A 70,300-nucleotide genomic window follows, 5' to 3' on the forward strand; every position below is an offset into this window, starting at 1 on the left:
AGCGCCTTATGATACTTAGTGTGTCGGCAAATTTAGTTATTTGTTCCACATACAGTTGTACTTGCTGCCTGACATGGAACCTCATGACACGTACAGTTGTGAGAAAACATTGGACTAGCTCATATTTATAGATGAATAAATGTCCATGTTCTTATTGTTGATGCATCTTATGATGTATGCTGATGCACTGTAAGTGAGCTTGTTTCTTGATGAATGGACCTTCGAAACTCGTGGCATTTGTATGTACTACTTGTTCACTGATCAGCTTTTATTTTTTTTATGCACATAAACCATGTTTCTTTACTTTATTTTGCCGAGGGCATTTTGGCACACGGCAAAGTTTTGCCGAGTGCCCGAGAAAAGACACTCGGCAAAGTTTTGCCGAGTGCCCGAGAAGAAAAGACACTCAGCAAAGCCTGCTTCGCCGTCACAACTGTCGTCGTGTGGAGTTTGCTGAGTGCCGCACTCGGCGAACCCTTTGGCGAGTGTTATTGGTGCTTTGCCCAGTGTTTGGGACGCTCGGCAAAGAGCCATTGTCCCTGCTTGCCCACGTGCCGTGACCTCAGACCTGACCAGCCGCACGGGTTCACACACTTGGCAAGCGGTGAATGCCTCTAGGGCAATTTACCGAGCACCCGATGTGCAGACCAGCAGACCATCACCTTGATCGCTTTTTGCCACAGCTGAAGCGCGCGCTAAACCTGCCTCGCCACGGGAATTTTTTTTATTTTAATCCTTTTAATCTAAAATTTTAATAATAACATAGATGGATGTAAATTTTCAAGAACTAGTCCTTTTAGTCACGCCAAAATTCGTGGCGCGACTCACTGAAGGGTCGCGCCACATACTTTGGGGCGACCAACCTGCCACGCTGACAACTCAGCTGACCTGGCAAGGCTGAGTCGCGCCACATGCTTTGGCGTGACTCTTCAGCGAGTCGTGCCATCCGGCGTGGCGTGACTCTTCAGGGAGTCGCGCCGTGCGGTGTGGCGCGACTCAACTTAATAAACGATCACCTCTTCTTCCTTCTCCGTTTCTTGCCCCGCCCCTCCCACCCGACTTGATCTCCATGGCACCGCCCCTCCCCCTCTAAATCCACTCTATCCTCCACCTCCATGACACGAACATTGGCATCATAAACATTTCAACATGAAGAAGAATTATGTGCCATGTTTGGTTTGGGGTGAAAAAAATTTCGCGAAAACTGTTTGCACCTTTGACCACTAATTTAGAGTATTAAATAAAGTCTAATTACAAAACCACCTCCATTACCCTGGTAAATTCGCGAGACCAATCTAATGAGACATTTGACCGCACGATTAGAGGATGGTATTGTAGCATCACTGTAGCAAATCATGAATTAATTACTGTCATTAGATTCGACGCGAATAGTTACACCCATCCCTGAAAAGATTTTGTAAATAGACTATATTTTGTACTCTATGCATACAAGATTCTCTTTTTGCAAAAAAATTACTGTAGAAACCCAACATTGCCATGGCCTCACATGATTGCTTTGTCATCCTCAAATTGAGTTGCAATAGTAGGATCAGTGTTCGTTGCTGCCAAATGATCAAAGATATTGGAGAATTAGAGACTTAATCTTGGAGCCGCAGCAATCACAGGATCTAAGAACTATTGACATATAACAAGCAAGCTCATGACAACCTGATGCGAGCGGTGGGGGTCCTGGTCAGGCTTGCGTTAAAATCGCAGGGGTCCTGGTCAGGCTTGCGTTGAAATCGCATGTGTAGTGGCGCGTAGACCGTAGGCCGTGACCTCTTTTTCCTTCCCTTTCTGCAAACTTCATGTTCATTATCAAACCATAAGTTTCTCTGGTAACCAATAGAATTGCCAAAACAAAATTTTATGACCAACACACACTTGACATGTTAAAGATAATCCTGATGCCCAGATTCATTAGGCTAATCACATTGAAGAAAAACTGCTAGTGGCTCTCAGCCTACATGCTGGAAGGGGAAACCAAAAAAAAATGATAACTCGCTCTAGTTTTCTATCTATAGCGGACATTTTTGCAAGCATATTAAACCATCACTACTTAACATAATTTATGGTGAAAATCTAATTCAGCCTGCTCATGAACACCACTTTTTAGAAGAGAAACTTTCTAAGAAAAAAATCATTCAATTATGTCGAAGTACCATCTGAATTTCTGCATTTCTTAAGAACAATTACCTTCATTGTATAGATGGCAAAATACCTTGAAAAATATTGAATGCGTAATATGCTTTTCGCTTATTGGTGGTGTCGTAATGTTACATTACCGACTTGTAATGTTACATTACCGACTGAGTTAGTAGGCCATCGTGGTAATTTGAACCTTCGCGGGGTGTGCACTGAGACCTCGCGGTCTTGCTGTGCAGCCCCACCAGCTTTCACCAAGGCCACCAAGCGTATACGAGACGCAGAACTCTCGGCCTGCTACACCGCAGCATCCTCTAGGAGAGCTTGTGCTTCCTTGCGCAGATTGCGACCCTTGGGCGTAGAAGGCTCGGGCATAGCGCGGAGTAGAATGGTCGCAGCAGTGATCTTTTGGTTGGCCTTGTTCAAGGCCGGGGGGCTTTCTTCGCCGCCATCCGCCATGTTCCGCTCCCGGGCAATGCGTCATGCCTCCTGAGCTCCCGTACCGTGGCCGGTACATTCCTGCTCGAGTGCAATGCGCGGTTTCTGTATTTGCCGACGCTCCTCCTCGAGCTTGGCCTCAAGCTCCTAGAGTTGCGCCAGCTGCGCTTGCTATTGTCCTGAGTTTACCGGGGCGAACGGTCCGGGTGCCGTAGGCGCTCCTGGCACGGCTATCGCGGCGTGTGCCGTGTCTGCCGCGTCGTCGTCGGGCTCTTCTAACTCGGCGACGAAGCAATCTTAGTTAGATCGTAGTCCCCCTCGCTGGAGTCGTCAGAACAGGTGAGGCAATAGTCTGCCGCAGCCTAAAACGACAAAAAGGCTCTGAGATCGCGAATCCCGTAGTAGTCCCACTCCGGGGTCACACGATCATGCACGAGGACGGATCCCTCGTCCGTGGAGTCGGGGTATGAGCTGTCAGGTGTTGACGTGATGAGGTTGCGAGCCGATAGCAAATGATGCCCGGTCAAGTCCTCATACATGCTCATGTTCATGCTGACAGATGACGTGTAGGTCGCGGCAGAAGCTTGCATCCCGTAAGGGTAGAGCGGCGGCCTAGACGTGTCCTCCTCCGTCAGCGTCGCTATTGCCTTTGGTTGTGAAGAGGTGGCGTTCTCTGCCATGGTGCCAGGTTGTGGCATGCTAGCTTCGACCCACGTAGGGGAGCTAAGGCGAGCCGCCCTGCGCCGTTCCATGCGCGATTGTCGCGCGCGCTAGCACGAGTGCCTCCGGCACCGGGGCTACGGCGCTAGAGCGTCGGGGTCGGTTCTGGGCGGGAGGAGCTCCAGGTCGTAACCGTTGCCGGTTGCCCTGAACTCGAGGCTCCCGAACCAGATCACCGTGCCTACCGAGAGCGGGCATGACTCATTCGCCATCTAGAGATCAAACGGGAACAAAGGATGATTGTCACGCAGCCACCCCCTACCTGGCGTGCCAACTGTCGGTGTCCGGACCTTGCGGTCTAGCACCAACCAGTGATGATGCTGCGTGTCCCAGTCCCTAGATGGTTGATGCAAGAGGAAACACAATGACACTGGATATATCCTAGTTCCGGCCGGTGAGACCGTACGTCCAGCAGGGAGGGAAGCACTGTATTATCTTGCACCGAGGTACTTGTAGTAGGGGTTACAAGCCTTAGCGAGAGAGGGAGAGAAGCTCCCAAGTTTCTAGATGTGCTAGAGTTGATTGAGGCAAGTGCCAATATGGGGAGACGTGAGTGTGTGTGTGTGTGTTTTTCTGCCTGTGCGCTCCTCCCTCCTTTTATAGACTTAAGGAGGGACGGGTTACATGCACGAGTTATCTCTGGAGTCGTCCATTTCTCCCCGAATCGGGGAAGAACAGTTGATGGTTCCTATTGCCGAGCCCTGTGGGGCATGGCGCCAGGTGTGGTCGTCGTCCTTGGGAGCCCTTTGACCGTGCCCGGGACATGTCCCTATCCTGTGGCGCTAGTCGACAGCGTGGCAGTGGCATGCTATGATCCGCGTTTGACGAGGCGGGGCGCCAAGGGTGCTACTGACAGCGGCCTCACCCCGGTCAAGGGCCGTACTGCGTTCGAGGGTTGCTGCCCATGCCCGCCGAGGGTCCTGTAGAGGAGAAAGTACAAAGATTTGGTAGCACATGTGACACTCTAGGTGTTTAATTAGCTAAACCAGGGTCATTAGCACCAAATCATGCATCATTAACCAAGAAACGTGGAAATAAATGCATGTGTATGTATGTGTGTTTATGTGTATATGTGCATAGGTCAGAAACCTTCAGTAACTTTTAACCAATGCAAGTATGCGCGTGAAATTGAATAGGCATCTTACTAACGCCATGATAAACCAAAGTCTAGTTGAAGTCAAAGGGAGAAAATAAAATTTTGCACATGAAATGACGAGTAATTCAAATCACAATTTTCGAAGATTTTAACTATCTTTCAAATTTTAAACAAATATGCTTTGAAAATAATTTCTAAAACATAGCTCAATAAACTTTTGCCCAAAACCAAAGTTGTAGAGTTTTAAATGTTGAAAAACTTTCGTGTTCAAGGATTTTCGAGTTGCTACACAAAAATTGAAGAAAAATTTGAATTCAAACTCGAATAGGGCAATAATGTATTTTCCTCAAGAATTTAAATTTAACTCTTTAACCAGGCTTCAAAAGAGTTTGTGCCTGAAATGAAAGTTGTAGGCTTTTGAATTTTGAACAACTTTCGTATTTAAACTTTTTCAAGCTCCAATTGAAAATTTTGGCAATTTTGTAGTCAAACTCGTTGACTCCCTCGTCTCTCTCTTCTCTCTCTCCCGGCACTCGAGAGTAGAGCAGAGCGCTACGCTGCCGCTTGCCGCTGCTGCACCGTCGCTGTGCATGCACACCTCGCCTACTCGCTGCCCGGCCATGATGCCCCATCAAGCACGCACCACTGCTGCCATGATCGCCTGCACCGCCGCTGACTTGCTGCTCCTTGGAGCACGTGCACGTGCCTGATTCTCGACCGTCGCTCGACGACAAGCACTCGGCGCCGAGCCCGCCGCTCGCCGCCTCGGCTAGTCCCTCCCCGACTCCCTATCCGAGTTGCCCGGCCTCCCTGCCCGGGCCCTACATCACTTCCCTCCCTCTCCCAGAGCATCTCCTCCTCTCCCTTACCGAGGAACGCCGCCCGCCGTCCGCCATGGCCGTCCCCTAGCGGGTCGCCGTGAGCTCCCCTTTGTAGCCCCTCTCCTCCCCATTTACTTCGCCACCCCGTGTTCCCGCTCCTCCCCTCTCCATTACACCCCAATCCAAGCCCCCACTCCCCTCCCTGCGCCTTGGAACACCGCCGCCCACGCCATTGCCGCCGCCGAGCACCACCCCATCGCGGAGCCCCCTTCCCCGCCCTTCCTCGCCTCCAATGGACCCCCTAGCTAGCTTATCCTCGCCTCCATGAAGCTCCCCGACCCCTCCACCGCCCCCAAGCCACCGGAGCGCCGCCGCCGCTCCCTGTGCGCCGCCGGCACGCCTGGTCCGGCAACCCCGAGCCCAACCGAGAGCGTCCCAAGGTTCCTCTCGCCCTCCTCGTGCTGTTCCCCCTCCCCTCCCTCGCCTCCGGCGACCACCGTCGCCGGGAGCCGGCCGGCCGCCGCCTCCTCTGTTCCAACTCCGGCCAGGGACCTGATTGCTTCAATTGCAAAAGTTCCAGGGGCCTCTGTGCAAAGTCTCATTTTCTTTTCTTTTTGTTTCCAAAAACAGTGAACTTGTAAATTCGGTTATAAATCATAGAAAAATCTGCAAACTGCAAATCCATCTGTTCTGAGTTCCTTGTGACTAGATCTACAACTTTTGTTACATGCACTTTTCATTTTCTCAATATTTTTTGCTCTATTTAAAATACAAAAATAAGTAGCTTTTATTTGTATCTCATGTTGTATGCATGTTATGGTTCTGATTTTTGGACAGTGGTGTAGTAGCAAATAGAGTAGCTCGGTGTAAAAGTTTCATGACCATAGGACAACTCTAGCAATAATTTTTAATAGACCTTCCTTTATGCCATGGATAGAGATGAAACTTTTACAGTGATGTTATAATGCTTCCTAAATGTTGTAGAAAAATCTTGGAACTTTTTACTTGAGTGGGACTTGCTCAATTAGTTTTTGCAATGGATAAGTGTACTAAATCAAGAAAAATAGTTCCTCTGCATAGAAAAATCTAATATTTTTTCTAGAGCCTTCAGATGAGTATATTATCCTTCTGGTAAAAATTTAGTCTCATAATCTATGTATAGCTCTCAGTATAAATAAGTTTTGAATAATGCTGGTATACATTGTCTTATTTTTCATGCCTTGGATATTACTATTTTAAATCTGAAGAATTTACAGTAGGTTCATAATAATATCCTCAACACTCAGTTAAAGTTTCGTTACTAGTACTCACATGGTTTCGTCTGTACAATTTAATCTTTATTCTAGTAGTAGCATCTTACGCTATTTTTAGTGATTAATCTGCAGGACGAAAATGTCTGAAATTTTGACAGTAGGTTTTTGTCTAAGCAAAGTACTCTGTATAAAAATCTTAGCACCGAAAACTATATTTAACAGCAGTTATGAATAATCCATATTTGCTCTTGAAAAATAGTTTTTATGAAAATGCAAAACCCTCACCTACTTAATGTGGAATAGTTAATCTAGATAATACTCTATAAACGATTGCCCAAGGAGATATAAATGAAATATTTTACTACTTTATAGTGAAGTAAATAATAAATTATTATCATCACACAACTCATACATGTGCATTTCATATAGATACGACTACTCTCGCTGACGGTAGGTACGAGCTGGTGCCGGAGTCCGAGAATGAGCTGCGTGAAACTCAAGTGAATCTAACTAAAGACACTGAAGACCCGAACCAAGTTTTGGAAGAGCCCAAAGCTAGCTACGCTCAGGAAGGCTAGCCATGGATCATGACCTATTATTTTCAACGTTGTGCCACTTATTGTTTCTATATACTTGTGCATTTAACCGTCTGTTTGGATGGATGGACGAGTCCATCCGGGTTGGGTCGAACCCCTTTTTGCGTTGCTTGGATGGAGGGTGGGAGGGTTGGAGTGGTCCCGTGAGTGGAATATTCCACGTAGATGCGGGTTCACCCTGTCCCTCCAAAATTGGCGGACGGAGCGAACCCAGTTTTTTCCGTCGCGAGCACCATGTCCTCTGTTTTCTCCACGCGGGCCGACAGCAGACGTTGGCTTCAGCGCGCTGACCTCCGGCCCGGTGGCCGACCTCCGCCCCCGCGAGCTCGAGGCGAGCATGGCTGAGGGAGGGCGCGGCCACCGCGCGAGCGCACCACACGGACGGACGGGCACGGCGCGCACGCAGGGACAGGGGCGCTAGTGCGGGAAGCAGGCAGGGAGGCAGCCAGCGCTAGCGGAGAGCGGCCGTGGCTGCAGAGGGGGTTCGCCATGGCGGCGGGCGCCACCGCCGCGAAGCTGCACCTCTCGTCAGCCGCCGCAGCCGGGCGCCGCCCCTCGCTGCTCCACCTCCCGGCCGTCGCGGTCCTCTGCTGCCTATCATACCTCCTCGGCATCTGGCACCACGGTGGCTTCTCCACGGCCCCCGCTACCGGTGCCGGCGCCGCCGCCGCCATCTCCATCGCCACCGCCGTCTCCTGCGCCTCCCCGACCCCGACCGTCTCCGCGGGCTCCTCCTCCCCCTCCTCCGCGGGGCCGCTCAACTTCGCCGCGCACCACACCGCGGAGGGGATGGAGGCGGAGCCCGCGCCGCGCCAGCGCACCAACGAGGCCTGCCCCGCCAAGTACTCTGAGTACACGCCCTGCGAGGATGTGGACCGCTACCTCCGCTTCTCGCGCGACCGCCTCGTCTACCGGGAGCGCCACTGCCCGTCCTCCGACTCCGAGCGCCTCCGCTGCCTCGTGCCGGCGCCCAGGGGCTACCGCAACGCGTTCCCGTGGCCCGCCAGCCGCGAGTCCGCCGCGGACGCCGCCTCCGGCCTCTGCTTCGCACGCCTCCCCGACCGTGAACCCCGACAAGCTGCGCGGCCTCTCCGTCCGTGCCTCTGTCGACGAGACGAGATGTAGAAGAAGAGAGGGGCACAAAATTAGAAGCTCTTCTTTGGGTCCTGATGTAAAAACGCCAGAGAGAAAGGTTTGCTGATATAGCTTCGTTGATTTTTGAAAAGTTCAGCGGTCCTGATGCAAAAACGCCAGAGAAAACGGGTTGACGTGTCATCCAACCCGTATTCCCAATTCCTTCAACCAAACATGGAATGGGTTCACTCCGTCCCCAAAATCAAAGATGCAACCAAACAGATGGATGGGTCGGCTCCATCCCCAAAATCCGGGTTGGATCCAACCCAACCCATTGATCCCGCAACCAAACACACGGTAAGTTTATAGGAGTTGATTGAAACCTTAGTTGCATAATCCTAGGTACCTATGTTTGAACACTAATATGTGTAGGTCGCTAGATAGCTATGCTAATGATTCGGTAGAAGTCGAGTGATTTCCTGTCACTCACGAACTTATAGGAATTGAATGTCTACTACATTCTGCATTCATAAGGTCCATGGGCGGGGTTATAGTGCTGGTTGGTTTAGTGAAAAAAATATTAAGACCGCAGTGTGTGGTAGTAGTGGTTAAGCGTTTGAACGTACTAACCACATGCCGAGAAATATAGTAATCGGTAAGCTTAAGTAACTGATGGAACCGGCCGTGGAACATACTCTCCATTGTCTGGTCTTTGTTCACGCATGGGTGCAGGGCACCCCAGGGCGGTGGGTCTGTTCCATGCCCGGGGAAAAAGGGGATAAGTCGCGTGGGTGACTTCATTTCCCATGTGTGTTTAGGTCTGCCTGGCCAGGTTAACAAATTCGATTCGAATCGTCCGTTTCTCGCGGTTATTGAGACTGCTTAACCCTTTTGCCACATAGAGTAAGAAGTGGAACAATGATGATTATGAATATAGTTGAATGATGAAAAATAATGGTTTTCCACCATGTATGTTATTGGATAGATGCTCACTTAGAAGGGTTAATTGAACTAGAATTTCGAAGCTAAAATCGGAAATTAAGGATTTACTCTTAGTTATTTTTCGACGAAACAAACCCTCCAGCCAAAAGCCTTGCATGTCTAGGTAGTGGGCTAAGTATATCCATAGTTGGGTAAGTCTCGCTGAGTATTAGTATACTCAGTCTTGCTTGTGGCTCAATTTTGTTTTCAGGTGATACATTTGAGGATCAGATAGCTAGCTTGACTTGGCCGTGTACTTTACCTCCTGGTTGGTCGGTGGAGTGGGATCCGACTCCGGCCAATGACGATAATACCGAGTGATATCATGTACGGGCTTCATCATGGCATCTTGTATTGTCGTTTAGAACTCGCTTTATTTCCGCTGCAGTTGAACTCTGAACTACTTTAAATTTGACGTTCAAGTACCTTTCTAAGTATTTGAACTTGGTTTGTAATATTTAAGTTAATACTCTGTAATGCAATATATTTATGAAATATTGTACTCTCTGGACTCGCCTTCGTGTGAGTTGTATGTAAGCTTTGGGTTTCGATTACAACATAAGTGGATTCTTCGGGATTTTACCCGACAGCACTGCCGGATTACTCTGTTTGAAGTGCGTGATAGCTGACATTACCTTTAGGGTGATGGTTAGCGCACTTGAGCCGGATTAATTCGGGCGGTTCTGCCACAACACAGTGGTGGTGCAGTGTCAGACATGTCCGCACAGCGCGCCGCAGGTCCGCACAGCGCCGGGAATAGCGGCACAGTGACAAGAGCAGGCGGACGGGACTCCGGTCATGTCCGCTATGCGACGTGGCTGCTGACGCCGTTTGACTCCCGCTCCATGCCGTGGAGTGGTTAGCAATAAATGTGGCAGTCCCGTCGGATGGTTGGGATACAGCCCCAGTCTGCCGGGGGGGTCTCGAACGAGGAGGAGTTCCCCCCGCACCGAGGCCCCGTGGAGGGCTCGGCCGAGGGGCCCTCAAGCGAGGCGGAGTTCGCCTACGCTCCGAGGGTGACCCCTCACCCTTGGGCGAGGCGGAGATGTGGCGCGCTGCCAGGGGCCTCGGCGGGGAGACCTCGAGCGAGGAAAAGATTGCTCTGCGGCCTGTGAGGCCTCGGAAGAGCCGCACCGTGGCGTCGGGCCGTGGGCCGAGCGTGTATTTGGGCTTTTTTTCACTTGGAGAGGATTTAGGCATCCAAGCATAGATGATGGCACTGCTCGAGGGGAGGATTTGGCCCGAGTGCCTGATTGCGTTTTGCGTGTTTGGGGGCATTTTAGTCCCTAGGTTAGGGTGCCCCTTATTACGGTACCCGACAGTATGGTCTTTGATAAGATCTGCATTTTGCTTTAGGCTCTATCCCAAAAGTTTGCCGAAATATCTTAGTCACCTCTTTCTTAATATTACCTGATCCAACATTATCGGCACTAGGCCGATTAGTGATCGGTGTATTATTAGGTTGAGCAAAGTTCGAAGGTGTAGAATGTCGCAACGAACTTGCTGCCTTATATGGCACATTGGCATTTGGTGATGCGTTATAATTAATTCGGCTATGCTGATTAGCCGAATTAGCCACTATAGCATTATTAGTTGGAATTGCCGAACCGCGCATTGTCTTATCGGTATTAGATGTAGATGTATCATTACCGACAGACTTCATACCAAGATGTATTTCAATTCGGCTAAAACGATCATCAAATATATCATCCATATTTTGACCAATAAATTCTAACTTATTATTCACATGAGAAGAAACAGCATCATCTAAAGCATTAGCTATTTCAGAATTAAGGACAAGCTGCTCATCCGTTGTGACCTTCCCTTGTCGGTCGATGGAGAAGCGCGAGAGCCGTAGAGACGAAGGAGGAATAGTAAGTAATAGATTGGAAAAGCTAGGGCAAAAAAAAAGTAAAAAGATAAAAGTTTTATATTTGATCAATTGGACACCCTAATCAGCCGTGACCCTTTATATTTATAGGGTGGGGTGGACTTATCCCGCAAGAAATCCTATTACAAGGTCTAAATCTATGAAAAACCCTAATTGTACTCGGACTCCGCTTGGACCGGTCAGACCCACCGGTCAGACCGGTCGGTCATGCCAAACCAGCTACAACGCCTAGACTGGTCAGACCGCTTGGACAGACCGGTCATATCGGTTAGTCTAGACTGCTGCCATTTTTGGTTGTCAACAGGGAGGAACTCTGTCGGGGCAGGTGCACCTTGGATTGCCCTAAATTTGGCGGGCCAGCTAGAATGTCCTCAAACACCACGGAGATGAATGAGGAATAGCATATTGAGGTGGGAAAAGTTAGGGCTTGGAGAAGGTAAAAGAATAAAAAGTAGTAGATTAATTTAGTTTTAATCGATTGAATATTCTCAATCGGCCATGTCACTTTATATTTATAGAGAGAAGTTCTTATCCAATTAGGAGTCGAATCTTACATAAATCTCATGCTTCAAAATACAACTCCTAATTTGAATTGTACAGTCTGGACCGGTCTGATGAGCCCGATCTGGATCAACTCTTCACGAAGTCATAACTCTTATCCAAACTCCAAATCGATGTACATTTTACTAGAGATTATGCAATGACAAAGTCAAACTCGTATTTTAACCAAATCACCTGGACCGGTCTGACGAGAGCGACACGGTCCGTTTGGCTGGAGCTGACTCCGTGACCCAGACGAGAGCTAGCTATCTAGACCTCGGCTGCTCCGTCTCCGCGCCGCTGCTGCTCCCGGCCGGCGAAGTCGACCTCCCCGGCGCCATGTGGATCCCTGAATCCGACTGCTGCCGCTACGCCGCTCACGTCCTCGCCGCTTGCTGGCTAGGCTTCTTCTTAGCTTCTCGCTAGCTTGATTGCTGTTGGAGCTTGCGGAGGAGAATGGATGGGGTGGATGCCTTCCGCTGCCAGGGCGCGGCGCGGGAATAAGGCTCTGTTTGGCAGGGTTTCGGCTCTTCCAAAAACAGCTCCGGCTCTGGCTCCTCAGATGGAGCGGTTTCTCTGGTGGAGTTGGAGCCGTTTTAGAAAATATTTGGCAAAACAGCTTCACTTGTTAGATTGATGTGTAAGCCGCGTGAAGCCACGATTTCATGGCTTCACTTACCTGTGTAAGCCGCCGACGACTTCAGAACCAGTTTCACGTGTGAAGCCGGTCCTGAAACAAACATTTAGGAGGGCTTCACGTGAAGCCGCTCGTGAAGCCTTTGTAAGAGCCGTGCCAAAAAGGGCCTAAATACACCGAGAGAGAGAGAGGGGGGCGGGGGGCGGTGACGGGGTGAGGTGGAGGGTGGGGCCCACGCGGGAGAGGTGGAAGGAAGGTGGTGGAACGGGCGTGGGCCCGCGCGTTCCGGCGGCGGCTCGTGGCGTCGGCTTGCGGCGCCGTTTGCCGTTTCTCGTGTGAGCCAAAGCCAACGTGTCTGCTACTCTGCTCGGCGCTGAGCTGGGTCGGTAGGTTGCGCGTGCGCCCCGCCCGCGCCGCCGTCGGGTCAAGAGACGACCTCGCGTGATCTGCTGTTGACGCGGCTTTGAGATCACGAGAGTGCTGATAAGCTGCCGCTGGGCTTCCGAGCCTCACAGTAGTTGTAGTTGTTTATGAAAATATGCTGTGTTTAGTTCGCAAAAAAATTTGAATTTCGATACTATAGCGCATTCTTTTGTTATTTGATAATGGAAAAAATTTAAATTACTACCCTCAACTATAACCAAAGTCTAAATAACTTTCTAAACTATCGTTTGGTTTATTTTACCCCTCAAATTATGCTCTTTGGTTCAAATTACCCCCCTAACATAATTTATCTTTTTAATTTCTCCATGCATAGGTAAAGTTTTAAGTTGAAATTTTACAAAATGATAGTACACATCATAACACATATTAGAAAAAATATATCGTAATTTTTTATTATTATTGTGATATGTTAGAATATTTAACAAAAATTAAACATTGGAGTTCAAAATTATATGAAAAATAAAGTTGAAAATTATAAAAAGTTTCTAAAATATGCATCGTGATGTCCACTACCACCTCATAAAATTTGAGGTTAAAATTCAACTTGTATATGGAGAAAAAGAACAAATTATATTATGGGGTAGAATGAACTAAATGACATAGTTTAGAGGGTAAATTAGACCAAGTTATAGTTTAGGGGGTTATCCGGACTTTGGTTATAGTTGAGGGTAGTAATTTAGACTTTTTTTCTTTGATAATTAATGTCTAATTATAGACTAATTAGGCTTAAAAGATTCATCTCGTATAAAACAGTAATATTGTATAATTAGTTATTTTTTTCAACTGCATTTAATGCTCCATACATGTGTCCAAAGATTCAATACGACGGATACTGTAAAAAAAAGTTTTTTTGGGTAGTTGTAGTATGCATGAAGTTTTTAAGGTAAGACTCGGAGGGTGACAATAGATGATGAGGGAGGTGTTGCTTGGACACAGTAGCTGAAGGAAAAAGAGAAACTAGTGAGAACTAGAAAAAACAATTGACATGGAAATCAAAAAAGGGTGCATTTGGCCTCCTCACTAATTCCTGGTGTACCACTATGGTTGGCATAGCAGTTTTAGAGGCAGTTATATAGCACCCACCAATTATAGCAGAAAATGAGTTGTCGATATATTATTTTCCCAATTTCTTTCCCCACCCCCGCATCGTCCTCGCAGACGACTGGAGGGGGAGGGGGACAACACGGCTCCCCCCACCCACCCCCTCCCGTAGGCCGGTGCCCGCGCCCGGGTGGGCGGCGGTGGCATCCGGCTGTCGAGCCGAAGCCGGCTCAGGTTGCTCCCTCATTTCCTCCCTCCCTCATCCCTTCTTTTTTCTCCGACCTTGCGAACCTGGGCTGTCTGTGCGCCACCGCCGGTCGCTGGTCGTCTGGGGCCAGATCCGGCATCCCCTTTGCCGGAGCGGACCTCCCTCAGTCCGGATCTGAGCTCCCTCAGTGGGATTTGGCTGGGACCAGCCCTCCTCTCATTTGGGATCCACTGGTGGCTGGGGTTCCTCTCGCCGGGGCTCGTAGCCGCTGGTGCTGCGCTGCACCGTTGGTGGGCGGACGCTCTGCTGGTCGCCGCCCTATTGCCGCGCCGCGCTTTGGTGGGCACGTGACTGGGGGCTTTTAGTTGCATGCTTCTGGGTGCTTTGCCTCTGGCAGCTCTGGTGGATATAGTCCGTGGCCGCTCCATCACCACCGCTCGCCCCGGGGCGGACCGTCGTCTCTCACGCGCATCCTGTCTGCTACTCTTTTCCTGTGGCCGGCTGGCGGGCTCTCCTGTGCTGTGGCGGGTCTCTTCGGCCCTCGGCTCTGGGAAGGGATTGAGGTGGAGGCGAAATCCTTGGGTCTTCTCGTGGACACATGACGACGACGCCCGCGGGCGCCATTCACCTTCTTGAAGGCATTATCTTTTCCACCTCTTACCTCCTCGCCGGTCAGGTTTATAGGCGAAAGCATTACCTTTTTGGTCGGACGACGACGGCGCTTGTGGTGTCGTTTCCTCCCTGAAGGCGTCATTTTGGAAGATTTGCTGGTGGTGGTTGTCTGCTCTCTTCGGAGAGTTTCTGCTTCTGCGCCTGCCTTCACTCGCTTCATCAACATTGCCCGGGTTGCATTGGTTGTCGTCTGGCGGATGCTTTGCCGCCCTGTTCCATGGCGGATACATTGCCGCCGTCTGCTCTAGCGGATGCTTTGCCGCCATTGTCGTCTTGGTGATCATTTTGGGCGGTTGCTTTGCTGCCTTGGTGGGTCGGTGGATGCTTTTCCACCTTTGTCGTGTTGCCGATCCTTCCACTCTTAGCGTTGTAGTATCCTTTTGCATGTCTCAGTTGCCCTCGTGTCTAGGTTAGCGGGCTTGTCCGTGTCTCCCCATTTTTCTTGATGTTTTTGTTTGTTTTAGGTCCCCTACTATCTACTTGTGGTGGCTCTATTTCCATCTTAATAGCCTCTGCCTATTAAAATTTATACTAGTCTTTTTTTTAATGAAATGCTCAGGCACGTTCGTAAAAAAAAAATATATGTTACTCTCTATGAATCGTGCGGTAAGTGTCTACTCACATTATTGTTATCCTCATCTTATTAGAGTGCTCGTATTTTTTTTCTATATTTTTTGTAATTAGTGATGTTATTTCTTCATTGTTATGCGACATATCATCAGTAGTGAAATGATAGCGGTGACTTTGATAATTTTAAAGTTCCAGATGAAGTTTTTCTTTGCGCTCATAGATGTAGGACGCGCATACGTGTGTTGCTGGGACGAGCGTGCGGGCATAATGTTTCATGTTTTTCTTGGTGGTGGCGGTGCGAAACCTCAGTCACTAACACGTGAGAACAGATCTACGCTTTAATGTCTGAAATTACCTCTGCATCGTCTCAATCCGGCAGGGGTATGCACGGAAAAAAAATCCAGCTTCTTCCTCTGCATTAAAAATTGGATTAAACGGCGGCATAAAAAAAAATGACGGTAGCGTGTGGTTCCCGCGGTGGCGCGCCGCCGGGTCGGGCGGACTTTTTAAAAACCGGTGGCGTCGCGCGCATGCCGCATGCCGCTGTCAGGAATCAGGACCGGACGGTGCCCGCCCGCCCGGCCAGCCACACGAGCCGGCGTCGCTGCCCACGCGGAGCAGTCCTGAGCGCTAGTGGCCTGGTCCCGATTTTTTATTCCTCTGTCCAGCCGTCCAGGTCCCCCAACGATAAGGCGCGCGGCGGCTGCCGACCCGACACGGACACGGGTGCGTGCCGCGGCCTCGAAACCCCGGCGTACTTGCCTGGCTCTCGGCTGCTCGCTCGCTTCTCGCGGGCTTGAGGTTGACCATGCTGTGGCCGCGCGTCGCTGCAGTCCGGGACAGGGCGGACTGATGCCGGCATGGACTATGGAGGGCCCTGATCAGCTGAAAGGTCGGCGCACCCTGGGATCTCAACAAGTTAACCCTGTCGAAATAAACCTTGGGCCGTGTTTGGATGAAGGGTGGAAAAGTTTTGATGAGAGAGAAATGATGCTTTGACTATTAATTAGTGGTATTAAATAAAGTCTAATTACAAAATTACCTCCACAACTGTGGTACTGTAGCAGTTGCTCTAGCTAATGAGGTCTTTGACCGCATGATTGGAGGATGATTGAGCGCGGTTACTGTAGCATCACTGTAGCCAATAATGATGAAACTTGGCTCATTAGATTCGTCTCGAAAAGTTACACCCATTCCTAAAAGGGTTTTGCAAATAAACTTCGTTTAGTACTTCATGCATGCATTCGTCTTTTTGTGCAAAAGTTTTGATGATTTTATCCAAACATGACCTTGACAGATCTTTCATTCATGCCACTAGCTGACTATTTACATTTCTTGTTTCACCGGGCAAGTTGGCTATGCTGATGATGAATAAGAAGAAGACGAAGAAGAAGAAGCCATTTCAGTGTTTGGTAAATTTCGTTAATTCGCTCGCTGCATCACCATCTCGGCGCATACACAAATAATGCAGCCTATTTACACCCGGCCATGGCATCTGGATCGATGAGCTGATTCCTACTGTGCTAATTAACCGATTGGTTAGTCTGTCTCTACATGACCATCTCGGCCGCGCCAGGTTCAGGTTGAGCCCCAGGCCCACGGCCGGCGCCGCGTCGAATTTCAAAAAGGCTAAGGCTATGTTTAGGTCCCATCTCGTAAACATAAAAAAGTCGTAAACGTAAAATTTTGCGAAGAAATCTTGCTAATTTGAAGTACTAAATGAAGTCTATTTACAAAACTTTTTGTATGGATGGGCTGTAAATCACGAGACGAATCTAATGAACCTACTTAATCCATGATTTGCAACAGTGGTGCTACAGTAACTATCCGCTAATTATTACTTAATCATGGATTAATTAGCATCATTAGCTTCGTCTCGCGATTTACAACCCATTTGTATAAAAAGTTTTATAAATAGACTTCATTTAGTACTCCAAATTGGCAAGATTCCTTCACAAAATTTTTTTGCGTTTACATGTAAAGAGAACTAAACAGAGCCTAAGTGACTTTGTTGCATCTACTGTTAATGTTACAAGGAATCTGCAAGCAATTCTTTAGCTGTAACTTCTCTTCAGAAGATCGTATGAAGTATAGCCAGAATACATCAATTGGAAGCTTGGGACAACCAAGTGGGAGAAAGCTAAATGAACTCTAAAAAAACAGATACAGACTAACAAGAAAAAGGTATTCTCAAAGAGGTTAACATAGTAATAGTAGCTGCTAGTAAAAATTTGCACGATTTTGCAACTCATGTTTCGGACAGAGTACTTAGACTCAGAGCACTAGTTATTTCGAGTTCACAACAACTGCGGTACACGTCATTGGACTCAAAAAAAGAAAAGGGTTCTGCTCTCTAAATGAAGTCAAATGTTGAACTAGGAAATGCTTTTTTTTTAACTAAGAACTAGGAAATGTTGGACAAGTCTAAAGCATGATCTTGGCACCTCCAGATCATCAAGAGGCTAAAAGTGGAATTGGTGTCACAGCACCCTGTATGCGGCAGAAAGCAGTCTTGATCCGTCCTTTCAGTGTAGCATTTTCACATTCAACATCACCACTCGTCCCATCCAAGTGTGCCACATCTCCATCGACGGATATGATAAATTTCCCTTCCTCTCCTACTTTAACATCACCAAAAAGAGACGCCATAAGAGAATACACTACCTTTAGTGCTACCCTTTCTGCATCTTCCTTGGTCTTTGCTGCTTCTTCAACCGGAACAACTTTTGGACCCTCACGGACTATGTTCAAGACCACAGCCACCACAGAATCAGACACCATGTCGCTAATGGGATCCGATGACCATTGCAGTGTAACAAAGCTTTCTGACTCTAGGCGAACTGTCACTCGTTCATGCACAATAAGTGTGGGAACATCAGATTCTTCAGTTGCTGGCTCCACGCTTTCGTATATTTGCTTCAGCCTGTACTTTATGACTTCAAAAGAACCAGAATAAGGGACCACAATGCGTTGAGTGATGTTAGCTGTAGATAACTGTGTGAACACTCGGAGATCTTCAGGAGCCATAATCTGATATGTGAATCCTTTTTTCACTAGTAAGCCACCTGACGACTCTCCATCTTCTGGCACGTTCTCTGCCAGCCTGCCAGTAGTCTTGGCCGTTTTCTCACAAGTGAAATACATCTCCACTGATTGGCAGTTCTTGGGAGAAACAATTTTGGTGTTTGTTCCATCAAACTGAGAAATAAGTTTCTGTTTAAGCCTTGACATTTCATTTGCTTCTCCATGTACAAGAATAATGTTGGGTGGCCGAAGTTCATCCAAAAAGTTGCTTGTCTGAGGGAAATCGGCATGAGCTGAAAAAGAGATATAGTGAACCTGCATATGAAGAGGAGCAGTGAGCCCATTAGCTAGCGTCACTTCTCTTGGCTCGTTGATAATGGTCTTTGCAAGGGTCCCCTCCACAACATAGCCTGGAATAACACAAGCATTCTTCTTATCCGTGCACCACTTATCAAAAAGCTGCCTAGAGAGACCGCTCTGAAGACCACCTGGGCTAGCCATCACCACTGAAGGACCTACATCATGAAAGTTCTCAATGCTATTCAAGGACTCAATATGCTTGAAAACAAAGGGATTGGATTGCGCAAACTGGTTCCGTATCCTTTCATTCATGGAGTTCATGTATGTCTGGTAGACAGCCATGCACCTCTTTGCAAGAGGGGAGGCATAATAGATTGGAATCTTATGGAGCTCTGGGTGCTTGGACCAATACTCATCAAGGATAAGCAACAGTTCTTGTGCTCTGCCAAGAGCAAATGCTGGGATAAGAACACGACCCCCCTGTGAAACAGTATTGTGGATGACCTCAGTAAAGCGCTTCTCGCGTACAATCCTGGGCTGATGTTGTTGTATGCCATAAGTTGACTCAATAATGCAAACATCTGGGGAGAACTGTGGGAGCTCAGCAGCTCGTAGGTGGCGGTCTTCTTCACGGGAGTAGTCACCAGTGTAAAGAATGCGCACACCAGCGATATCCACCATGAACATGGCAGCACCAAGTACATGGCCAGCAGTGTAGCACCAGAAACGTATGCCATTAACTTCCAACGTCTGGTGAAAATCGATAAGCTGTGCAGAACATTTAGATTAATAAAATTGTGTCTTCCCTGAATAAAATAGCCTTTGAATAATCAACAGCAGAATTCTGCATCTTCTTTAAAGATGAAATATAAGATTATGCTTTTGGGAGAGAAGTGAGCAGCTAAGGCATGCTGCACTAAGCAGAGCATCATGAGCAGTAGCCATTATAAGGACTGTTTCCCATTCAGAGCTGCACTAACAAAAGCATTTAAAAGGGTAAAACAGGTGCTAACATGATGAGGCAGAGTTAAAGGTAGAGATATCAAATATAATTTCACTATGGAAGCAAAAAAAAAATGATACACCATGCACATCAACAACTTCATCATCTTCAAGCACACATTCTTCCCGTCTAATACACCTGTTATGTGCTGGCTTAGTTATGTAACATGTTATGTGCTGGCAAGACAATAGCAATCATCCTCGCAAAAAAACCACAAGCAAGGACTTCGCTGCGGAAAGAGAAACAACCACAAGCAAGGGCATAGCATACCTCAATTTTCCCCATAGAGCGAGCAATGTCATTCTCATTATACAGCATATCCTCCACGGAAACTTTGCTGACTTTGACATAATCCTCAAGCAGCAGCTGGAAAATAGCCTTTGTGGCATGGGTCATAAACACCCTGCCCTTGAACGCAGTCTGCAGAAATTACCCAGGAAATTTCAGGCACCAAGCAGCATCATAGCAACAGTCTCGCAACACCTAATAGCACAAATATGCAGGCGAAAATTACCTTCTCCAGGAAATAGGGCAGTGAGGCGGCGTGGTCCAAGTGAAAGCTGCATTTTTTTGCAAATTATTAGGCATTAGGCATGCAGAGAGGCAGGGGTAAGTGGCCAAGTCAAAGGAGAGGGGGGGGGAGGGGGATTACTGACTGGGTGATGAGGAGGACGTCTACGGTGGACGGATCGATCTCGTCGAAGTAGGGCAGCGCCGCCATGCCGGAGTAGGCCGGGTGGATGCCGCAGTCGAACTAGCCGCGCATCGCAACAAAATTAAAGCACCAAACAGCAGCAGCGAATTGAAAAGCAGGTATGGTTTCGCGGCCATGGAGGGGCGGCTAGGGATTGCTTACGAGGACGGTGCGGCCCTTGAAGGTCATGTGGACGCAGGAGCGGCCGACCTCGCTGCCGGCGCCCAGCGGCGTGATGACCATCTGGTCGCCCTCCCGCGCGCCGGAGGCCCGGCGCTTTCCCGCTAGCGAGCCGCTCGGCGCGGCGACGGACGCCATTGTTTTCCAGCGGAGATTGATAGTTAACTTAAAAATAAGGCCAAGTTATACATCACATGGAGTTGATAGTTCATTACTCCCTCTGTTTCAAATTATAAATCATTTCAAAAAATTTAGAGAGTCAAACCATCTCAAAATTTGGCCAAAATTATAGAAAAAAATACAAAGATTTATGACATCAAATAGGTATATTATAAAAATATAGCTAACAAAGAATCTAATTATACTTAACTGGTATCATAAATGTTATTATCTTGTTATATAATTTTAGTCAAACTTGAAAAACTTTGATTCTCCAAAATTTTTGAAATGACTTATAATTTGAAACGGAGGGAGTAGTATGCAATATTACAGTTACAATCACAAGAGCCCTCAAGAAAAAAATATTGCAGTTACAAAACAGCATTAATAACACTGATGGTCCAATACAAGAGCTAGTTGTGATTGCGGTTCCTTTTTCACAAAAAGGCGAAATTCATGATTCATCAGATTAATTAAGGGTACACCTCTGACCAATACCTTTGATACAAAGCAGCTTAAAGAGCTTGGAATACTGTAGGCAGAATTCTATATCTATCACAGTATCAGGAAAATGAAACCAATTCATCATGTAGCATGACTGGCGACTAATTCTAAATCTATCACAGTATCAGGAAAATAAAACCAATTCACCGTGTAGTTAGGAGCGGGCTCAGGATTTGGGAGGTAGGCATTCAAAATTTCAAATAGTGCAAAAAAAAGATTTGACAGCCCAAAATAGATATTACTAGCACATAATTGTGTGCTGATGACATAAATTATTCATAATTTGAAATTATTCAACATATAGATAATAGACATACTGAATGATCAACAAATTGCAACGACATATTTTCACGATTAAATTCGTCAATCCCCTGCGCACCTTGGGCCTTGGTTCCTGGCTTCTTGAATCTTGGTCAGTTGCTTGTGCGAGTGCGACAGCTGACAGGACAGAGCGCAGCGAGTGCGCGTGTGCCCTTGAGCGGCCTGCGCCCCCCCAGGCCTGGGCGCGGGGCGCGCGCCTGCGTGGGGCCGGAGCCTGGGCGCCTGGTCGGCAGCGGCGAGGCAGCACAAGGCGGCGGCCGGCTGGGGAGACGGCAGGACGGGCGGACTAGGGAGAGCGGATTTTTAGCCGCGGGCGTCGGGTGCGCCGGTTATCTGGACGCCCACGGTTCCGCTGAGATTGGTGGACTGTCAGACCATCTACTGTATTTTTCTTGTATAAATAAACAGTGGACATGTATTTGATGGACGGAAGTCGATTTTTTGAAAGAACAGGTGGCGCGACTTTTGAGAGCCCATGTGCCGGAGCGGAGCTTTTGGAACACGAACAGAGGCTCCGCGATGATACAGAACATGGAGGAATTTTCTAGTCTAAGAATCTTAAACAGTACAATTATAATTTTTTATAGCACACCAGCTCACTCCAAACTCCAAAGTGCTGGTTTGCGATCCGGTTTCTTTCGACTGTTGTCTGTTGTGCGGTGCCCATTGCATCAATCACTGTTGACAACAGTAAAAAATTTTACCTATCAATTACTGTCGATATTTTTGTGTACATTGTGAATATTGGATATTTTTGTGTACGTGAGATGCATTGATTTTAGGTATGATCATAAGAATAAGACTGCATGATGATGCACTTATTTTCATGCATACAAAAAACAAATTAAATACTGATGCACTGTTGGTTTGGACACACAAAAAAAATCTAGCTTCTTGGTGTGCATGATCGATGCACAAATTATGTTTGCACAAAAACATAAAAATTACCTTGACAGATGCACACAATTTTTTGCACGGATAAATTATTACATCTATATGCATTTTCTATGCACAAAAAAATCTCAAATTTTTTTTGCCTGATATAGAGATGCACAAAATATCAAGATGCACATGCCTTTTCTTTCTCAACCCTATTTCCACAAAAGTACATACACACTTTTTCGTGCAAGAAAAAATGCGCACAAACCGATAATGCCTATACTTCGACTCACAAAATTTATGTTTCTTTATCTTGCAAATAATATAGAGAAACCTTTATTTTCAGCTGGACAGTGACACAGTTGATACATGATGCACACGCTCATGCATAGTTGGTAATGCCCCAAGCATCCTTGATGCACACATCAAATTGTATGTATATTTATATACAAATCACAAGCACAGCTGCACAAATCAAAATGTTCCAAAAGAGATCCGACACAAACAAGTAGAGGAGATCATTACAAAGCTCCGTAACATGATGCTCAAATAGAAAGCAAGCTAAATCAGAAGAACATGTGAAGTACATAAGGATGCACAATTAGGGCCCCTTTGGATTGAAGGATTGGCAAAGGATTTTTAGAGGATTCTGGTTCCTAAGGATTTTATCCTACACTATCCTTTGGTTCACAGGAAAGAGAAAGGAAATATTCCAGAGGATTTCATTCCTACAGCTAGGTTTTACGGGAAAATAAGCAAGAGCTCAGACCTCTTGGAAACTTTCCTGGCGGGAAAACTATTGCGATCTGCCGCGTCGCTAGCTTCTGCACCGTGCCGCTTTTCCCTGTCCGACGAAACGGTGTCCCTTCCCGCATCTTCCAGAGAAAAGAAACAAAGAGTTCCAGTTCTTGAAGCTCCTACACAACAGCGTAGCCATCCTCCCCATCGCCGGCCAAGCGAAATCTTCCTACGAACTTCACAGGCAGCCACTTCATACGTAGTGCAGGTCTATCGGTGGGCTTCTCCTATCTTTCAGGTACTCTCTTCCCCATCTTAAAAATCGATTTACCCCATTTGAGATTCGATTCGATTTTCCCCATCTGAGGTTCGATTCGATTTCCCCACATTTGGGAATCGATTTTCGTCCATCTGAGAATTGATTTTCTTCCATTTGAGAATCAATTTTTCCCATCTACGATTGAGTGCGATTCTCCCACATCTGACAATTGATTCTCCCCATCTGAGATTCAGTTTGATTTTGTTGCATCTGTAAATCGAATTTCCTTTACGATTTCCCAAACCGAGAGATTAGGGAAGGCTTTCCTGTATTGATATGCTATGATGCAATAACTTAGTCCAAGATGACCGTGACTGTCATATCAGTCAAAAAACTATCTAGTCCTACGTGCTATGTAATGATCCCACATCCGTCGTGCTATGCCATCTCGTTTTTTATTACCAACTTCTCTACAGTTATTGAATGCTTGTATATCATCATTATACATATGGTCTCCATCTGGCACATCAACAATCTGGTCTGGATCAATCTCCACATTTGAATTATTTGGCCAGAACATATCTCCATTCTGTAGGCGTATGAAGTTGTGTAGAACACAGCAAGCAACAGATATGTCAACTTGTTTGTTAACTGGGTAGTGTGAGCCAGTCTTGAGTATAGGAAATCTCATTTTTAATATGCCAATCGTCCTCTCAATATGGTTTCTGAGCTGTGCATGTCGAAGATTGAACAGCTCCTTGTAATCCCGTGGCCTTTGTTTAGCTCTTCCTTGTTCTTTTAGATGATATCTTGTCCCACGATATGGTGCAAGAAACTGCGGTGTGTTTGCATAACCAGCATCTACAAGAAAATATTTACCAGGAGGCACTTGAAAACCATGGTTAAGTGCATCATGTAGAACTCTTGCATCTGAAGCTGATCCCTCCCAGCCGGCATGCACATGTACAAATTTTAAATCAAAGTCACAAGCTAGCATGACATTCTGGGATATTGTTTGCTTTCTATTCCGATATGGTTCTTGTTGATCTAATGGAAGAAACATTGGTATGTGAGTGCCATCGATGCAGCCGACACAGTCCTAGATAAATTAAAAAAAAAGACACAATCTTTATACAGTAGTTTGACTTGGGGAAATTGAAACAATCAAATCATTCATTTGTTCATACCTCAAAGAAGGGGTGGAATTTTGGTTTTCTCAAGATCTGATGTGGGTGTAGGGAAGGTGGCCGTATGTATATGCATGTAAGTTGTGTAACTGCATCAAGCACTGCTCCGAAGTGCCGACTTATTGTTTCACCACTGTGTTGAAACTCATCCTGCAATGTCTCATTACTTGCATTTTTTGCTAGTGCATATAAGAATATAGCAACTTGCTCTTCTACTGAGACAGCTCTTGTATCAGCAAGTAGTTGCTTGTCACGCAACTTCTGTACCAAAGCATGGAAAACATGAACTTCCATACGAAAGTTCCTTTTGCAGAGACTCTCATGACCTGTTAAGATTTCATTAACACGGCAAGCCCCTGATAGTTTTGATGTATGTATGGGCTTCTTAGTAGATGATGGTGTAGCGAAAATGGCCTCTCATGCCATATTTCAATATAATGTTTTGGCGATTGATGACACACGCAACACTTGAACTAATGTGTTTGCTTAGATGATATACTCAGGCTTTTAGGTTCAAGTGATGACAAAGAGAAGAGAGGCGAAGCTAGGCCCGAAGGGCCGCCCCTACGGGGGTTCCGCTGAACCGACGCCAAGCAAATTACACACGTCGGTGCATTGACTTGAGCACGTCTGGGAGTTTTAGTATCACCGGATGAACCGACGTAAGGCAAAATGTACTCATCGGTGCAATGACAGAGATGGCCTGCGGGCTAGGGTTTGGCACCGGATGAACCGACGATAGGAAGTTTGAATACGTCGGTGCAATGGCAGAAGCAGACCAAGGAAAATGCATACATCGGATGAACCGATGATGCACCGGTTAATGGCGTCGGTGCAGTTGTCCAGAGAGTTTGTTTTTCAAGGATCAGAGGACAGTTGCACTCACCGGTTAAACCGACGCTAACATTACATACACCGGTCGATTGCGTCGGTTGATTGCCCGTACACGTAACGGCTAGTTTTCAGTGGGCAGTTTAGTATCACCGGTTAAACCGACGATGGCGATTTGGGGAGCATCGGATTAACCGGTGTTAAGCACATTTCTGGCAGCTTTTCTCCAACGGCTATATTTGGTTGTGCTGCCTATATATACCCCCAAGGCCGCACCATTTGAGTGTGCTGGAGTTAAAAGAAGTATACTAGAGCTAAAGATCATCTCCAACCACCATAGAGCTTCATTGTACATCATATAGGCTTAAGCACACTTGTGAGAGTGCTTAGTGCTTGTTTAGGCTTAGTTCTTGAGAGAACTAGCTTGAGAGAAAGTCTTGCTGCGGCAAGCAACTTGTGTACTCGTCGTGTGACCCTCCGACTTGGTGTGGAGTGGCAACGACACTTTGTGCGGGGAAGGAGGCCCCTACTTGGTGTTAAAGCTCCAAGATAGTGAAGACGGTGCCGTGGTGACGCTTCGAGATAGACGGTGGCGGTGACCTCGTCTTTGTGACTTGGCGTCACTTAGCCTTTGCTTGTCGGGAGCCTTGGAGGCGTGGCAAGACGGTGATCAAGCGAAGAGACTCGGCATCCCACTTGTTCTTTGTGAGCAAGTGGCCGTGGACGTAGGGAGGGACTTTGGTGTCCTAACCGAACCACGTTAAATCGTGTGTCTTGGTGCCTTCACGGGAGTTTGCATATCCTCTCCCTTACCGCTTTACTTACCGCATTACGTTTCCGCATTTACTCTTTCTTGCTTACCTTTACTTTCCTAGTTAGTTTGATTAGGATTGGCTATAGGTTGCAAGTCTTTTGGGGTAAGTAGAGGGTAGCATAGATAAACCTTAGTCATAACTAGCATGTGTAGGACGTGTTAGGTTTATCTTATGCAATTAGATTGAGCCCTAGGATAGAAAAGCGATTAGCGGATAGAAAAGCGATTAGCGACTCTATTCACCCCCTCCCCCTCTAGGGTCGGACACCCCGGTGATCCTTACAGATGGTTGCGATGAACTTCCCTCCAGGGTAGGAAGCACAAACAACATAAACTCATCGTCATTTTGTGATCGGCGTCGATAGTTTGGGTTCATGCCAATCAGAAACTGCAGTATAGATATGCAAGGGATAAGTCTGCTTTTAGTTTGTTGTACAAGTATCTACGACCTGATATGCAGGATAGACAAAGCAGGAAATAAATTATGAATGCATGAATATGTAATAGGAGATAAGGTCAAACTGCAGTAAATAGAGACTTATGACTTACCAAATGAAATGGTTGTCAGATCTCTTGCAATGTGTTGTGATGAGCTAAATGGCTCGCAGATATCTTGCAATATAGTTGTGACGAGCAGCTGGCTAGTTCTGAAGGCTGCAGTGCAAATGAAGGCTTGGTTCACCAGTACACATATATGTACGCAGTTCAACCAACGGCTAGCTTGTTGAATTGCGTACTCATGCCAACGGCTAGTTGCTTAAATTCAAAATATACATCCAAATTCCTTTGTGTTTCCTGTGGTGCTGCCAAAGGACTTGTTGTTACTAATCCTATATTTTTTATTGAGTAAATTTCACCAGCGGTCCCTGAACTTGTCCCGAGTTCTCATCCCGGTCCCGGTACTCTCAAAATGCACGTCTAGGTCCCTGAACTTGTCCCGAGTTCTCATCCCGGTCCCGGTACTCTCAAAATGCACGTCTAGGTCCCTGAACTTGTCCTGAGTTCTCATCTCGGTCTATGAACTTGCTAATCTGTTTCATATAGGTCAAAACCTCCATAACATGCGCTCCAAACAGTACGATTAAGTGAACTGATAGGTGGGGCCCATATGGGAGTCACACCTCTCCCTTCTCCCTCTCTTGCTCCCAACGTCGCCGCACATGGCCATGGCCATGGCCATCTTCAACCTTGAGAATGGGGAAGGGGGCAGGCTCGGGCGAGGGGGTCGCCGGCTCGCCGGCCGGGGCGGCGCTGTGCGGGCCTGCGGGCGCTGGACCGGGACCAGGACCGGAGCGGGGCTCGCCCGCCAGGGCGCGCCGGCGGTGGTGGCCATGGAGGGCGCCGCCCTCGGGGTGGCACGACATCCACAGGGAGCGGGGTAGCCGAGGGTCGCGTGGGACGACGGCCTTGACGGCAGCGCGCTGGGTAGGGAGGGCGTGGGGCCGATGGAGGGGCGGCGGGGATGCGGGGTCCGCCGTCGGCGTGGCCAAGCGGCAGTTGGGGCATGAACGAGGACCGGGGTGGCGCAGAGCTGAGGTCCATCGTGGCAGCGCAGGCGCACGGGTGGCGACGAATGCTAGGGGTGGGGTCCGGCAGCGCCCATACAGAGGGAGGAGGGAGAAGGGAGAGGTGTGACTGCTATATGGGCCCCACCTATCAGTTCACTTAATCGTACTGTTTGGAGCGCATGTTATGGAGATTTGGACCTATATGAAACAGATTAGCAAGTTCATGGACCGGGATGAGAACTCGGGACAAGTTCAGGGACCTAGTGCATTTTGAGAGTACCAGGACCGGGATGAGAACTCGGGACAAGTTCAGGGACCTAGACGTGCATTTTGAGAGTACCGGGACCGGGATGAGAACTCAGGACAAGTTCAGGGACCTAGACGTGCATTTTGAGAGTACCGGGACCGGGATGAGAACTCGGGACAAGTTCAGGACCGCTGGTGAAATTTACTCTTTTTTATTCCCATAGGATAGGAGAAACATGACACCCCATTTCCTACATTTTTTCTATCCCTATGTTTTTCCTACCCTCCAATCCAAAGGGGCCCTTAATTTTGCTCAATCCCACACAAAAATCAGATTGACTTCCCTCAAATTTGAGCTAGATGACAAAATGGCGAATCAAATTGGGGAAAGCCAACATGCATGCACTGGTTTATGAGAGTCAGTTGAGAGCAGGAACTTCGTATATGGTAATAAATAAGACAAGTACATGAACAAGATGCAAAAGGAAGGACACCATCCAACAGAAGAACATGAAAAAAAATCAGTAATCGCAAATGTGTGCCTTCAAATTGGCCTGGCCAGTGTAGCACCTGCCGCAACGCTTGCATGCCCACCACTTCTCCAGGTGTTTGTGCAGATGTGCATCTTCTTCAACCAGGTTGCCTGCTTCCAGGAGTACCTGCGGGTGCACTCCCGCCGTTCCCTCATGCCGGTTCCTGCGCCTCGCCGGCGAAGGAGACCTTCCTCTGGCGGGCACCATGGCCACAACACCCAACCGCCGGCGAAGAAGGGAGCGCTGCGTCGGCACCGGCGAAGTGGAGGGCGAACCGGCGCCGCCTTGCCGGCCACGAACCCTCACCGAGCTTCTGTGCGCGGCCGAAGTTGGCGGTGGCCGGCGAGGACATGCGTGCCGGAGCCACGGCGAAGAGGCCCGGCTCCCCCATCGGATCACGAGGCTCCAGTCCACCAGCGCGAAGCCATGCGCGCCGTTGGTATAACCGGCGCACCCGACGCCCGCGGCTACTCTTAATTTCCTGCGGACTAGGGCATGGCACAGAGTTCGGGCCGTGCGGACTCTGACGGCTGGCGACCCGCCTGCGGCTCAGCGCGTCGGTTCCTTTCTTTCTCCTGTGACTAGATGGCCAAATGGACTGGGTTAAATAGGCTGCACTAGATACGATACGAAAAAACACGACCATAACACAGCCCAGGCCATTACCAATAGGGTCAGGGTCAACACGACGGGTCTGAATCGAGACTCTGACCCATAGTGTTGACCCTGACTCGACACGACTAATGGGCTCAACTCGATCCGACCCGACTAATTTTGGAACCCCCCAGCCCAGACCCATTACTCCAGTCCATTAGCCGTTGGAGGAGCCTGGCCCGGGTAGCTGTTGGAGCGGCCTACTAGCCGTTGGGCCGCCGGCGCCGTGTGGGTATATAGCGTCGCGGTGCTGGGTGGGGGGCAAACCCTACCCCCTCTCTCTCAGTCTCTCACTCTCTCGTCTCGGCCGCCTCGACTCACTCCAGTTTCCCCTTCCGCTCAAATTTCGCCGCCGTCGCCGCCTCGACTCGCTGGTGCTCCTCGACCTCCTCCTCTCCGGCCCGCCGCCATCGGCCGCGGCCCGCGGGCACCGATGGCCTGCAGCCCGGGCCATCTCGTTTCCTCCTCCCTGGCCGACCTCCTCTCCTTGTCTACTCTCTTCCTCTAGATCTAGACCACCTCGTCTTCCTCTTATCCGGCCGGTGCCTGGCGGTCATCCGCCGCCGCTGGGCTTCACCCGGGCACGGCACGACTCTTCCTCTTCATCCCCGCCTCTCCGTCCAGAAACCCTAACCCTAACCCTAGTGGCCTAGTCCGTCGAGTAACTAGAGCACCGGAGCCTTGGGACTTGTTGTCGGTCGAAACCCACCGGCGAGCAGCGACAGGCAACACGAAGAGCCGGGAGGTCGCCGTGGCGCTGTCAGGCACTGCTCCCTCGTCGACGGCCCGCAATTCCGTCACGCGCCCGGAGATTATGTGGAAAGCCGGGCATGCCACCTGACCTATACCCGATCAGGAGGGTGCGAACGTGCTCCAAACAGTTTCCTGCATACAAAGACACATGTAAATGTAAGTCCGAGCCGTGGTCGGCTCCCCGGGACGACTCTTGCATCGGCTTTAAAGAGCCGATCGAGTCCCGGTGTCAGATTGGATCTGTATCTATCCGGATATTGAGGAATAAAGCAAATAACTATAAAAACTGCTTCAATTAAATCTAATTAATCTAATCTACGATGGTAACAGCTTCACTGCTAGATCGGAACATCCTACACGTGACTAGGCCTAATGAACATAACAGACGACTAAACCACAACCCAAAACAGAGGCCTAAGGACTAGCAAGAGCCGATTCCCGGAACAATCCCTATCAAGGCTAAGATAAAGCATCTATTACACCACCGGATCATCCAATCCGTTTGCAAGGCCTAACCTAGCAGATATTACGCCAACTCTTAGGATAAGAGCAAACCATAACAGATTAGATCTACTAGACATAAAATAAGCAGGGTGTTGCCTCTGTGCAACTAATTCTATGCGACAAGAACTAGCATGAGATTAAAACGTGACTGCACAGAGACAACATGATATTCGTAGATGAGAAGCAACGAAGCACAACAGATCTACTAAAAGCCATGCTACGAACATCAGGATAACTAGCATTATTCGCCATAAAAAATGCTTCAGTACGAGTAATACTAAGGTAAAAGCAAGAACAATACTGCCCTGATCGCAAGAAGCGATCAGGGCAGCATGACGCTTACTTGGATGAAACCCTAGGATTAGAAGTGGTGATGCGCCGAGAGTTGTTGTTTGCGAGACGTGATGACGCTCTCTTTTTTTGAATAACATAGGGTACATATTTATAGTCCGGAGACTTGGGAAACAATCTAAACTAATCTTGTCCCGATCGGACTCTATCTCTAATCTTAAACTAAATCTAAGGGTACATGGCCCATGTGGCCCAAATGCTCACGCAGGAGCCGATTTACAAGTCTTCTTCAATCTTCTGTTTTAAGCACATCTTGCTTTCGGCTCATAAATTAATCCTGTTAATTTATGGCGATAACACATGCCCCTGGTTTTGGCAATGATAGTTCCAAAACCAATCCGTCGCTTCATCTTCCCCTTAATGCTCATTAAACACACTGCAACCACCAAGGAAGACGCAACGTCTCTGCAACTGGCTCCTTGAAGAACGTGAAAACTGCCAATCTGCCTTCCATCTTTTCACTATTTAATCTCGCCCCGAATTGGCTCTTCTTCACAGTAAAACTCCTTCTTTCTCCCAGAGCCAGCACCGTAGAAACCCTAATCCTTCAACACCAGCAATGGCGATCTCCTCTTCCTCCGGCTCCAACTCCTTTGGAGATTCCTCTTCTTCTTCTTCTTCTTCCCCCTCTTCCTCTTCTTCCCTTTCCGCCTCCTCCATTGATCCTATCTCAGAGAGCCGAGAGCCGACCCCCGAATGGGACCCAACAGCAGCCTACGAGGCGCTGGCTCCTCTGCACTGGGACGCAGAGGAGTTCGACTTCGGGGTCGCCTCCGAGGAGGACGAACCCACAATTGAGGGAGAGGAAGACCTCCAGTTCCTGTTCCAAGAGGAACTGGAGAGCAGCGAAGACGACGCCTTCTCCTGGGAAGGAGCCGACTCCTCCGAAGAGATCGGCTCTTCTTCCAGCGACGACACGGTGGCAGGAGGAAACCCCCACCAGTTCCTCAAAGCCCCCACGGAGGTTAGCGAAGAGGGAAGCAGCAGCGGCGGCGGGCGAAGTAGCAGCAGCGCCGAGGACGACGGCAGCAGCAGCGGCGACGACGGCGATGACAACGACGACGACCGAAGCCCGAAGCGCCGTAGGAATTCAGACACCTACGACTGGTAGATGTAGGTAGCATTGTAGGGGTAGAATTACAAAGCCGAAGGATTATTTCCTTTGTAAAATCGGCTTTCCTTGTAATGATTTCGTATCAATGAAATCAATTTCCCTTAATTCCGTGTGTCTTCGTTTACTTCCAAAAAGCCGATGGCAACGCATCAGGCTTCTATAAATATCCAAGAGCTGACGAAATTCAAACTAGAAGCAACCCGCACAAGAATAGAGTATCACTTCCAACTTGAACCGAACCCGACGAACTCTCAAATTCGAGCGCAATTCGAAAACCAAACTCTACAAATCCGAGAAAGAACTCTCCAAGCATTCGGAGTTCGAATCAGAACCCACAACAACTAAACCTCGAGTCAACAGATCTGAACCATGGCGGATTCTGCAGCTCAGACGACAAGCTCTGCAATCGATGATGCGGCAATCTGCAGCCGGAAGGTAATATCCGGCCTAATCCTTTAGTTTCCTTCAGGTCACTAAGCTTCTGAAACTGAAACTTTGAAACATGACACCATACGCATACTTCTGAATTTCTGAACTTCAAGTGTCAGACATCTTTCTGCCGCATCCCTCTAATCCAAAATCTTTCCGTCTTGGCCCACAAACCCATGAAAACCCCATAGATTTGATTTCTTGTGAAGCAAATAGGATCCCTTTTGTGAGTCAAGACATTGATCTGAACCTCTGGGCCGACTGCTTGAGAGCCTGGCCTAACCCCCCTGAGAGTTGGATTACATGGTACAGCAGAGTAGCAAAAGCTCACATGCCCTTGTGGCAAGATTTGAACATAGCCGATGCACTTAGCTTATCACTATCACCCCTTGACAAAGATGAAAATCTTCTGAAAACCATCGGCTACTTCTGGTCTGATGCTCTGAACTGCTTCCTCTTTGGTCATGGACCCATGACCATTACTCTGCTGGACGTTACCATGATCACTGGCCTAGACATTAGTTCTCATAATCCTGCTGCTCACAAAATGGCAGAAGTCCCCTTCAAACTTTCTTCCAAAGTCAACTGCACAAACTGGGGCACATATATGAATCAGCACATGAAAACAAAAGGTCCAGTGACTGAGAAGGAACACACAGCCTTCCTAAATCTTTGCCTAGAGCACTTCATCTTCTGTGGTCCTTCTTTAGCTCCAACTAAGAACTATCTTCCCTTGGCCTATCACCTGGCCCATGTCAATCACACCGGCCTAGGCAAACTCTTTCTTGGAGAAATTTACAGATATCTCCATTTGATGACATATAACCTGCTTAACCACAAGAAATTGAGAAATGGAGGCCCTTGGTGGTTTATTCAGTTGTGGGCACAACTGTACTTTCAGCACCATATTCCCAACTTCCAAGGCCTGACCAAGAACTCTTTCCCTGATGAAAGTGGCAAACCAATTAGATTTACTAGTTACGGCCAAGCTTTATTCAGCCTTCCTGGCAGTAAACTAAACTCAGCAGATGCAGCAAATTGGTTCAGAGTCTTCTACAAAGGACTAGATAATCCTCTCTACTTCCCATTTACTGAATCTGAATCCTTTGAGAACCCAACTGCCTTCAGATTAGATAACTTTGCCGATGACGACAACACTCGGCATCTGTACTCTTTGATGATTCGACCTGGCTTCCTCCCTGTTGGCATCAGCACCTCTAATAGAATTATCAAGCCAGGTTATGAATCTTACCAACCAGTTATAGCAGCTCGGCAATTTGGCCTAGGACAGGTCTCTCCCCACTTCCATATTCACCACTTGGTGGAGAGCAGAGTCGATCTACCTGACGGTCTCACCAGTTCAAGATGCTACAGCATGTTTGATGACCTCCACATCCCAATACCAGCCGATCTGTCCTTCACCTCTTCATCAATCGGCTTTGATACTTGGTGGAACATGTGGAAAACTCATGTCTTCAGAAAAGCTCTAGGTCCTCGACTGCAGCAAATCGATCCTGAATACGTAATCCCCGAGGAAGAGGTACTGAATTTATGCATTTCCCCTTTCTAGATCATCCATCCTTCCACTTGTCTAATTCCTACTCACCCTGCTTGCAGCAACAAGATGGTCCAGAACCAATGACCAGCAACGGGGAACCATTCCACTTTCTTCCAACTGCCCCTAATGTACTTTTCTGCAAGGGATCACCAACAATGAAGAAAGTGATAATGACTGTTAAGCCAGACTTACTTCAGTCGGCTTCCAAACGAAGACAAACTCCTGCAAGCGTTGCCCCCCCCCCGAGTCTTGACCAAGAAAAGGAAGATAATCATGAGGCGAGTGATCAAGAAACCAGCACCAGCTTCTCCGAGCCCATCAGAGTCCAACACCAACCAGGTAACTCATCTTTCTAAAACTTCTTCTTCATTTCATATATATGTACTCTGGTTGACTGCAATTCTATTTCCAGGACGTAGCTGAAGAAATCCCCAATGCAGAAAACCTGGAACAACATGAGATGACTGCAACTCCTGATGCACTAATAGAGGCAAACGGGGAACTAGCTGATACAGTCGATGTTCTTGATGTCAACACAAGCTCTAACAGGACGATTGCTCCTGAACTGCCCAATGCTTCTACTTCAGAACAGGTAATATTACAAAACCAATTTTGAACCAGCCGATAGCTTCATAAATGCACATTCTTCTAACTCCAGACATGTCCATAGGGCTTTGATATTTCAGGTTTGCTTTCCTTTGACCCGGCATCAATGTGTCTGACTATCCCTGGAGCAGAAACACCATCTTTGCAGAAATCGGCTAATTTGGCACATCAGCTTCATCTCATCAAGGATCTAATATCTGCTCCACTCACTGCTCTAGTTGGCGATTCCAGTGAAATAAAGAACATCTTCGAGCAAATAGAACCCCAACTTCCAGAGCCATTGCAAATCAAGCTTTGGTCAGCCAGCAATCTTCCATTCTTCCAGGTAGAAGTAAACAAAGCACAACAAAGAATAGAAGCACGTCGCTCTCAAGCTTCTCTGAAGGTTGACATTGCCCAAAAGTTCAAGGCCCTCAACCAGAAGAAGGCAACTTTAGATACCAAAGCTGATGTGTCTGCCAATATGAACCGACTCGACCTCCTGAAGAAGGAACTGGCAGAACTCGAAGAAAATGTCTGCACCACCAAGGAACTTATCCAGGCCGAGGAAGCTTCCATTGCAAACTCCAAACAAGAAACCCAGGGAATAGCTGAGCAGATACAAACAGAGTTTGCAGAGATAAGCACCTTGAGTCGGCAGATAGTAACAGGCGATGACAAGGACGACGAAGCAATCATAGCACGAGCAGATACCGTCCGCACAGAAGCCATCCATGCCATAGAAGAATTCCTGAACCAGTAGATAGGCTCAAGAGACAATTAGTACTGCCTGTTAACCTGAAACTTGTAATTGTTTTAAAAACATCTTAAGTCGACGGTTGCACATCGGCTGTTCTCGCTTCCCATATATATTTTTTTTACTAGCCAACTCAACGTGTTGGCCTTTCATTCATTATATATTCTTTTTTACCGGCCAACTCAACGTGTTGGCCTATATCTCTCTTTTTTTCTTTTTTTTTACCGGCCAACTCAACGTGTTGGCCTATCTCTCTTTTTTTTACTGGCCAACTCAACGTGTTGGCCTGTCATTTTTTTACTGGCCAACTCAACATGTTGGCCTGTCATTTTTACAGCCAGATGGATCTCATCGGCTCTTGTTACTCGCTTTCCCACATGCTCGGGAAATACTTCTTGAGGTGTTGACCATTGATAGCGACAAGAAACTTGACACCATCCAATTCCTCGAGTATGTATGCATTCCCAGGCAAAACCTGATCAATCTTGTACGGCCCGTGCCAAGTTGGAGACCACTTGCCATATTTTCTATCTTTAGTTTCCAATGGTAATACTGTCTCCCAAACCAGTAGCGTACTTTGCCAGCCACGCTTGTTTCTCCGCGTCTGCTCCAGAAGCTCCTGGGTTTACCATCTGCACGGAGCGTGTTGGATTGACGCTGTCAGGGATGTAGGCGGACGTGTAGCCGTGCGAAATCTCCTTGGGTGGCTCGGTGAGGAATTGGCCTTCTCCAGGATCACCGCCGATCTTGTGGACAACGTAGATCGGCGAATTTTGTGGTTTTGGAGCCGCAAATGAGAATGGCAATACCGGTCTAGAATGCAGTGCAGCTTCCTCTGTGTGACTCCCCAGGGTTGGCCCCGATGGAGAATACTGGTTCTTGATTATCTCCTGGATGACGCAATGCGCCATGCGCTCGAGTTCGTTCATCGGGCTCTGAGAGTGCCGATGAAGCGCATGGGCCACCATGTAGTTCATCTCCTGACGCATGGCTCTGGTGCGCTCTTCTGATGGCACAGACAGATCTACATTGTCGAGAGCGCCTTCTGGTGAGAACCCCTTCCACCTGATGCGATGGTTGCGAGTCCTCTCAAAAGAGCCAATGAGATTGGCTTCCAGCAGAGCTTTGATCTCATCATACTTCTTCTTGTGTTCAGGAGAGAGCTCTTCATATGTGACGGGCTTGGGAGCGGGTTCTTGATCTTGAGCTCGAGTCATTGTTGCAGTGGACGTTGTTGCCGAGAAGAGTCCCACTGGGCGTGCCAGAATGTGTTGTCGGACGAAACCCACCGGCGAGCAGCGACAGGCAACATGAAGAGCCGGGAGGTCGCCGGGGCGCTGGCAGGCACTGCTCCCTCGTCGACGGCCCGCAATTCCGTCACGCGCCCGGAGATTCTGTGGAAAGCCGGGCGTGCCACCTGACCTATACCCGATCAGGAGGGTGCGAATGTGCTCCAAACAGTTTCCTGCATACAAAGACACGTGTAAATATAAGTCCGAGCCGTGGTCGGCTCCCCGGGACGACTCTTGCATCGGCTTTAAAGAGCCGATCGAGTCCCGGTGTCAGATTGGATCTGTATCTATCCGGATATTGATGAATAAGGCAAATAACTATAAAAACTGCTTCAATTAAATCTAATTAATCTAATCTACGATGGTAACAGCTTCACTGCTAGATCGGAACATCCTACACGTGACTAGGCCTAATGAACATAACAGACGACTAAACCACAACCCAAAACAGAGGCCTAAGAACTAGCAAGAGTCGATTCCCGGAACAATCCCTATCAAGGCTAAGATAAAGCATCTATTACACCACCGGATCATCCAATCCGTTTGCAAGGCCTAACCTAGCAGATATTATGCCAACTCTTAGGATAAGAGCAAACCATAACAGATTAGATCTACTAGACATAAAAGAAGCAGGGTATTGCCTCTGTGCAACTAATTCTATGCGACAAGAACTAGCATGAGATTAAAACGTGACTGCACAGAGACAACATGATATTCGTAGATGAGAAGCAACGAAGCACAACAGATCTACTAAAAGTCATGCTACAAACATCAGGATAACTAGCATTATTAGCATGAGATTAAAACGTGACTGCACAGAGACAACATGATGTTCTGTGTGTTTTGGTTGAAAAATTTGAACTTGGCATGATTTTGAGAACTGATGAAGATGTTACTTGATGGATAGTGCCTGGGTCGGCACTAACCCTATGGGTTAGCCGTGCTGATGGGCCGGCACGGCACGACTAATTCTTAGTCGTGTCGTGTCTGGGTCGACGCCCAGGCACGCAGTGCCGACACGGCACGACACGACTAATTAGTCATGCTGAATCGTGTCGTGCCTAATCGTGTCGTGTTACATAGGGTTAGGTTCGGATCGTTTCGTGCCGACCCATTTGGCCATCTATACCTGTGACCATGCCCCGTTCCGTTGCATGCCCGACACCTTTGGTTTCGGCACCACGACCGACTCGCGTCCGCCGCGGTTGGGCTGCAGTAGCGCGCGCACCTGACCTGGGTGGGTGGATCGGGCCCGAACGGACGGAAGGAGGCACGGACCTGCTGGCACCGAGCGGTTGGTAGAGGCTTTTTTACATGTATACCATTATAAAAGTTGGTCCCGACGTCCATACCATAAAAAATTCGAAAACACCTATGTACCATCACTTTTTTTCGTTTTGAGTTTTGACCTCTATACCATTCCATCCACCATCCATTAGAAGTTAACAGATTTGGAGTTCTGACATGTGGGCTAATCTAGTAAAATGACCATTTTGCCCCATTCTTATTCTCATGAGCACCACATCCTCTGCTCTTCCTCTGCTCTGCCGCCGTCTCCTCCGCGGCGTCCTCCTCCTCCACTAGCTCGGCCGCCACATCCTGCTCCGCTGCCGCGCGAGTGTTGACGCTCACTAACGACCATTTCTGAGCGTCAATATTGCCATAATAAATGGATGAACTTGCATTTCTTACACTCACGCCACTAATAAATCACCAAATTCCACATGTCCCTCTAGATTTTTATGAGTGCAGGTTTTAGTTGAAAATGGAGGACAATCATACCCTTTTTGGCCAAGGAGCAAACACTGACCAATCAGATATCGCCACACGAGCTTCACATGGATCAAAAGGCCACCAGAGAAGAAATTCAACAGAACAAGGGCCCAAACCACAACCATTAACAAGTGGACACTAGAAGCAGCCCAACCGAAGAAGGCGAAGGTCGGTGGACCCACTGGGAGCCCATGGGCCGACCAGCCCATGGGTCTCACAGCCTTCAGGTTTCTATATGGCAGCTCCTCATTGGATGATGAAGTCGGTTCAAGAGATTCCATGCCCATTTCCCGGCCGAGCAAAGAGTGGCTCCCCTCTATAAATATGAGGGGAGGGGCTCCACTTCAAGGTGTGATAGAATTGGTGAAGAGCTACTTTCTCAAGATGTAGTTCATCTCCACTTGTAGAGGTCTTAGGACTAGAGGAGTTTAGGTTCGAGTCTGAAGCATCCCCTCATAAGAGGTGACTTAAATGTGATACAAATATCAGTCCCAGGAGGCTGATACACATTTATTACATCAGATGGTACATTACCGTACAAACCTCCGAGGAGGCGGACACTCAATACAAACAATAATAAGAAGTAAAAAGGATACGGTGATACACCAAAGCACGATCCACATGGGATCCAGCTCGGGCTCAGAGTATCGCGCCAGCAGAAGCATCTTGCAGAGGGCCAACACCACAAGCAAAGTTGGGTGCGGACGCAACCTCTACTCGACGTCTTCAACAACGAAGTCCGGATCTTCCTCTGAAGAAAACCACAAATATATATCGGGTGAGTACAAAAGTACTCAACAAGTCCAACCCCACCCACGAGGGGGGGGTAACACAGATATGCACAGGATAAATCAAGGATAAGGCTGAGGTTTATTTGCAGTAAGGCTAGATTTTACACATGCAAGGGTTTATTTTTTAAAAGAGTTTTCCCAAAGCAGTTCTTTAGTAACCGAGTAATCAGTGGGGTTGATCCTTCACAAAGGATCCAAGTTTTAAATACTACCGGACTCCTCATCCGCAATAGCTCATGGCACATCTACCGGACACCTTCCAAAAACAACTCACACCATGGAACCACTGAGGTTTAACCGGGGCATAAGTCACTATGACCTTATACCTTCTCCTCGATCACCCGTTACTCTCAGCTCTCCTGATGGCTATCAGACTAACTAGTGGGGTTTATGCTAAGCCGTTGCCACACACAACGGTTTAGTGGTTTGCACGATAGTTGAGTTAGACAAGATGACACATCAACTCCGTCCTTAATTGCGACAAGATGGATATCTCCCAACCTTCTTGCTCAACCACATCGGTACGAGCCTCCAACATATGACAATCCACACAGGGAATGCCATTCATCCATCCCATCTTAACATTTTATTCTTTATAACACAATTTCCCTTTTCTCAATACTCATGCATTTTCCCTTTTATAAAGCATGTTGTAACTATTTTTGAGTGTAATAAAACGAGTACCGGGTCATAAGCGGCGCTTTAGCAGCGATTAACATCCATAACGAATAAATCATATGTAGACGTTAATCTAGGTGGTCAAGGAATGGTTATAACAAATCAAGGGGTGGCTATCCAACCATGTTTCAGCAATAAAAATATATGCAATTTTATAAAATAGGCCAATAGGTTGTGTTTATAAAACTGGGTTGAAATATGCAAACAAAGGATGAGATTGAACTTGCCGTTCACAAAGCCTTCCGGGAAGCCCCGATCGAAGTACTGTCCTTCGGGTTCGGGCTCGCAGTACTGGTCCTCGGACACCTGCTCGTGGTACTTCTCGTCGACGGGTTCTCCCTCGGTCACTTCGTGATCTACGGCACACACAAACAAACACACAATAAAGAAAAAGAAATAAAGATTTTATCGTCGAGCTCGAATCATGAACAACTTAAGAAACAATGGTAGAAAGAATATTTTGGGAGATTTCTTAATGGCATGGCCAAAATTATGTTAGAAATGGTGTGGTAAAGTTTCGAGACAAACGGAGGATTTTTGGCGCAGGAAATGATAGGCCGAAGAGGGGTTTAGGGGTTAAATAAGGATCCGAGGGCCTATTTGTAATTATTTCTGGGAATGACAGGACTTGAATAGAATTTTGGAAAAGGTTCGGGCTACTCTGGAAATTAGGCAGGGACCTACTCATAAATATTTTATATAGTGGAGGGCTTATTCATTAAAAGAAATAAGAGAGGGCTTCTTTGTAATTATTTTTGGGATGGCAAGGACTTGATTGGAATTTTAGAAAAATATTCGGGCTACTCTAAAAAGGGCAGGGGTCTATCTGGAATTAAGTTTATATGGTGGGAGGGCTAATTATTAAAATAGAAAGAAAAAAGAGTTAAAAGAGTGGGAGGGCCTTTCTGAAAAAAGAGGAAAAGGGGAGGGGCCACAGGCAAAAATGCCCTGTCTTCTCCTTCCTCCCTACCGAAACAGGGGAGGGGAGGGTTTGGCGGCGGTGGCACCCGGCCGGCGGCCCTAGGGGCGCGGCGGCGGCCATGGAGGAGGGGGAAACCAAAAGGGGACCCTGGGGATTCGATTCCCCCGCTCACCACGTGCTGAGGCGGCGTGAGGAGGCGGGGCCACGAGGGCCGGCGGCGGCGGGCAGAGGCGGCCGCGGCGGCGGCGCTGCAAGGCCGGGGAGGGGGTGCGCGGGGGCTGGGCGGGTTGGTGGAGGAGCGAAGGCGCGCGGAGGGGCCTATTTATAAGCTGGCGAGGGCGGGGAGGAGGGGCGCGGGTGGCCGGCGAGGACAACTAGCTCGGCGGCCATTAATGACGTGGGGCCGCTCTGGCGTCGCGGAGCAGGGCGGTAGCGCTAAGGCAACGGCATGCAGCATGGTCGGTGGCGCGTAGCGGGGTGGGGCGGCCTAGGGGAGGTGCAGCGCAGTGGGGGGCGGTGGTGGCCGGCCGTGCCGAGCTCTGCTCAGCGGCGCTGTGCGGGCGGCTTGCCGAGGCGGGCAGAGGAGGAGATGGGGGAGTAGGAGCGGTTGCGCAAGTGGAGGAGGGGTGGGGGCCGGTGCTCGGCGTCGAGATCAGCTCTGCTCTGCCGCGCGTGGGAGGAAGGAGGAGGAGGGAGAAGGAAGAAAGGGAAGGGAGAAAAAGAAAAGAGAAAAAGAAAAAAAGAAAAAAAGAAAAGAAAAGAGAGAGGGGAAGAGAGAGCTACCGGCGCGATTCGTGGCGACGGTCAGCCACGCGCGTGCTGCGCGGCTTCGGCGGGAAGCAACGCGCACGTAAAACAGGGAAAGGAAACAGAGAGATGGGATGGGATTGGTACGGGTGTCGAAACGGTGGATCGCCGGGAAAGATTTTGGGACATCGGGAGTTTGGACAGAAAAAGATTTAGAACGATTTGAACTCAACGATGGAAAAGATTTTAAAAATTATTTTTAGCGAGTAATTTATTTCGGTGAATTTTCCGGGATGTCACAGAGTCGTAGTTTGAGGTCTTAGAGTCTTCATGCAGAGTCTGGTATGTTTTTTACCTTCTCTTTATGTAATTCTCTGTGTTTGTACTAGATGCTTATTTATTCTATTCGGTATTTTGGTTCATATGCACTTGTTATGTATGTGATTCTTCTTGTGAGTTATGATTGTCTTAAGTAATTCATATGCATAGGCTAGTCTGTGTATCATGGCTTTGTTTCATCTTCCTTAATTGTGCGCTCTAGAACTAAGGCCCCGGATAGACAAGGGTGTCCTTGCGCAAGGCTAGAGTGGTGCTTGTTAGCGCAGGTGTGGTGCCTAGGTTGATGACCACGTTTGAATGCAACTCTATCCTACGGTTTGTAGAGGTAGCCAGAAGGTGGTGACAGCCATGTTCGAGTCCTAATAATCCTCCATGTTCGGATAGAGGGATAGGAGGTACATAAATCTGTCGGATGTTTAGGTTCCTTCTGTTCATCTGGATGCGGTCTCTATAGTCCATTCATCAGGCTTTTCTCTTGCGTATGAACGACTCAGTTCGGTTTGCTCACGAGAGTACAATAGACTATGGCTCTAGTTACCCTTGATCTTGCTCTTTCCTCTCCAATGTCCTAGACATATTATCTAGTTGTGCTTGCATGTTCACTACCCCTTTTACCATGAATATTATCCTCCTGTTCGGATCATTGACATTAACCCATGGTGGTTCCTCCTAACTTAACTAAATTCTATACATCGCCGCCTTCCCTGTGGAAATATAAATGACACCCCGGGTTACTCTCGGATAAAATGCTACGGCGGTACTCCGTGCACTTGCGGATTTATTCATGGCTCATGAAATACCTGCCACTCCATTGACATCTGCGGACGTCATCGCTGATTTCCAGTGGTGACGTTGGTAGGCGTCAACAGCGAGGCTCCCCGTCGGGGCCGTGGCCGCCGCCGCGCCTTGGCCCTCAGCCCACCGCCGCGCCATGGCCCTCCCCGAGCTCCGCCGCCGGCGCGGGGCGCTGCGGTTGTGCGCAGGAGCTCCGCCTCGGGCGCTGGGCGCCGCCGTTAGGACGGCCATGCAGCCGAGGCGAGGCCCGCCGGGGCGGGGCGGGTACACGGCGCCGCCGCTAGGATGGCCGTGCGGTCGAGGCTGCCACGGTGAGGCCCATCGGGGTGGGGCGCTGCGCGGCGCGGGCGTAAGGCGCCGCCGCTAGGACGGCCGTGCGGTCGAGGCTACCACGGCGGGCCGCCGCGTGGCGCATGCGGCCGCGGCCGCGGCGAGGCGCGGTCAGCACTTGGAGCGGTCCTGCGGCGTGAACGTGAAGCCGCCGGCGACGTAGCGGCCCTGCAGCCCGTCGGGGCGCGTCACGAACCTCCGAAATCTGAGTGGCAGCCCCTTCCTCCGGACGGGGCTCGCGCGCCGGCGACTGCGGCACGGACACCCTGCAGCCCTTGCTAGTGAAGGGTGCCGCCTGCGCCCCCTCTGGTTCAGGAAGTAGCCGCGCGAGTTCGTGGCACCCCACGCCGGCGTGGGCGACAATGGTGAGGCCCGTCGGGGCGGGGCTGCCGCACGGCGAGGGCGGTCGCGCGGCCATGGGGGCCATGGCGAGAACGGCCGGGGCGGGCAGGGCGGCCATGGCGCGGCCAGCGAAGCCCTGGCAGGGTGGGAGGTAGAAGAAGATGACAAGTGGGTTCCATTTGTCATTAAGAGGAGAGAGTTAAGCAATTTTTTTGGCATCCAAGGCTATAAAGGTCTTTTTACAGCTCCGTTACTCTCTGTTAGCACCCCTTCCGTCCAAAATGACATGAAAGTTAAAAAAAATGCGATGGTATATAAATGTCTCCAAATTTTTTAGTGTTAGGGACGTCGGGGCCGACTTCTATAATAGTATAGATATATAAAAGCCTCCGGTTGGTGATGGCGATTGGCGAGCGCGTGCGAGGCGGCTGGCCGGGTGGTGTCGCGCCAAGCGCCGCAGGGAATAAAGAACCATGCGGCGGCGTTGCACGCGGTATCCCTCCACGCCCACAGGCCGCCACAGCAGCCCCTGCCCAAGCGCGTGGGAGTGGGGTCTTCCGTCTCCGCCGACCCTGGCCGTCCGTCCGGTGGGGGGCAGGCCGAGCGAGCTGTCGCGAGAGCGACGCCCGCGCGTCCCCTTCCCAGATGGGGAGCGCCCGCCAGCCGCCACGCCCCGCGCCTACGCGCTCTCGGCCGGCCCCGGGCGGTGCCGTGCGCGCACGCGCACGCCTCGCCTGTCGCCTACTCGCCTGCATAACTTTATTCCGCCGTCCGCGTGACCGCGTCCGTCTACCAGCATAGCCGCCCTGCCGACATCGAGACCACGTCCTCGTCCTCCCTGCCCAGCGACGCGGACGCCACGCCGCCGCCTGCTACACGCACGAGGGATGCTGATTCCACCAGAGCGCGCCCGTGCGCGTCCCAGAACTCGCCGGTCGCTGTCGCCTGGGTCGCCGACGATCGATCGGCGCGGCGCGCCACGATTCAGAGGATTCGACAATACGGGAGCGGGCAGGCAGCGCGGGGAAAGGCAGCTTCAAGTCTGCCAAGGGAGAGAGAGAGAGAGAGAGAGAGAGAGGAGCAATTGAGTCTGGCAAGCGCGGGGAAAGGCAGCTTCAAGTCTGGCAAGGGAAAAAAGTTTCTTCGTTCTTGCGGTGGCGCATCATTGCGAGACGCAAAATCTGCCAGTACAAAGAAAGTAAAGAAACGAAGGCTGCGAAGATGCACAAACAAATCTCTGCAGCCTATCGTTGAGTGAGCTAGGAGCCTATGAGCTAAATTGACCAAACGATTTGTCCGTCTCTACATCACCATCCCGGCCGGCAGCGCCAGGTTGAGGTCCAGGCCCAGGCCCACGGCCGGCGCCGCGTCGAACACCACCGACGACGACCACGAGGACAACCCTGACAAGCTCTGCTCTTCCTCGCTCTTGGGCGGCAGGAACTGCAGCAGCGCCGGCGCCACGGCCACCATCGTCGAGGCCGGGTCCATGAACATGTGGTGCGACGACGGTGTGGTCGCCATGGCCGGGAGCGCCAGGCTCAGGTCCAGCGACGGGGGCGCCGCGACGGACGCCGTCACCGCCCGCGGCGAGTCCCGGGAGGAGCAGGATGACGACGCGTCCTCCGACAACCCGATGCTCCCGCTCGCGCTCGCCGCCGGTGCCTTTGCGCCCTGGGCGGGGTAGTTGGTGGCGGCGCCGGGCCCGCGGAGCCTGCGCGCGGCGGCGTCGTAGGCGCGCGCCGCCTCCTCGGGCGTGTCGAAGGTGCCGAGCCACACGCGCGCCTTGCGCACGGGGTCCCGGATCTCCGCCGCGTACCGGCCCCACGGCCGCTTCCGCACGCCGCGCAGCCTCGGCTGCTGCTCCGCGCCGCTGCCCCCGCTGCTGCCGCTGCTCCCGGCCGGCGAAGTCGACCTCCTCGGCGCCATGGATCACTTTGATCCGAGTGATCTCGCCGCTTGCTGGCTTCTTGTCGTAGCTTCTCGCTAGCTTGATTGCTGTTGGAGCTTTGCGAATGGATGGGGATGCCGCTCGGCGCGCGCGAATAAATATACCGCGAGAGGGGGGGCCGGGGGCGGCGGGACGGTGGTGGTGGAGGGTGGGTCCCACGAGGGAGAGGTGGAAGGAAGGTGAGGTCTGGCGGCCCGTCTGGGTCAGGCGGTGGACCAGGCCCGCGGCGCCGCCGCCCCCACGCGTTCTCGCGGCGGCTCGTGGCGTCGGCTTGCGGCGCGCCGTCGCCCCTTCTCGGGTGGAGTCTACGTGTCTCGACACATCAGTGTCCCGTCAAAAATTTTAAGTATCAATTACATCAATAATTGAACACATCTATAATATATTAAATATAGACAAAAAAATATTTTTATAGATTGTTTGTAAATTGCGAGATGAATATTTTAAACCTAATTAGTCCGTGATTAAACAATAAATTGCTACAATAAACATATTTCATTTTGTCTCGTAGTTTATATACGAGTTCTATAATTAGTGTTGTGATTATTCTATGTTTAATATTTATTAAATGTGAAAAAATTTTATTTTAAAAAAATTATCCAGAGAAACTAAACAAAGCCCCGGATCATCGATAGGTTGCCCCCAGCGCCGCCGTCGGGTGTCATCTGCTGCTGACACGGCTTGAGATCAGAAGAGAACTCGTACGGTCCAAGCTTCCGCGCGCTGGGATCTACCGAACTTTACTCTAGTTCTTGTAGTGTGCATGACAGCATGTGGTGGAATTTCGTTCTAACAGTTTTATTTGTAAACTGATGAAAAAGTTCGACCGTGGGTTCATCGTTATATTCGTTTTTCCCATTGTTGCTAAATATGCTGATCTCCAAATTATTTTACCGTTTGTACTTGTAAATCTAAGTTTTCCCTTTGGCTTCACACACCTCGTCCTGCACGCGCCAAGAATTGAGATTGGATGCTTTTAACTTTTAAGGAAGCCAACCTTTAAGGTAAGACGGGAGGGTGACAATATAATAGATGAGGGAGGCGCTGCTTGGGGCATTGGAAACAATAGCTCAAGGAAAAGAAAAAAAATAGCGAGAATTAGAAAAACTATCGGAGGAATGAAATGTGCATCAGGGCATACCCAAACGCTCGATCGTGGCGTATGTCTCACAAAACTATGTACATCTTCTTAGAGATGAAGTGAGAACAAAAGGCGTAGCCTTGCAGAAGTTCGCCGCAAGCAGGGTAAGTAAATGCTTAATTGGAAAGAAAAGAAATGGTCATGAAGAGAAAAATGTGGAGACATGGGGATCCAAAAGGGTGCAGTTGGTCCCTTCAATTCCTGGTGTACCTTTGTTGTTGACATGGTAGCAGTTTTAGACGCAGTTATATAGTGCCCAATTATAGCAGAAAATGAGATGTGAATATGTTATTTTCTCTGCGAATTGTGCGTACCTCAGCTAGTTAAACTTCTTGGGGTAAGTGTCTAGTCGCTCACATTCGTATCCTCATCTTATAAGAGTGCTCGTAGTTCTCTATACTTTTAGTAATTTACCACGTTATTTCTTCTGTTTTTATACGACAACCATCTAGAGTGAAATGAAAGTGGTGACATTGATAATTTTAGAAGTTCCGGTGAAATTTTCCTGTACACTCATAGATGTAGGATTCACGTTGCCGGTGGGTAAGCTTTGGATATACCCGCAACATTCCCTACTCATACCCATGAGTTAATTATTCAATTATTATCCTAAGCTTAACCTGTCCACTTCAATTTGCAAATACCCATTGGGTAACAGGTAATATAGAATGAATATGGGTAATCGTGCATCAAACAGAGAAGCAAGCCGTGGCTGTACATGACACATTGAGACTTCTGAAAACAAGCTAAACCTGGAGCGCACCATGTTAGGCAGCCACGTAATGATCTCAACGTGCATCTCCATGGGTGGAGATCAATAACAACAGATTCAATCTGTATCTTACAATGCGAATATTATAGAAGTGTACAACAGTAAGCTTTTACACCATCCTCTCCATACAGAAACTAACTCCTAGCAAGATTCATGTCCGAGCCACTTGACATAGAGCATGCCACTTGCAATGTCCACAAACATTGTACCAGATCTTTCTTCTTCCTTGATTGCTGAAACGCTATAATATTGTCAGCTTAGACAAGGGTAAGGCACATTTCAAACAAGGTATAAGAAACCACAACACTAGAAAATGCAGAATTTCAGATCGACGTGGACACAAAGGTCTGATTCTATACTTTGGCAGCTAGACTGATATGCTGAAATATGTGAGACTCACTTTTTTTCTTAAAAGAATATAAATGTCAACAGCTCAGTGTATAATATTAAATAAAGCAATCTAGTACCATCAGAGTAGGATGAAACATGCATGAAAGCCTACCTTAATCACCATCAGTTTGATCTTCCTGATTTGGAGTTGCTACAAATGATTCATAAGCAGGTATGCTATCTTCAACAACTCTCAGCTCAACTATTTGAAATAAAATAAAGTTAGAAAGCCTATATATAAGTACCAAAAATATTATTTAGGAGTAGAAATATGCACCTGGTATGCGACCCTTGAGCCAATCATGTGAACACATTATAGCCTCAATTGTTTCCGGGAGCAGGTTGCAGCGATAATCATCAAGTATTCTCTTAGCAGAACTGAAAATTGACTCAGAAGCCACGGTTGAAAGTGGAACACTCAATATATCATGAGCCATCCGAGAAATGATTGGATATTTTGGGCCATTAACCCTCCACCAAGCAAGAATGTCAAAAGAAGTATTGCCAATTCCAAGAGAAGATGGATCCTCAATATAGATCTCCAACTCTGATTTACTGTGAGTCTGTGATGACTTGAATTGCTCTCATAAATAAACTTGTCCAGTCCCAATCTGATGGCAAACAAACTAGATGATGACTGTGTTGAACTAGGTACTGCTGCCTCACAGTTCCTTGATGAGTTAGCATCTGATGATGTTTGGGAGGGTTGAGTTGCATATTCACTAAACAGCTCAAGAAATGATTTTTTTGCAGATTCAATTCTTAGTTCAGCCACAAATGGATCATAAAGCAATTTATAGTAGTACTCAATAGATTTCATTTTGTAGCTAGGATCAAGAATTGTTGCAATCTCTAATAATTTAAATTCAGCACTTGTTGTGCAATTAGTTTGAATTTTTCCTTTCTTGATGTGGATCCATTTACATACTTGACAGTTTCTCAAATATTCCCAATAGCTGAAGAAATAACACTCAAACCATCTTGGACAATTAAATTCAGCACATGAGCGGCGCACCGAATATGAAAGAGATTTCCATCCAAATGCAAGGCTTTCTTTGACAACAGAAATTTCTTCACATCTCGAACCACAACATTGTTCACACTACAATTGTCTAGTGTAAAGGAAAATATTTTCCTATCTAGATTCCAAGGATATAGCCTGCTGATGATTTCTTTCGCAATATGCTCACCCGTGTGGGGTACCTCTACATGTGCAAATCCTATGAGCTTATTATGCAAATTCCACTCATCATCAATGTAGTGTGCTGTTATACTCATATAACCACTCATTTCAGTATGAGTCCACATATCAGATGTTAAACTAAAGTGACATGATTGTTTCTCAAACAACTGGTACACTTTCAACTTCTCTTCATCATAAATCCTCATACAGTCATCCTTTAGAGTAGTTCTATGTACCAGCTTGAATGAAGATTGCAGGTTACAGAGGAATATTCTGGTATAGTAGTGTTCAGACATATTAAAAGAATAACCATGAGCAAGAACCATTCTGGAAAAATCATCGCGGCTACGTTGCTGATCAAAGATAGGAATATCCAACTTTGGACTACCATACTTTCTTCTCTTTGATAAAATAATATTATGACAGACTCCAATGTGGTACTTCAAGTGGCTTGTCCCAGCTCTATTACCAGCAACAAAATCTTTCTTACAGCACTTGCATATTGCTTTATAAGTACCATCATCTAGCATAGTCAGCTCAAATTCTTTCCAGACATTTGACCTCAGTTTTTTATTAGCAAGCAAACTTTCTGTACTAACATCTTCCTCTAAATTTGGTTGTATCAAACTATAGAAAAGTAAAAGGAAGACATATTCAGCAGTGGATATGAAAATCATAGTACAAAAGAAACTATAATTGAAGTGTTGCAATTAAAGTATAAGGAAAGCAGCTGTGTGAAAAAGAATTCTTACTTGAGGTCGACACCTTCAGAGCATAAGTTAATTGAGCTGTTTTCCGTCTCTTGCCATCAGAGCTTCCAACAGTCCCATGAGAGCCCATCCCATGAGTTTCCATTAAGCCACTGCAAAGAAATATAAGGTCCATTAATTTTGTGTTCAACAACCAAATTTTCAGATCTGTATGTGCAGGAAAATAATCTGGACAAAAATGCTTGCTCCATTTCAATCGTTAACTGTAAAAAGTGGAAGCGATAGATGACAAAGCTACCCAAACCATTGTGCATGGCATCAGCTCCCTGCCGGCCACTACACTGGGCCGTTTCTTGGCTCTTTGGTGTAACGACACATACATCGACACATACACTGGGCCGTTTCGAACTACACAAGCAATGGCATCAGATCCCACCACTGGCGGAGCTTGACCTCTAATTTCAGAAGAATGGAGAGGGGCCACTTTTTGCTATAGTGATGAACAGTCCATCCATGCAAAAAGTTTTGTAAATAAATTTTATTTAGTATTTCATACATGTGTCGAAATATTCGATGTGACATTTTTTTTTATTTACGGGATCGGATCTGGGGCCTAAAATTAGATGGCGGCAAAAGGAAGAAACTGGGAGGAAAAAAAGAAAGAGAATACCAGAAAGCAAAGCGGGAAAATATGCAGGTAGCAGTCGCGTGCGCTGCAATCCGCGAGCACCGCATGTCGCCCGCGCACTGGGTCGTTTTCTCTATCATACTATAGCACATAATTCTTGATAAAAGAATCTTACATGCATGAGTACTAAACGAAATTTATTTGTAAAAATTTTTCACGGATGGGTGTAATTTTTCACGACGAATCTAATGATAGTAATTAATCGATAACTTGCTACATTGATGCTACAGTAACCATCCTCTAAATATACGGTCAAAGACCTCATTAGATTCGTCTCGCGAAATAGCGCATGGCTGTGGAGTTAGTTTTATAAATTAATTTTATTTAATACTTTTAATTATTGATTAAAATTTTTATGCTACTTGTGCTAAACCAAACCAAACAGGGCCTGAACGGCTCATGCCCTGCCGGCCCAACCCCACGGTAGCCTGTGGTCCCCGCAGCGCCGCCGGGTTGGGCGGACTTTTTAAAAACCGGTGGCGGCGCAAGCATCTAGCACGCTGACGCCGCCACACGCGTCGGCGTGGCTGCTCACGCCGAGCAGCAGCACTAGTGGCCCCGATTTTTTATTCCACCGTCCAGGGACGATCCCCCGACGTTGCGGCGGAGGCTGCCGACACGACACGGGTGCGTGCCGCGGCCTCGAAACCCCGCCGCGTACTTGCCTGCCAGGACGGGCGGAACGTGCCGCCGCCGCGTCCCTCGGCTGCTCGCTCGCTTCTCGTGGGCTTGAGGTTGGCCGTGCCTCAAGATGGCAATAAGTACATGAAACTCGAGTACCCGACAAGTTTTACCCGATAAAAAAACGGGTATGGAATGAGTTTTCTACCCGTGGGTATATTATTGGGCAAAATCTTGTACCCATCGGATATGACAGGTACGGATGCGGATGTATACTATTCATACCCGCCTACCCGCGAGTAAGAAATACCTGCACAAAAAAATAAGCCATGTTAAGTGTCTAACTAATTTTAGCCCATATGGCCCATGAATTTGGCCCAAATCCAATTAATCCCTCCTAGTATATATATTATTGAACTCTCCTTCAAATCCTACTCCACACTCACTCTAATTTTAGTTTGAAATGAATTATTTTTCATATGAATATGTGATATTTATATGTAATTCTCGGGTATACTTTTCGGTTACGGGTTACCCGTCGGGTATAAATTATCCGCCGGGTACGGGTATGGAAGTATTTTCCTACCCGTGTACGGGTACGGATAACCCGACGGGTAAAACTTAGTTCTAGCGGGTACGGGTATGGGTGGCCAATACCCGACGGATATATACCCGTTGCCATCTCTAGCCGTGCCGCTGGCCGGCGAGGACAGGTCAGGGAGACGCCGGAGAGTGACGCAGGCCACGTCTCTTCACTTGTACGCGCCCTATACTCTAGCCTTGTTTGGTCAGGAATGAAAACTTTTTACTTTTTAACTACTAATTAGAGGTATTAAATGAAGTATAATTATAAAATAATTTTTATAATTACGGTATTGTAGCATGTGTTCTACCTAATAAGGTATTTGACCACATGATTTAACCACCTGATTAGATGATGATTAGGGGCATTACTATAGCATCACTGTAGTTAATTATAGTGAAACTTAGCTCAGTAGATTCGTCTCGAAAAATTATACCCATTTGTGAAAAAATTTCGAAAAAAAACTTTATTTAGTACCCTATGAAACCCTAACCAAACGCGGCCTTTGCCATGGCATCAAGACCCCAAGACCTGTATACTCTGGGATCGACGCATATCGAAACAACAAAGCCTTTTCATGCTGTCGTGCATCTGAAAATGAGTCATGAATTGAATTGTTTCACAGGGCTCTGAATCTCTGGTTAAGATGAAGCCTTTTAAGCCTTGGCAAATTTCCTAAAATCGCTGCATCACCACCGCAGCGCACGCACAAATCCACAGCCTATTTACATCTGATGACATCTTGATCCATGCATGAGCTCGTACCTACTCTACTGTGCTAATTAACCGACTCTACATCACCATCCCGGCCGCCGGCAGCGCCAGGTTGAGGTCCAGCCCCAGGCCCACGGCCGGCGCCGCGTCGAACACCACCGACGACGCCCCTGAGAAGCTCCGCTCTTCCTCGTGCTTGGGCGGCAGAAACTGCAGCAGCGCTGGCGCCACGGCCGTTTCCAGGCACATGTGGTACGACGGCGGCGGCGTGGCCGGGACCGCCAGGCTCAGGTCCCGCGACGGGGGCGCCGCCGCGACGGCCACCGCCAGCGGCGAGTCCCGGCAAGAGGACAAGGACGACGAAGACGACCGCGCGTCCTCGGACAGCGCCGCGTTCGGGTCCTGGGCGTGTGCGGCGGCGGGGTAGTTGGTGGCGGCGCGCGGCCCGCGGAGCCTGCGCGCGGCGGCGTCGTAGGCGCGCGCCGCCTCCTCGGGCGTGTCGAAGGTGCCCAGCCACACGCGCGCCTTGCGCGCGGGGTCTCGGATCTCCGCCGCGTACCGGCCCCACGGCCGCTTCCGCACGCCGCGCAGCCGCCTCGGCGGCTGCTCCGCGCCGCTGCCACCGCTCCCGGCCGGCGAAGTCGACCTCCTCGGCGCCATGGATCTCGCTGAATCCGACCGGTCTCGCTACGCTGCCCGCGTCCTCGCCGCTCGGTGGCTTCCTGCAGCAGCAGCAGCCTGCTAGCTTCTTGCTCGCTTTGTCTTGTTTGATTTGCTGCTGAAGGTTGTCGAGGATGATGGATGGGTGTGCCGCTGGGGAGGCGCGGGAATATATAATATAGACACCGCGCGGGGCCGGGGGCGGTGACGGCGACGGGGTGAGGTGGTGGAGTGTGGGGCCCACGCGGAGGAGGCGGAAGGGAAAGGAAAGGTGAGGAGGTCTGGGTCAGGCGGTGCGGTGGACCGCCCTCGCGCGTTCCGGCGGCGGCTCGGGGCGTCGGCCTGCGGGGCCGCTTCTCGTGTGAGCCAACGTGTCTGCTACTGCTACTGTGAGGCTGTGATATGAGCTGAGCTCAGTCGGGGAACCGACGGCTCGTGATCTGCTGTGGAAGCGGCATGAGATCAGGAGAGCGTTCGTGTCAGCCGATGAGCGGATGACGGGTGGGCGTGACTGCAAGTGGGTATCAGCAGGGTGAGAGTCCCTCTTCTGCAGCTACTTCCGGTCTGACATGCCGTCAACATCTTCCGAGCTTTACAGCAGGTGTAGCATGTACGAGGTGGAATTTCATTCTAACAACTTTGTATTAGCTATAGCAACCGATCTAAAACATAATGAATGAGAGATGTTGGGACCCGCTGGTTAGACACAATAGCTGAAGGAAGACGAAAATATAGTGAGAATGAGAAACATTGTTGGAGGAATGAAATATGGATGAAAATCGAGTAGTTCAGAGTCTATGGGTTAGGATGGGGAAAACATGTTTTTATTAATCATTTCAGATGATACCTTATGATATTAGTTTGTTGTCATCGGTCATAAGTGAGGGAGGACGGAATGATGGATTGAAATTCAGGTGGCGGGATTAGACTGACAAAGCAAAAGTCTGCAGTATAGCATTAGTACGTTGATGCTTAACATGCTTAAATGGATCTCAAAATAATTCAGTCCAAATTTGAGCATGCATTCCCAACAAAACTTGAGGTCTGATAGCTTTGCGGGCCCTCCTCCGGTCATAGGTCATACCCAATGCTCAATTGCAGCGCATACCTCGCAAAACTATGTACGTCTAGATTTCTTTCTTAGAGCCGTGATGAATTTGTACTGGAGTCTAAGTAAATGCTTGGAAAGAAAAGAAATGACCAACGTGGGGATACAACAATAAAACAGGGTGTACACTGCCAAAAATACTGTGTTTGCTGTGTGCCCCTCTGTTTGCCGTGTGCAAATTATCGGGCACACAACAAAACCGACGTTTACCAAGTGATGCCAAGAAAATACACGGCAAAAATTAATGACTCACTCACGATCTTGTCCTCATCTTTAAGAGTGCTTGTATTTTTTTTCTGCATCTTTTTAGGAATTAATGACTCTATTTCTTCAGTATTACGCGACATCTCATCTACAGTGAATTATAGTGGCGATTTTGACCATTTTTAGAGTTCCCGGTAAAATATTTTTGTGTACGTCGGATGCACACACGTGTGTTGCTGGGACGAGCGTGCGGGCATGACGTCCACACAATGTTTCATGTTTTCCCGGGTGGTGGTGGGGGAATATGTAGGGAAAACCCCCAATTTCTTTCTCTGCATTAACAATTGGATTAGATGGCGGCATCAGTCTTCAAAAATGCTTATAGGGTTTGGGTTTGCGTATATGTATTCATAGGAGTGTGAGTGTGCGTATGTTGTGAATGTCTAAATTATACGAAGTACTGTGTAATTTTTAAAAAAAAGATGGCAACATCAAAAACAAGAAACTGGGTAAAGAAAAGAAAATGAGAATGCTGGAGATCGGGGGAATGTGCAGGCGGCGAGCACCGCCCGTCCGCGCGAGCACGGAACGCCCCCTGCCCCCTGCCGGTGCCGCGGCCCAACCCCGCGGTAGCGTGACTCTATTCACTTCATCTTCGTAGCATCTAGCGAACAGTATTTTTTTCACACACAAAACCAGCATCAGCCACCAAATTAGCCAGCAGTACTTTTCTCTCACAAAAAATCAGCACCAGTCAGCCGAACACGATCCATGTGATCCCAGCGGCGGCGCGAACTTTTTAAAAACCGGCGGCGGCGGCGATGCAGTACGCTGACGTCGCTCTATCAGTCTCAGTGGGAGTGTCATCGACACAGTTATCTAGACTGAAATCTTAAAAATCGTACCAATAGAGTATCATGGTGATGACCCTCCTCTCACATTTCACGACACTCCTCTCTTTTCTCTCCTCATACTATTGGTATATGTTAGCAAATTTAATTTTTATAACACTCTTATGACACTCCAACTGACATTAGCCTCGGGAAAGGACGGTGACACGCGTCGGCGTCACTGCCTACCGAGGAAGGAGGAAGGAGCAGCTAGCGCTAGTGGCCTGGCCGGCTGGCCCCGATTTTTTATTCAACGATGCGGTGGCGGCTGCCGACACGACCAGGGTTAAATTTACCGACCGGAACCGGTTTGGTTACCGCGGTAACCGGTCTAACCGGTTCTGGTTTGGAGCGATTACAAACCGGCTCAAATTTAAAATTTAAATTTGAATTCAAAAAAATGAAAAAATCTCAAAAAATTCCTAAAAATACTTCAAGTTGCGACGAATCTAATGGTGTCAAATTTTTTCAAATATTCGTTCATTTAGTATACTTTGCGGGCATTTGAAGTTAAACAAAAAAACGTGCATACAAAAGTATATAAATACAATGTAAAATATGTTATACATTATATTAATGTAAAAGTAGTAAAAAGAGGGTTGGAGGGTTCATTTAGGCTAAAAACACGTTATACAAAAATTCAAATTTTGAAACAAAGTCGGTTTTTTATTCAACGGACCGGTTTCCACTCAAACCAGACCGGTTTACCGGTCAAACCAGTCGGTTAACCAGTAGAAACCGGTTGAACTGGCATATTTGAATTTGACCGGGTTTTACCGGTTTCTAGTCAAACCAGTCCGGTTTACCGGAACCGGACGGGGCGGTTTCAGATGACCAGTCGGTAAAAAAACCCTGGACACGACACGGGTGCGTGCGCTGAAGCACCCCGGCGCACCTGCCAGGGCGGGGCGGAACGTGCCGCCGCCGTCGCGTCACTCGGCTGCCCGCTCCGCCGCCGGCGGGTCGCTGCCGCTGCAGGCCGGGACAGGGTGGAGAGATGCCGGAGAGTCAGAGTCTCTTCACCTGTACGCCCCGCCCCAGCTCAACATCTGATGATCTGAACGAGTTGATAATGTCCACGCATGTCGAAATAGACCTTGTAGATCTTTCATGCATGACACCGAGAGATAATTAGGCTGTGCACGCTGCAGCTGCACATGAATTAACATATACTGTTCTTCAAGAACAAGGAACTCCACACACGAGAGATCAATCTTGCTCCTCCTTGCAACGGATGAGAACAAGTCAGACCAATGCCAACAGCTAGCTGACTATCTGCATGTGTTGCTTTACTGGGCCAATTTGCTCTGACGAGGAAGAAGAAAAAGCCATTTGAGAGTTGGAAATTTTCCTAAATTCGCGAAAACACCATCTCGGCGAATACACAAATCTGCAGCCTATTTACACCTGAAGATGGAATCTGTATCGATGAGCTGTTTCCTACTGTGCTAACAAACCGATTGATTAGTGTGTTTCTACCTCACCATCTCGGCCGGCAGCGCCAGGTTGAGGTCGAGCCCCAGGCCCACGGCCGGCGCAGCGTCGAACACCGCCGACGAGGAGGAGCACGACCCTGAGAAGCTCTGGTCTTCCTCACTCTTGGGCGGCAGGAACTGCAGCAGCGCTGGCGCCACGGCTACCATCGTCGCGGCCGGGTCCAGGAACATGTGGTACGACGACGGCGTGGCCGGGAGCGCCAGACTCAGGTCCTTCGACGGAGCCGCCGCGACGGCCACCGTGACCGCCAGCGGCGAGTCCCGGGAGCGCGACGAGGAAGACGACGCGCCCTCCGACAGCGCAACGCTCCCGCTCCTGCTCGCCGCCGGAGCGTCCGCCGCCACGGCCCTCGGGTCCTGGGCCGGGTAGTTGGTGGCGGCGCGCGGCCCCCGGAGCCTGCGCGCGGCGGCGTCGTAGGCGCGCGCGGCGTCCTCGGGCGTGTCGAAGGTCCCCAGCCACACGCGCGCCTTGCGTACGGGGTCGCGGATCTCCGCCGCGTACCGGCCCCACGGCCGCTTCCGCACGCCTCGGAGCCTCGGCTGCTGCCCCGCCGCCGCCGCCGCTGGCGCGCACACGGCGCTGCCGCTGCCGCTGCTCCCGGCCGGCGACGGTGACCTTCTGGGCGCCATTGGATCGCTTGTATCCGACTGGCTGGTGTCGCGACGCTGCTCGATCGCCGCTCTCCGGCTGGCTCCTCGCTTCTTCGCTGCTGGAAGGAGGCTTGGAGTTGGGGAGCTTCCGATGAGGGTGGATGGGGATGCCACTGGGGAGGCGCAGGAATATATACACCGCGCGGGGAGGGGGCTGGGTTTGCGGCGGGGAACCGGATCAGCTGACGTGGGGGCTGCTGACATTGGGTCACTGCCAGCGGGCCCCAGCGCTAGTGGGCCCCACATGCAGTGGCTCAAAGTCAGCCACCCCAACTGCAGCGGATCTCAATCCGTGCGGCGGCGGGACGGTGGCGGTGAAGGTGACTGGGTGAGGTGGAGGGTGGGGCCCGCGCGGGAGAGGTGGAAGGAAGCCAGGAAGGTGAGGCCTGCTCGGGCGTGGGGCCCGCGGCGCCGCCTTCGGCGGCTAGTGGCGTCGGTTTCCCGGGCCTGTGCCGTGTGGCTCCTGCGCGTCGGGTCCGAATCGACTCGTGCCAGGGTTTTACTTACCGACCGCTCCGGCCAAACCGGTACGGTCCGGTACCGGTATATCGGTCCGGTTTGTCCGGAAACCGGTCGGTACCAGTGGAATTCAAATTTAAATTCAAATTTCGCAGTACAACCGGTTCGTACCGGTGTACCGGCCGGTTTGACTGGTAATCGGCCAAATTCAATTTTTTTGTTTAAATTCAAATGTCCGCAAAGTATACTAAATGAATATTTGTATAACATGTTTTAGTCTAAATGAACCCTCCAATCCTTTTTTTACTACTTTTACATTGTATTTATATACTTTTGTATGCACGCTTTTTTGTTTAACTTCAAATCCCTGCAAACTATACTAAACGAACGAATTTTTGAGAAAATTTGACACCATTAGATTCGTCGCACCTTGAAGTATTTTTAGGAATTTTTTGAGAATTTTTTATTTTTTCGAATTTAAATTTGAATTTTGAATTTGGACTGTTTGATACCGGTCCAAACCGGACCGGTTCCCACCGGTTTGATGAACACTGCTCGTGGCTCGCGTGGGGGTTGCGGCGGAGCAGGTCGCCCGCGCAGCCGTCCGATCAGGAAAACGACGTCACGAGATCGGCTGTCGCGGCACGCGCACGGGTCGGCGCCGCCCGGGCCCGGCCCCACGCGGCGCGGCGCCGGGACGGCGGACTTTTTAAAACCGGGGACCGCCGGCCCGGGCGGGTCGCTGCAGTCGTCGGCGGCGCGCGCGCCTACCAGCCGCGGGGAGCAGGCGTCGCGCCCACGCCGCCGGTACCCCAGGACTGGACGGTGCGGGTGCCACGCGCGTCGCTGCTGCCCCCCGCCCCCCACATCTCTTTTATTTATTCCTCCAGCCACCACCCCCAGAGCTGCCGACACGACAGGGGCGCGTGCGCTGCCTGGAACTGGAAGCCTCGCCGTGCTTGCCTTTGCCAGGACGGGCGGGCCGTGCCGGTGCCGCCGCCGCCGCCGCCGCCGCGTCGTCTCTCGGCTGGTCGTCGCCAGCTCCACGCGGGCTCTTGACCGCGCCGCGCGTCGCGTGCTGCCGCTACCGGGGGGACGGACAGGACGGAGAGATCCCGGAGGTGACGGGGCCGTGCACACAGTGCGTGCTTGCGAACGAGAGATTGGTTCTACAGTGTATTTGGTTGCTACAGTAAAAATTTCGCGAAAACAGACTTTTATATGTATGAAATACTAAATATATTCTATTTGTAAAGGATGGGTATATTTTTCACGACGAATCTAATAATGATAATTAATTCATAATTGGCTACAGTAATACTACAGTAATCATTCTCTAATCGTGTGGTTAAAGACCTTATTAGATTGGTCTCACGAATTTACCAGAAATCCTGCAGGTGATTTTATAATTAAATTTTATTTAATACTCTAAATTAGTGGTCAAATGTGCAAAAAAAAATTTGTGAAATTTTTTTCACCTCAAACTAAACAGGCCGATTGATTTCATTTTCCAAAACAAAAAAGCGATTGCACAGGAGAGGTAGAGACCAGCTGGGGCGAGTTAAAAAAAAAGTTAATTTCCCCGTTCTTCAATTGCAAGTAGACCAAGCTGGTTAATCTTTACAATACGATTCACGCAACAAAAAATGGCCGGCCAGCGTGGCCACGTCACCCGCTTTTCCCGGCCGTCCGATCGGGCGCACGGACGGTTCAGATCGTGCAAATCATAAGATTTTTGCAAAAAAAACTCTTCTACTACTGGAAAATCAACCCGCAGTCCCTCCGATCCGCGCCTCGCCGGCCGCCGCCGCGCCTGGAGGAGCTGCCGTCGCCGCTCCACCGCACCGCTTGCTGGGGATCTTCTCCTCGCCATGGCCTTGTGTGGGCACCCTTCCTGGCCGCCGGTCAGGAAGGGGGGAGGAGGACGCGCCAAATTGGGCCGCGACGGAGCTCGAGGAGGGCGCTGCCACCGTCCTAGTCGGACGTCGAGGCCGCCAGATCCAGCTGCCGCCGTCACGGGCCGAGCTCCAGGCCGCCGGATCTGTCTAGCCCCGTCGTCTCCCCACCGCGCAGGCGTCCGCTAGTGCCGCCGCCATGGGGGGCACTGGAGGAGGGGGCAGGAGAGGGCGGAGTGCCGGGCGCCGCAGCTCTAACGCTACGCTTGAGCTCCAGCGTGCACGCGCGGCAGCACTGCCCTCCCCGAAGACCATGGCAAGGAGGCGGAGGAGGCGAGGGTGGATGGGAAGGCGGAGCTGGAGGACGCGAGGGAGGCGGAGGCGGAGGTGGCCAGGGACAGGAGGGACGAGGGGACCGCCGGTGCCGACGTGCTCCTTGGAGAGAGAGAGACGGAGGGCCTCCTCCACCGCCACGATGTCGGCCAACTCCTCATCGCGTGGTGGCCACGCGGGATGTCGTCGCTGATGCACAACTCCTGCCCCGCGTAGGGGGCGCGGCCCCGACCTCGTCATCATCGCCACACGCCGTAGTGTCTGTCGACGCCAAGAAGAAAAGGGGCCCTGGCGTCATCGTTGTACACCACGGAGGTCGAGGCCGCTCCGCGCGGCCGTTGAGAGGGTGGCAGGCGGCAGGGAGGCTGGGCGACGAACGCGCAGGGTGAGACAGCGTGAGGTGATGCGGGTGGCCGGCCGGGCGAGAGAAGCTGCGAGAGAGACTAGGGAGGAGATGTGTGCCGTGGCGGGTGCAAAGCCAAGGGATCCAGAGTGCCTATCTGCAGCCGTGCAGCGTGCCTGTGGTTGTATGAGGCTCGTGGATGCGCGATGCGACGGGAGAAAACACAATCCGTGGGAGATCCAATGGGAGGCGCTGGTTGGGGGACGGTTGGAGCCGAGGATAGATAACGTGGCGTTTGGGTCAGGGCCAGTATATTGCTACGTGTTTTTTTGAAAAAGAGGCTTCGGCTTTTTATAATGGACGTGAGTTTGGTTTTCGATAAATGGATGGATACATGTCTGTAACTTTTATATGATTTTACTTCACAATTTTCATAAAAATAATATCAAGTATATAAAAAGCAATAAATATATTGTCATATCAGCAAATGGGACGATGGGATAGGGAATTCAACAATAAAGAAAGGAGAGACATTTCATCAAAATAAGACTAGGTACGCAGTGTTATCCAGACACGGAGCCGCTTTGAGTGGTACTAGGGGCGAGTGGTTTCATTTCATCTACATATCACAATCAAATGAGGTTTCTACAAAATGTGACAACAATCACGTCCAAGCCAATATTCTATTACACAATTTCGAAATCAAAATTAATTGTGTCCATTTAAATGAGGTTTCTACAAAATGTGACAACAATAATATTAAGACGCTCCTACTATTTGCTTTTCTGAGGTCCACATATCACTGCCCCAATACAGAAAAAGAAATATCAATTGGATTCTTCATAAAAATGGAAATGCGTCGTGCTGCAAAACTTATAACAAGCGCAACACTAATCTAATATAAAAAAAAACAGATACAGAGACACGAGCAACTATATAAATTGTTGCAACAAGCGCAACAATAGTCCACGAACTATAAACATGAATGTGAAACAAACAAAGTGATGGATTCGACTGCATCTGCCGTGCCAGTTAGCGCCTGTGGATCCACACAGCGCGCGACATGCCAGACAAAAGTGGTGCCAGCCAAGGGGCACGTAGATGTCCAAACACGAAGACAGACTTCAAAAAACTGCAAAGCAACATACTACCCACCACACTGGCCGCCGCGACCATATTTCTAGTAACAACACGACCACACGAACTAGGAGCTAGCTAGCTGCCTAGTAGGAGTACTATTTACATTGTTTGCGCGGGGCTAGCTGCCAGCTGATGACGCCTTAACGAGCATCAGCTAGCTAATGCGTAGCAGTGGTAACCCATTAGCGTTAATCATCTTGGGCGGCTCCATTTCCGTGGCTACATCACCATCTCGGCCGGCGGGGGCAGGTTGAGGTCCAGCCCCAGGCGCACCGACCCCCCGGGGTAGCAGCGGCTCCGCTCCTCCTCGCCCTTCGGCGGCAGGAGCTGATGCCGCATCGCCGGCGCGGCGGGCACCACCGTCGTCGTCGTCGTCGGCGCCGGGTCCAGGAACAGGTACGGCGACCGACGAGCCGGCAGTGGCGGCGTCGCTGGCCGCGAGTCGTCGGCCGCGGACGAGGACGGCGCCTCGCCCGCCGCGGCCGGGTAGTTGGTGGCGGCGCGTGGCCCGCGGAGCCGCCGCGCGGCGGCGTCGTAGGCCCGCGCGGCCTCCTCGGGGGTGTCGAAGGTGCCCAGCCACACGCGCGCCTTGCGGACGGGGTCGCGGATCTCCGCCGCGTACCGGCCCCACGGCCGCCGCCGCACGCCGCGGAGCCTCGGCTGCTGCTGCTGCTCCGCCGCCGCGCGCTCATCGCTGCTGCTGCTTCCGGCCGGCGAAGGGGGCCTCCTCGGCGCCATGGATCGAGATCGGTCGAGCTGGCTGCCTGGCTGTACGGAGGATTGGAAGCGGAAGCGCGCGCTTGCCGCGGATGTATTTTTGCTCAGGATCGCGTCCGAGTTTGGGCTGGGGGAGGGTGGGATCGGGAGGGCGGGGGCGCGCGAATTTTATACCGGAGCGGAGGGCGGCGGCGGGGCCCACGCGGGAAGGAAGGCGAGGTCTGACTGTTGACTTGGCCGGCGGCGGGCCGGGCCCGCTCCCCTCCCGTCGGTTTCGCAGGACGTTCGAGTCGGTGCCAGTGCCACGCTGCCGCGGTGGCTCTCCACCAGCGTGGCTCACGTGAGGTGAGGGGCGGCCGGCGTCGGATGGAGAAGCAGCGACGCTGTGGCTGACTCGACTCGCTGTGCTACCATTTTGGGACCAAGGAACACCAATCCCTGCGTCAGCCACTGGAGTAGTGTACCTATCGGGCACGACACTAGTCTCGACTTCTCCTGCCTCGAGGATTGTGTACTCTACTAGTCCTTGACGGCAGCCAAGTGCCCAAGTCATTCTCAGGATCATCTCATTTTTAATTTTCTTTTAAATCGAGTCTTTAAAATCGGCTAGAAGCTACCGGACCATAGTCGAGGACGAAATTAGGCATCTGCATAGAAAAACATGGACGAGGAATGAAAACCAGCAATTTCTGCCTTCTATTTGTATGCGCAAGCATAATTTCATATCTATTTTGAGGACTTTAAGTGGTGTTTAGGTTCATAGCCCCACTTTGCCACACCTAACTTTAGGTAAGTTTGACAAGTCGGTTTTCCTCAAGCAAAAAAATTGTGGTGGCCAAATTCTTTGCCACACTTGTCGTGCTTGTCTAATCTTAAATGTGACAAAGTGTGGTTGACAATTAAATATACCCTAAACTTTTGAGTCGTGCCACATCCTTTTAGTTTGGTTTGCAGCAACTTGCAAAGGGGAAAAGATGGTAAATCAAGAATATCTCGGCCGACTATATTTCTTTTGCTATTGCCCAAAACGACCTCTAGCTGTCTAGCAGCGGCTTGTATCTTCAAGGGTACCCAAGGAAAGCTTTGGCGCAACGCATGCATGTGGCAACCACGTAGCGCGTCTCCAGACCTGCGCAGCTTCTCGCGCACGCACGTTCCGGCCACGAGACCGCCCTCGGCGTGGGTTTCGGTTGCCGGCGGCGGCGACTCCGCGGCGCGCCGCCGGGGCCGGGGCCGGGGCCGGGGCCGGGGCGGATTTTAATATAGGCCGTGTTTGGATGGCGCTTGAAAAGAAATTTATAAAAAAATTTCGACTCTTTGACCACTAATTAAAGGTATTAAATAAAATTTAATTACGAAACTACCGCCACAACTATAGTACTGTAGTAGTTACTGTAGCTAATGAGGCTTTTGACTGTACGATTAGGTGATGATTAGGCACGGTTACTGTAGTATTACTGTAGTCAATCATGATGGAACTTGACTTATTAGATTCGTCTCGAAAATTACACCTATCCGCAAAAAAATTTCGCAAATAAACTTCGTTTAGCACTCCATGCATGTATTCGTCTTTTTGTGAATTTTTTTCCCAAACACGACCATACTCGGGCGCCGCTCGAATTCGCCCTGGGCACCAAAAATCGAGAACCGAACCGAGAAATCTAAAAACCGAACCGAAACCGAGAAGTTCGGTTCCTAATCGGTTCCAGGTTCTCAAGAACCGAAATATTCGGTTCGGTTCAGTTCTCAAACCAGTTAACCGAGAAACCGGCCAATTATACATTCAGCCCATCAACCCTAGCTGGCCCGGCCCAAATAAAACCCTAGACTACCCAGCCACCCCCACCCGACCCGGGCACCCGGCCATCCCTCCCCCCAAGCCCCTTCCCCGCCGCCCACCCAAATCCCCCCCAATCCCTAGCGCCGCTCCAGCCCCCCAGCGAGCGCCGAGCGCCCAGCCCCGGCCGCCGCCCCTGACCCCCGCCCTGCCGCCGGCCTTCCTCGCTCCCGCCCTGGCCCTCGCCCCGCCCCTGGCCCCGCCGCCGCCCTCGGAGTTGGTCGTCGCCGGAGACGTGTCCTCGAGCTTCGTCTTCGTCCGCCGTCTGCTGCACCACCGGAGGTTCCCTGCAGGCTGCAGCTGCACCACGCCCACGGCGCATCACAGGAGGCCCACGGCGCGCCGCCGGACGCGCTCTCCCCGGCAAGCCGGCAGGCCAGGCGGCAGCGGCGTGCAGTCCCCTGCAGTCTCCTGCAGGCGAGGCAAAGCCCCAAGGCGGCGGCGCGGCGGTCTCCTGCAAGCAAGGCGGCGTCGGCGCGGCGGTCTGGGAGGACATGGCGGCGGTGGCGATTTTTTTTCTTCTCTGTGTTTGTGACTGTTGTGGGTTGTTCGGTTTGGAATCGAACCGAACTACCCGAAACTGAATTTGGTCAGTTCTTGTTGACAAAAAAAACCAATCAGTTCTCATTTCTTAGGAACCGAACCGATCCGGTTCCTCCCGAATGCCCAGCCCGAGCTGGAATGGAGGTCACCCGGGTGGGGGACGGGCAGGGCCCTGGACGGCGCCGTACGCACGCACACGCACGCGGATGCCAGCCGAGGAGCACCGCCAGGTTTTTTTAATTCCTCGGCGGCCTGCCTGCCGGCTGCTGGTGTGCGTGCGTGTGGTGGCTGGCTGCCGACATGGGTGCGCAGCCTGGAAGGTGCCCGCTTGCCCGGCGATGCGCGTCGCGGCCGCGGCTTCCTGCTGCTCGTGTCGCGTAGCAAGGCAGGCTTCACGGAGGCGCGGCCCATGCCGCCGGTTTGAGAAAACAAGTCAATGTGGTGGTAAGCTAGCAACCTAGCCCGTGTTAGTACGGGGGAATCAAGAATCAACTTGTAATTAATTTGAGCTTATTGACTATACATACGGAAAACATAACGTTCGAAAAGAATGTCGTGTCAATTATTTACATGGGAATGACTCTATAACATTCGAGTAATTTTTTATTTTGTCTCACTCAATTTTCTAAATCAATGATTTTGTTGCCACGTACTAGTAGTAAGATGTCAGCATTTGGGTAGCAGGAAAGCTAAAAAGCAGTCGGTTTTTTGTGTGTGGATGAGGAACAAAAAAATCGAGTGAAAATCTAGGTTGCATCAATAAAAAAAAGTTGACAGGGAAAACAAAAATTGAAACAGCTCTGTTCGCACGTTCTGGAAATAAAATCTGACGGGGATGACAAACACATGGGGATAGATATGAAAAAAAATAAAACATACATTAGTCTTACAAAACAGTACAAATATTCAATTCAATTAGTTTGATCTAATATAAAAAAATTACATCCTACAAAGACAAAACTTATCAAAAATTAAAATATATCAGAATTTTAAAAGGAGCAAATTAAAGATTGAAAACCATCACATCCAGGGGCTCAGAAAATTGAAGATATGTAGGTGCCAATGGGATTAGCAATGTATGCGGCAACTGATCCATCAGCCACATGAAAAATTCTTTTGATGCCCATCTATTTGAACAAAAACAAATAACAGTGATTAAACCAGTAATATGATCCGTATAAAAAAACAAGATATATATAGATGACCAATCTCATACTAATCAAAGACATTTAAATGGGTTCACTTGCAGCGAATATCGAATTGAACGTGCACCGAAGTACAAAACCGAATCGAAGCTTGTAATAATTGACTTGAGAAAGGGGAGCTTCTCATCACACCACCATCCAGAACAGCACCAATTCAGAAAATAACAATACGCATTTAGAGCCAAAACAACATAAACAATAACATGACACATTGCTCGCACTAATTTATTGGAGGGGCGTTACTTGCAAGCATGCACGAGCAGCTGGACCGCTGCTGTACCTGGTGACCATGACCATGATGCATCTGCCGTCCTGCGTTCTGCTCAGGGGATCGGATCGGACAAGCAAATAGTCTGCAAATCCACACAGTTTTGTTCAGGCAGTCTTCATTTCTGAATTACAGAACAACAATGACCAACTGCCCGCCCGGAGAATCGCGTGCCGGTCCGGTCTACGTCTACGGATCCGGTGGGGTCTCCTCGCGGCGCGCCGCCACCGTGGCCCGTGGGCCACGCACACGCTGCCGGCCGGCCGGCCAGCCGCTCAAGACGCCGGCTGGCCGAACCAGGTGACGGTGTCTTCGGGCAAACGATTTTCTAATCCAAAGTACTGTATGCCGGTCATCGGCAACAAAATACACCACTGTCTATTACTCCTACATCGTACAACGTACACCTATCATGTTTTTTTAGAATCACACAGTATAACGAAGACGCCCACAACACGCACGCACACTCACACCCTATGAATACACGTACGCAAACTATACCCCTATGAGCACCTTTCGAAGGACTGAGCACCGGCAGATCTGAAGATTCCCGAAGTCACCACTGGCGCCTCGTCGTCGACGGGAACGTCACTTACCACTTAACGTGTAACACCGATAAATCCTAGAAAAATCCCAGAAAAAGGTGCGAGCACCAGAATTTAAACCCTGGTGGGTAGCGTCCTACTGAACCGTCCTACCATTGAACTACAAGCCAATTCGCACGTACACCTATCATGTGCACAACACTATTTCCAACAGGGCCAGAGCCCATGGATGGGTGCAGCGAGGCCTGCATTTTTCGGACCAGACTTGGGCCTGCCCGGGCCGGCTTATCTTCTCTTAGGCCCACGCAAGGTTAGAGGCTTATCTTCTTTTTACGATGACGGATGTGGGCCAATTTACTTAAGGATTTTGGGGTGTCTTGGAAACCATTTTCATTTGAGATAACTCTCTACGAGCCACATCAAAAGATCGAAATTCCTCCTGCACTACTGAAAAACTTGTTGTGCCTCACATGCCATTGTTTTATTTTGTTGCGTCCCTCTGCGCCACTACCGTCTACTTTTGTTGAAACGGCAGCTAAGCGAACATCAAAATGCCCATTTTGCCCTTATCTTCCCGCCTTGTTCTTCTTTCTTCTTTTTTCCGTGAGTTGCATTTCGTCTCCTTGGCCCTTGTCTTCTAGCGAGAGGAGAGCCCCGCACGCATGGCCATGGTCTCTCCAACTGCACCCCGCTTTTCCAGTCTTATTCATCAGCTGACCGTCGCCCTGATGACTCTGCTCAGCCTCGGGCCTTCGGCACCTCATTCGCCTCCCATCCTCTTCATCGCTAAGCGCCTCATGCCCGAGCCTCACCGTAGCGGGCTCCTTCCGTGATAAACTACAGCAAGGGCCGCAACGACGCAACCGAGCGGACACCCGTGAGCATCCTCACCGGCCACGCGCCACGTCCTTACGTCCGTGCATGCGGAGGCTATGAGAGATTACTAGTGAAGGGTAAAATGGTCTTTTCCAGCACCGTATAACAGTGGTTCCACGACATAATTGATGGCAGGGGTGGAGCGCGGGGGGCACAAGCCCCCCTACCCAAAAACTCCATGGAAAGAAGAAAGGAGGGAGAAGAGGAGGGGGCGTGGATCCACGCCACTGGTTGAGGCAGAGGAGAGGGACTTGGAACTTTCACAGTGGCTGGTAGGGAATTGTCGCTTTTCGTATTGATAGAGACGGATTATTTAGATACTTTGTCCACAGTGCTGTTGTTTCGATAAAATGTGGGAGTGAGAAAAATTGAAGAAATAAATTATTCAAGAATTAGATTTTTTTTTTCATTTTGAGTATGGCAAGTTTGACCTAGGTAGCACGTCTGGTGAGAATCAACATTCCAATTGGAAATTGGGATCAATCTAGAGCTTCCATCTTCTACAAAACAAAGTTTCATATCTTTTAATTTGTTCATGAAACCCAGTAGTGCTGCACAGCTGTAGAGTAGATTTGTTCAAGAATTCACCATTGCTAATCACAAAGCTAGCCTTTTATCTCAGATTGGCATAATACCTTTGAAATCCTTTTCTTGTTTTGCTTCCAAAAGCTTTTATATCTTAATAATATATATTGATCAGTTGGGGCGCTGCCCCTCTGGCTCTCATTTTTTAATCTATGTACGTACGCACAGTATAAATGTCAAGACGTGCATACATTGCCAGCTCTAGAAAATATTTAAGCACACGCACAACCATCATCATGTCGTGCATGCATGTATGCAGGTAAGATAAGACATCACAGTTTGGATAAGTCATAGACTTCGGACATGTTTCGCTGGCAGACAATGTAAGTAGTTGATTCTTTCTACACTACACTAGGATATTCAGTCAAATAATCATCTAAAAGAGAGTGTAGATTGGTCGTAGCTACCAACGTGATCCCCGTACTTGGGAGTTTGCTTTGTCTAGGTAGCACAATTCGATATTCTGTCACGATCGTGAATTGAAGACAAACTGTATTGGGCCAAGGAAAAGATGGGAGGAATCGGGCCCGGGAAAGATATGGGCCCATTGTGGGGTTTATAAGGAAAAAATATGTTTATTCTTTAGATATTATATTATAGAAGTTTGATTAAAATTTCAAATTTAAAATGGATTTGAACTTGGGATAGGCTTTTTTGTACCACCAAATGTTCACACAATTCACAAGCACTCAAACAAACAATTATATTTTGTTGGAGTTTCAAATCAAAATATTTTTAAAAATTAAACTTGGCTTCTATTCCTGTTGTTGGAATTCTAATCTCATCAAACTAAATTGATTTTTTTTTGTAAAATTTAGAAAGCTCAAATTTGTATTGGCTTTTACCTCGTGGCAAAAGACAGGGTGTTACAGCATGACGGCGGAACAAAACAAAGAAATAATGAAACAAACAAAAATGGAAGGGTTCACGAGAGACGGCCGGAATTGAGGAAAAAATACGGTCCAAAACAACTAACGCTTGTTGAAGAGGCCTCAATATGGTATTAGATCTGCTCGCCGGGCATTTGCTAGAAGAGTTGAGGAAGTTGGTCAGTCGATATGCAAGAATCCAATCAAGAGCTAAAAAAGTAAAGAACAAAAAAAAGACCCATATTTTTTTGAAATAAAAGACAGGAGCACTGCCACATCATATAAAAAGAAGAAGAAGCATTCGTACATAACGCGCCGAAGCGAACACCACCACCACACAAACAACACACGCAAACAACACATACAATAGAACACTACACCGCCACAACCTGGGAGAGGAGCCAAAAGAAACCACTCGCGAACTGCGCCGTCGTCACCAACGCTGTGCCATGCCAAATGTCGCGGCCCGCTGCAGGCCTGAGTTGCAGCTCGAACTCCTCCACCATGGGACTATCCCCCTCAAGCCGCACACACACGATCGTCGATCCCCTTGTCCCAGTGGAGCTTCAGTAGAACACTCACGTCGCAGCACCGAAGAAAACCACTGATCCTGGGCACTCTGCGTGGGGGTCTCGCCCCTCCCACCGCCTCGCACACCTTTGCCAAGGACTCAGATATCTGAAACCGCTATGAGAGCGACACCTCCGTCCAACCGTCACCGGAGTCACAACCGCACCGTGCGCGCCACCTCAAGGCCTCCAGCACCCATGGGCCCTCTGCACCTCCCTGCCAGCACGGACCAGCCGCGCCACCGCCGCCGTTGCGCACGAGCAACACTGCCAACCAACCACCACCACTGCATAGCCAAAGCGGGTCTCTAGATGCGGCGCCTCCAAGGAGGGCACGACGCCAATGGCTCCGCCGTCGCATGTCCACAAATGGACAGGGTTATCACCCTAGAGGACCCCGTGCAGTAGGACACGGTGCATCACAATGGTGCCCCCAGCAGGGAAAACGACACCACAAGGGCGCCACCACCATCGCCACCGACAAAATCGTCGGTGAAGGCTTTCGCCCGACTAAGCAGTAGCTCACCCCTCCTCACCTCCGCAACGCCTCTACTGGAAGAGGCCCGACACAGCCCGAAGCACCACCACGGCGCCACCAGCAAGCACCAGCCGGCCCCCAGCCCCACCACCAAAGCGACGCCGGACCAATATCACCATCAAAGGGGAGAGGAGGAGCACCACCTCCTCACCGCAGCACCCGTCGCCCGCGCGCAGCACGCCCCCAACTCCACCATCATCAGTCCGCCATGGCCCAGATCCGGTAGAGCGGCGGCACCCGGACACGGCCACCAGCCACGGCCTGCCACGGCCGTGCCCAGCAGGATGCCCCGACCGGCCACCTGCCAGCCGCGGGCAGGCAGGCCCACCAGCAGCCAGCCCCGGCCGCCACCTACCGCGCCGCCGCAAGAACGGCGAACCCCGCGCCCAGTCCGCGCCAGCCGCCGCCACCAACTCCTTGCGCCGGCCCCCCCCCCCACACACAGGCGCGCGCTGCCGCCGCAAGGCCACCAGATCCGGTCGGGGCGACGCCGGATCCGTGGCCTCCCGTCGCCGCCGCCGCGTAGCTCCGCGCCGGCGAGCCCCCTCCGAGGAACGAGACGACCGCGCCCGCGCCGAGCCACCGGAGGAGAGGGGGAGGGAGCCACACCGCCGCCTTCGTCACGGGGCGCCCGAGCTTCCAGGCAGCCCGTTCGAGCGGCGGCGCGGCAGAGGAGAGGGAGGCCGCGAAGGGGGCGACGGCTAGGGTTTGGGAGCGCCCGTGCCGCCCGCGTCGGGAGCGACGCGACCGCCCGCTTTGTTTCAAAAGGCCCCATTTTCATGTATAGAAACTGCT

At 49.7% G+C, this 70,300-nt stretch overlaps 6 protein-coding genes and 1 long non-coding RNA gene across 11 annotated transcripts in view; 1 reads left to right on the forward strand and 6 right to left on the reverse strand.

Moving 5' to 3' along the window:
- LOC120711781 overlaps positions 1–234 on the forward strand; it is a 2,399-nt gene extending 2,165 nt beyond the window's left edge. For all 4 annotated transcript variants that reach the window (XR_005690482.1, XR_005690481.1, XM_039997420.1 and 1 more), the window contains one exon: positions 1–234. This exon is cut by the window's left edge. The gene's annotated coding sequence lies outside the window, so the exon portion shown is untranslated.
- Positions 235–17,312: 17,078 nt separating this feature from the next.
- On the reverse strand, positions 17,313–20,484 carry LOC120711782 (cleavage and polyadenylation specificity factor subunit 3-I-like). The gene is made up of 5 exons (XM_039997422.1): positions 20,311–20,484; positions 20,111–20,208; positions 19,969–20,014; positions 19,725–19,874; positions 17,313–19,219 (listed from the first exon to the last, which is right to left on the reverse strand). The coding sequence occupies exons 1-5, from the start codon at positions 20,464–20,466 to the stop codon at positions 17,582–17,584; spliced, it is 2,088 nt and encodes a 695-aa protein (XP_039853356.1). The 5' UTR covers positions 20,467–20,484; the 3' UTR covers positions 17,313–17,581.
- Positions 20,485–22,859: 2,375 nt separating this feature from the next.
- LOC120711783 (protein ALP1-like) lies at positions 22,860–24,768 on the reverse strand. Its single transcript, XM_039997424.1, has 2 exons — positions 24,376–24,768; positions 22,860–24,287 (listed from the first exon to the last, which is right to left on the reverse strand). The coding sequence occupies exons 1-2, from the start codon at positions 24,667–24,669 to the stop codon at positions 23,583–23,585; spliced, it is 999 nt and encodes a 332-aa protein (XP_039853358.1). The 5' UTR covers positions 24,670–24,768; the 3' UTR covers positions 22,860–23,582.
- A 19,371-nt stretch (positions 24,769–44,139) lies between these two features.
- Positions 44,140–45,057, reverse strand: LOC120711785 (ethylene-responsive transcription factor 8-like). The gene has a single exon (XM_039997427.1). The coding sequence runs from the start codon at positions 44,948–44,950 to the stop codon at positions 44,324–44,326; it is 627 nt and encodes a 208-aa protein (XP_039853361.1). The 5' UTR covers positions 44,951–45,057; the 3' UTR covers positions 44,140–44,323.
- Positions 45,058–46,887: 1,830 nt separating this feature from the next.
- Positions 46,888–47,721, reverse strand: LOC120711788. The gene is made up of 3 exons (XR_005690483.1): positions 47,553–47,721; positions 47,388–47,477; positions 46,888–47,118 (listed from the first exon to the last, which is right to left on the reverse strand). It is a non-coding gene; the product is annotated as an uncharacterized LOC120711788 (long non-coding RNA).
- A 3,937-nt stretch (positions 47,722–51,658) lies between these two features.
- On the reverse strand, positions 51,659–52,571 carry LOC120711787 (ethylene-responsive transcription factor ERF098-like). Its single transcript, XM_039997428.1, has one exon. The coding sequence runs from the start codon at positions 52,432–52,434 to the stop codon at positions 51,853–51,855; it is 582 nt and encodes a 193-aa protein (XP_039853362.1). The 5' UTR covers positions 52,435–52,571; the 3' UTR covers positions 51,659–51,852.
- A 3,154-nt stretch (positions 52,572–55,725) lies between these two features.
- On the reverse strand, positions 55,726–56,904 carry LOC120711784 (ethylene-responsive transcription factor 3-like). 2 transcript variants are annotated; one of them, XM_039997426.1, is made up of 2 exons: positions 56,121–56,904; positions 55,726–56,043 (listed from the first exon to the last, which is right to left on the reverse strand). In XM_039997426.1, the coding sequence occupies exons 1-2, from the start codon at positions 56,760–56,762 to the stop codon at positions 56,038–56,040; spliced, it is 648 nt and encodes a 215-aa protein (XP_039853360.1). In that variant the 5' UTR covers positions 56,763–56,904; the 3' UTR covers positions 55,726–56,037. The 2 variants fall into 2 exon arrangements, with proteins under 2 accessions (XP_039853360.1, XP_039853359.1); XM_039997425.1 differs by having other exon boundaries at positions 56,116–56,904.
- Between the last annotated feature and the right edge of the window lie 13,396 nt (positions 56,905–70,300).

The sequence above is a fragment of the Panicum virgatum genome, chromosome 6K, assembly GCF_016808335.1.
Source record: "Panicum virgatum strain AP13 chromosome 6K, P.virgatum_v5, whole genome shotgun sequence".
NCBI lineage: Eukaryota > Viridiplantae > Streptophyta > Magnoliopsida > Poales > Poaceae > Panicum > Panicum virgatum.

Coding starts and splice junctions, on each gene's coding strand:
- LOC120711784 (XM_039997425.1), bottom strand. CDS start 56,762: ATGGCGCCCAGAAGGTCACCGTCGCCGGCCGGGAGCAGCGGCAGCGGC.
- LOC120711782 (XM_039997422.1), bottom strand. CDS start 20,466: ATGGCGTCCGTCGCCGCGCCGAGCGGCTCGCTAGCGGGAAAGCGCCGG. Junction 20,209..20,310: donor TCAAGGGCCGCACCGTCCTC/GTAAGCAATCCC, acceptor ATGCGCGGCTAG/TTCGACTGCGGCATCCACCC. Junction 19,875..19,968: donor TGCCCTATTTCCTGGAGAAG/GTAATTTTCGCC, acceptor TAATTTCTGCAG/ACTGCGTTCAAGGGCAGGGT.
- LOC120711787 (XM_039997428.1), bottom strand. CDS start 52,434: ATGGCGCCGAGGAGGTCGACTTCGCCGGCCGGGAGCGGTGGCAGCGGC.
- LOC120711783 (XM_039997424.1), bottom strand. CDS start 24,669: ATGGAAGTTCATGTTTTCCATGCTTTGGTACAGAAGTTGCGTGACAAG. Junction 24,288..24,375: donor AATTCCACCCCTTCTTTGAG/GTATGAACAAAT, acceptor TAATTTATCTAG/GACTGTGTCGGCTGCATCGA.
- LOC120711785 (XM_039997427.1), bottom strand. CDS start 44,950: ATGGCGCCGAGGAGGTCGACTTCGCCGGCCGGGAGCAGCGGCAGCAGC.